At 32.5% G+C, this 60948-nt stretch overlaps 2 protein-coding genes and 1 long non-coding RNA gene across 10 annotated transcripts; 1 reads left to right on the top strand and 2 right to left on the bottom strand.

The window, feature by feature from the left end:
• Positions 1-802: 802 nt before the first annotated feature.
• Positions 803-3851, bottom strand: LOC112283531 (uncharacterized). 8 transcript variants are annotated; one of them, XM_090251341.1, is made up of 5 exons: positions 3553-3851; positions 2237-2294; positions 1979-2016; positions 1764-1877; positions 1220-1294 (listed from the first exon to the last, which is right to left on the bottom strand). In XM_090251341.1, the coding sequence occupies exons 1-4, from the start codon at positions 3646-3648 to the stop codon at positions 1803-1805; spliced, it is 267 nt and encodes an 88-aa protein (XP_090107467.1). In that variant the 5' UTR covers positions 3649-3851; the 3' UTR covers positions 1220-1294; positions 1764-1802. The 8 variants fall into 8 exon arrangements, 7 of the variants coding, with proteins under 7 accessions (XP_090107465.1, XP_073390732.1, XP_024378107.1 ...); XM_090251340.1 differs by having other exon boundaries at positions 1764-1857; XM_073534633.2 differs by lacking the exon at positions 3553-3851 and adding an exon at positions 3294-3546 and having other exon boundaries at positions 1764-1857.
• Positions 3852-3948: 97 nt separating this feature from the next.
• Positions 3949-5888, top strand: LOC149989170 (uncharacterized). Its single transcript, XR_016503391.1, has 2 exons — positions 3949-4089; positions 4492-5888. It is a non-coding gene; the product is annotated as an uncharacterized LOC149989170 (long non-coding RNA).
• Positions 5889-7335: 1447 nt separating this feature from the next.
• On the bottom strand, positions 7336-12724 carry LOC112283530 (uncharacterized). The gene is made up of 7 exons (XM_024522338.3): positions 11584-12724; positions 10960-11038; positions 10394-10554; positions 9775-9901; positions 9336-9521; positions 9010-9081; positions 7336-8679 (listed from the first exon to the last, which is right to left on the bottom strand). The coding sequence occupies exons 1-7, from the start codon at positions 12042-12044 to the stop codon at positions 7876-7878; spliced, it is 1890 nt and encodes a 629-aa protein (XP_024378106.1). The 5' UTR covers positions 12045-12724; the 3' UTR covers positions 7336-7875.
• Positions 12725-60948: the final 48224 nt, after the last annotated feature.

Below are 60948 nucleotides of genomic sequence, written 5' to 3'. Positions count from 1 at the left end.
TTAAGTGAAAGACACATTTTTCCATCTTAAAGTATTATTATACATCTCTAAGTTTTTGTAGTACAAGACAAATATGTTATTTATGTTCTTTTATATTCTTAAAATAAATATATATATATATATATATATATTTAAATAACATATAATAAAATTATTTAGATTTTTATAAAATATATTATTCATCAAATACTAAAAAGTAATTGGAATATTTGTAAGTCCAAAAGGCATGACATTATATTTAAAATTGCCATATCTAATACAAAGTACAATCTTCCAAGTCATATAAAGTTCATTAAGATATTAAACATATTTTAAGCTAAAATAGAGCTTGATTTTTTGTAGAAATTTCTCAAGACAATCATTTTAGCATCCAATAACTATAATGTGTAAATTTCAATTTCAAGTTGTTGCAATGGAACATTGACAAAAGTATGTTCCTCCATTCACAACTTCTCAATAGGCATAATATTCTTACTTGTGTTGGAGCTTGCACTCATTCATTGCTCTAGAAAATATAATTTGGGAGATTAGGATTCATAATCTCAATTCCTTAGCTAAGTTATATATATATATATATATACACATGTTCAATGTTCAATGAATGTTAATGAAACTGATAATGCTATTTAAAATATCAAGATTCTAATTGGCTTTTATCAAGCAGTGTGAGAACACCAAGCAACCAAGCTACTCACATGAACTACAAGAGAAAGGAACTACACCTAATTAAGCTACTTTTCTCACATAGTTGGTCCACACAACACACAGTAGCAGCAATATGATGAATGCCAAGACAAGCAGCTGGAATGAATCGTTGTCGGTAAATTCTCATATAATGAAATGCCAGAAAAACGAACGCAACTTCCCCATTTAGAGACAATTGCTTATTGAAAATCTCCAGTGATTCTGGACAATAAGATAACATCCATTCTAGCATCTATCTCTAACGGATCCTGCAGGAGAAGTGGGTAATGGGCTAGTCTCTACAACCTAGACAGGAACAGGAGATGGGAGTGAAAGAGCAGAGGCCGAAGGGGAGGTCTCGAACTCCACAATTAATGTGGTAGCAGCAGACTGTGGGTAAGCACCATCGTCGGCTGGAGTCACAGCATGTGCACGGCGAGCACTCCCTGAAATCGCCCAACTTCCGCCTGTGAGTACTTGCGAGGCTTACATTTCTGTGGAGGTTGTAGAGTAGAGTCGTAACTGGAGCAATCCGGAGTGTCGTTCCATTTGTGAGTCTGATTGTAGCGCTGGTGAGCGTCGTAGTGTCCATTTCAGAGTTTTCTGTGGTCTGCAGGACATGTCGAACAGGACGGGGTCGGTGAAGATGAACTTACTTCATATGTTATTTAGGAGTGAGTACCTGTATAATCTCAGGGGTTGATAAGAAAACAAGAGTAGAAGAAAGGAGAAGAGAACACACATAATAATTATAGGTTCAGATCATCACTATTGTAGGGTCAATTTTCAGCAAGGTATTTTAACTGCGTGTGAATTAGCCATTCCTCAAAAGAGATTGATCAGTCTTCATGCTTCTACTCCAAGATCATACTGCAACCTGCTCAGGGAATTCTAGGGGTTGCTTGCTTATGCTTCTCACATGTTGTAAGCGTTTTGAACCCCGTACTATCATAGTCAAGATTACCAGCAAGTTTCAGACGTGTAAACTTGCTCAAATATGGGTGAAACGACCTGACAATTGAAGCTGAATGTTTACGTGAGTGAGATTTTTCAATTATAAGATTCTCAATGAGCGCTACCCGTGCTTCTCTGGCGTCCCACTGTTAGCCGTAAGCCAATTAATCCCAGCCTGCCTCGCGTTTCGATGGTTTTCGGGGGCGAAAGCTTAGGAATCTTTCAATCAAGAAGACCACCTTGCTCACGAAAACGAAAATTTGCATGTCAAAGTGATTCAAATCTTTCGTGAAGCATACAGCATTTCCACCAATATTTATCATGCGGATAAAATACTAACCTGAGAGTGGCGAAGTCCAATGCCAAGCGCAGCCTCGCCTAAACTCACAGAATATGATTAAAATTAGAGACAATAGTCGCAGGCAGCATTCAACTGTGAAAAAAATTTACATGTGTTACAAGGACGTTATCACCCAAAGGTTTATGTCCTAAAGCCTTAAGCTTCTATTCTGAGTCACAATTTGAACAAATATGATAAGGTTTTTGGAGGGATTTAATGAAGAATGTGGGGGAAAGGTCATCTAAACTTTATGCATACCTGTATAGAAAACCACCAGTAGCATCACGTACATGGCCTCCCTCATTGCTCGGCAATTCTGAGTGACACAACAGAGCGATACACAGAAAGGAAATTCTTTGACGCACTCAAAAGATTGAAAAAAAGAAGTTTTTATTTAAGATAATATTTATTTATTTATTTATTTTATTATATATTAAAGAAGGACTACACTGCTATCACGTCCCAGTCTGCTTGAAGTGTGATGAGATACGAAATTCAATATAAAAAAACCCCACTGTCTAAGTCATTAGCTGAAGCAATATTCATGAGACGTGGTAGTATATTGTCATCCGAGCAGCAAACGTCGTTCATATCTTATAGTATATCTTTACCAAGGAGGTGGGAAGTATTAGCTCACAGAAGCGCTACATTCATGAGAGAAAGGGAGACAAAAATATTTCCAAAACTGACACTTTCGTGCCTAACCATTACGATTAACTCACCACACGTTCATTTGACCAAAAGAACCAGAAAAAGCCCAGAATTGATAACACAATAGTTGAAATTCAACCAACCTTGGCATAAGGTAGCTTCTTTCTGACTCGCAACACCCGAAGCCTATCAGAGCAAAAGAGAGAAAGAGACCTACGGAACTGCTCCTAACGGGAAACGCATACTCAGTATTAAGAAAGTCATACACGCACTACTCAGCAATCAGCTCAGATACTACCTAGACACTCCATCCAAAACACAGATTGAAATTTCCTCCTCTCAATGGCCAAATGATCAACATGCTCTCAGAAACTGCTCAACCGGAAGAAAACTCCAAGAAAAGATACCACTCTAGCTGCATCCGCTCCTCAAAAGCCAAAGCCATGAAATGTCACCACCCACATCGTACATACACACGTACAGGAGCAAGAATCCAAGATATCCCTGCGCATGCGCACAGGCGCCGCAGTACTAATTACAGTGATGAGCACGGTGAGCCAACTGTAATGCTCCAGCACCAAACAAGCCTGCCAGGATAATATTCCAGCTACCAATCCACTCGAGCAATCAGGGTACAGAGACTTTTGATCGAGACGAGAGTAACCTGCGAGCCACGACAGAAACACTGGAAAACGCAGGGGAATGGACGTGTTGTGAGGTAGAGAGGCCCGAGTGAGTCTTGTGAGTGTGTGTAAGGTGTAAGGCGAGGGGTTCACGGGATTTGACGGCGTTAATGGGAGTCAAGCTTGCTCTGTGACCACATTCTCTCCCGGGTATGGGACAAACGGGGGCGACAAACACGCAACTGATCCACCAAATAGCTTCTTCTGCAGCTGGGTAAGTTGCTTGATGTGATGATATACCTTACTCTCTCTCTCTCTCTTTCTCTCTCTCGCTCTCCCTCCTTTCCTCGCGCTCTGTCTGTCTGTCTGTCTGCAACTGACAAAAGGGGGCCACATGACTGCTCTGCCACGGCACTTCTCCAGTGGAGTTACTGGTAGACAAGGAGGATCTACCCAGTCACTCTTGCCACATCCTACCCCATGATGCCACCCTTTGCACTGCAGCCGGTTCCCCCTGCCAAACGACGCTGTGTCTTACAGAATTGGCCTCCAGGGACTGTTACAACATCCCCACCTGCTCGTTCCAACTTCTGAACATGCAGACAACAATCAGACCGTTCTCGCATGGTCTGAAACGGTTCCTCAAGCCAAGGGAATTTGCTCCAACTCTCGGATATGATACATCACGCTAACACACTCCCACTCGGCAATGCAAGAGATGGGTGCGCAGTGCGTCAATACCAATGCCGCAACGCATAATACGCTCCCCCAGGAAACAAGCTCCAAGATGTTTAAGCTTGCTACTCATCATGAAGCGGGATTCATTTCGCGAGGCAGGTAATGAATTATCTGTATGAGACACTGTGATGAGGACAAAGGTTCTGATCTTTCACTGATTGAGTGTTAAGCAATGATGAGGAATGCCCAGGCTTGGGATAAATTCGGAAATTGATCCATCCGTCGCTTCCCAGGTCGTGTTGAATTGCCGTGCCGAAAACTTGATCATGTTTCATTGCCTCTCACATTTGGGGTTCTTTTCTTTTCTTTCATTCTTTCTTCTGATGTTTTCTTCTTTCTTCTTTTTTCTTTTCTTCTGTAATAGTTGAATTCTACTATCACTAATTTGATGCCAAAAATAAGTTGTGAGAAATTATTACTTTGTGGGTGAGTTAAAAATAACAATAACACTAATAACAATAATAATGATAAGATTAAAAAATGCATCTTGTTTAAAATTAGAAGGCGAGAAGTGAAAAAGTGAAATATAAGTAAATGGTAAGAAGCAAAAAATCAGACAAGAGCACCATGAAGAAGCAACTCTGTAGGCAAGATCCCCTACAGATGCTATCACCCCCCACAATCCGTAGAGCCAGCAAAGCCGTCCAACTCCAGAAGAACAAAAGCCAGCTGCAATGACTCCCAGCTCGGATGAATGCAAATGGCTCTTCCACACTGATGCAAACCTCCCAGTGGACTTAGACACCCACCACATTGGATGAGTGTGCAAACAGCCGTTTCCTCACTGACACGAGAAGCAAGCAAGCTTTGATGAAGATGAGTAGGAGCAGACTCCACCACTCAAGACTGAGTCTTCAATAAGAGACTTCAAGTCCTGTGTATGTGTGAATGTGTTGGGTGTGGGCTGGGTCTGCCTTCATTGCTAACTGGGAGATGGAGAAGGGAATGAAGTCAATAGCAGGCAGGCATACAAGTAGGCATTCTTACAGTGAGTCCAGACCTAGTACTCCTCCTTTAAGCGCGCTCTGGCTGAATAGCCCCTAAAACCGTATAGTGGCCGCAGTTTTCATCCATCCAGATTCCAGTCTAGTTGCTGCCCGACCCGCTGCCCATGGACAGTGGGCGGGCAGCAAGCTGGGCAGCACCGACACTGGTATAAATTGTGTTAGATATTGGCTTACAACCAGCATCTGATGGTGCCTTTGGATTGATATACTGGGGGTGGGCATGTAAATTATTTTGTTGAAATTGCCTGATATCTATTCATGGATGATAGAAAAAAGGCTACCATGGTAGGGTTCTAGGGGAAATTCAGCCCCAGCACTCCTTTAAGTGCCACCCATAGTGCATAGTGGATGTGTTTGTCATTCATTCTGCCACCAAGGTCATCAGCTCCATGAGCCCATGCATCCACCTTTAGTGGTTTGTGATAAAGTTACATGAAAGCTGAACAGCCAAATAGGAAAAAATAAACAAAAACAAAAACACACAATAACAAAAACAAGAACAGACACGTTTTGGTGTGAAGTCCTGTCACATGATTATTCAACTCACTCACAAAGTTTCAAAAGATTAAAAGGGGTGTATTAGTGAAAGATAAAAACAAAAATGTTGAGAAGATGGAGGGTTTCTCTTGGAGAAGGAACTAGAATGTGTTGTGACATGGAGATTAACTCAAACAATGATTCTGTTGCTGAATCTACAAACTTTCAAGTAACCAACACCCAAAATTTCACCAATGTTTCAAAATGATAAGAATTAATGGTGTTTGCTTTCTTTTCGTTTCTAATAAATAATCATGATATTAATGTTCTATAAAATGGAGCATGGAAGTTGAGATCATGCTTGATTTTAACATCTGTAATTTTAATTCAAATTGTCTGAAAGTTTGTACTTTAGATTGGTATCTGGTTATTTGATCGGAAGAAGTGTTTCATTTCCAGAAAAGTACTAGTACATTCCCTGCTTTTACCTTGTACCTTAGATGATCAAAGATATCTGAAAGGTACAAGCAAACTTTTGTAATATATATGTATGTATTTGGAGGGAACTTATAAAACTTGATGAAAACTGTTGTTTGGTGTGAACTTTTCACAATACATCATAACAGGATTATACTTCTGCAAGATATGATTACCAATCACGTCCAGTGTATGATATTCTATTCTTCAAATCTCTCTGTATTGATAGTTCAAGATTGAATAATTTTGAAGATCTGTCTTTAACAATAAATCTAGATCTCCAATGCACCATTGGAAGATATATCAACATACTAAATTGAAAACTCTATGGAGTACTGATACGTTTTGTTTGTCATTAAAAAGGTAGTTATTAAACAATGTATAGTATTCTTTCCCAAATAGAATCTATTATAAATTCATTACTTCAGTACAGTTGATAGTTATCTCTTGTTTCAAGAAACTTGAGATACATTCTGGATCGAGAAGTAAGCTCATCAAGGATCCTGTCACTTTCACAGTACTTGATTCAAACCCTTCAAAAATCTTCAATCCTCCCACCTTCTAGTTTGTTAGAGTAAAATGGCTATTAGGGTTTGTGGAGTGCCATTGAGATCCGGCCTAGTTGCCGACTCTCTAGTCTGGATGGGTAGCACATTGAAGACAGAAAGACATTTAGGGTTTGAGTGCACAGCAAACCATAGCCCATTGTCTGCATTGGTGTACTTTGAACAATGGTCAGATTTAAAGCATGGGGACCTGGATCCAAATCAGTTATCATCAAAGAGTACAACCTACATTTGAAAATTATTCATTATGCTTGTGAGCATTCTGAGCATCAAAGTTTTCATGTACAGAGAATACTGAGTGATAGCCTGCAGTAACTCAACAGCAGATGTTGGCTGTACTTGGAAGAAGTGACGAAAACGCATGGGTAAGTGACAAAAAAAATGACAGAGAAGGCAAAGATCCTGCACAGATTCTGCAGATCAGGAATAAAAAATTAAAAAATCTTACCTCATCGTGCCAAAAAGCTATGCATGTGAACTGATCGATTATTAGAAAGCCCAAGGTGAAGATCCTGGACCTCTGGTACAAAGACCCTTCTATCTTCAACACCAAATAGGAGAGCCTTAAATCTTACAAAAAAGTAACAAAATGAAACGGTGAGCCAGTTTGATCCACATGTAATGCGCAGTAAATTTATGTATGATCCATCAGTCATTTGAAGAGCAATCACTTCGAAGGCCTTTCAAGTTCTAATTATTCCTCTTGGAAACAGTTTAGACTGGTGATAAAGGATTCGGGACCATTTGTGGCAGTAGACTCAGACGAGAAAAACTCATGGTAACACAAACGTCGCATTCACACAATGAGAGGTCTCGAGTCCAAGAGAGAACATAGTAGCTTCTGTATTGTCTGAGAAGGGCTGGCTTCAAATGCTGGTTTCAACCTACTGCAGACCAGCATGGTTGTAACACTAAAGCTACTTTTAAACCATACAGTTAGACTACGATCCACATGAACGGAATTTACAAAAGAAGGATTTCACAAAAGTTAGCAACGCAGACGTAAATCCGCGGTAAGCAAAATATCGATTGCTGATCAACCTGTTAGTCACCAAATTTACCTGTAAATCTCAAGTAGTACCACTATTCATAGGGGGGAAATAGTACAGTTTAGCACACCCTGTTAAAGACAACTCAGCAACTCGTCAAGACCGACTCATCTGAAAATCTACAAATCTATCAAAGTTGGCATAAATCGGACAATGGCATTGCCCATCAGATAAAGGGAGGGGTACAGAAAATGAAAAAGAAGGGAGGCGATTGGAAAATAGTAAGAAAGTAAACTACAAATTTTAAAAAATCGAAAAATTGGAAAATTGGAAAATAAAGTATCTGGTAATGAGAGTCAAACTGAACTGTTACACGATACTGGGGGCATCACCGGTCCAGTTACAAGTTGCGCGTTGCCACCGTGTGCGTATGCAATCAACAAGGGGGGCATGCTGGGCAGGTTCTGGAATTGAAGCACCCGCGACTGCAGAGCCTTGAGAGACCTCACATTGCTGCATCGCCTTGTACTCCTCCACCAGGACTGTGTCAGGGGTCCATTTGGGAGGGACAGATACCCGAATCATGGTCAATCGCGGCCGTTGCTGCGTCACATCTCCACTGGAGGCTACTGTCTTGGCAATTCCATTGAAGTGAAAAACTTTAAACTGTCGCTTGCCAAGAACAGCACCGGGGTCCTTCAGGCCACCTTTGCTCCTGTCAACTTGCAGAAGGGCTTGCCATAATTCGCTCCATACTACAATGTCACTGCTGCAAAGGTTGTTCAGCATGTCCTGCGGCACTTGAATGTTGAGGTCAAGCAAAATCTTTTGCAGAGCTTCAGGGCTAATGAACCCTCCTCCGCCACTCTGGTCCTGAGCATCAAATGCTTGACGCACTCGTATCTCGTGGTCCTCAATGTCTGATTCCTCTTGCACTGAAGGATCGAGAGCAAATAGAATGCTGTAATGAGATTCACTCCCAACCACCCAAATAGGCCACCTAGGATATTTCAAGTTGCGGCCGACTCGACATAAATTGAGTGATTCAAGGAGAGTGAGGAACCCGACTTCAACATCAGTTGAAATTCCCTTTATACTAACACCCCCTAAGTCCATGTTATTATCAAATACATTGGAAACGGCCTGTCCGCACAGGAGGAGATTCACAATTTCCTGCATTAAGCCAGTCCACACAGAACATCAGCATGATGCACACCCTATGGCAACTATGATGAAAGCTACTCAGATTATGCAGTCATGCAAATAAGTCACCAAATACAAGTGTTCCCAAAAAGTTCGCATTCGATACTCTCTTCTCTTTTTTTTCTTTTTTTTTTTTTTTTGCCACTCTAACTTGCATGAGACAACAGCAATTATGTACTATGCTAAAACTAGCGTCCTACACAACAATGCTGAAGTTCAAATTATTGTAAGACATGATCAACAGTTTAATGGAAGTAATACAAATGTACGTGAATAGAGAAATAATAATGAGCAGGATACCTGAGAGGCATGACCAAATGGAGATGTCACCATGGGCTGAACTGGATCATCCCTGTCAGAGTAAACCAAGTCCTGGTACCAAACCCGTAGTCAGAAGCAGCCAAGAACCACAGGAAAACCCAAGATATAAAAACAAAAAAACATAAAAAAACAAAATAAAAGGCATTACCCCAAGTCCAAGAGTGTAAGCAATTAGACCCAATATATATATATATATATATATATATATATATATATATATTTTTACATCAGCCAAACCCCTTGAGTGGTAGAGCATGCAGGACATGACACTCCCCACAAGCGACAGGAATCAAATAAATACTCACAAGGCCTCTGGACAGAAGAAGCGAGAACAAAAGTAGAAGAGCTCCCCATGGACTTCTGAATTCAGGTAGCAAACTGCAGAGTTGTTGGTGTAGAGTGGAAATGGATGTCACTGTAGACACTCTGATCAATCGGTGCAACTCCTTCCCAGAGCTGAGACAGAGCACTTCCAACGCCTTTGCAATAGCCTAATACAGCAACCAGTCATGCCTAAGTAAACAACAAACCTCCTCGTACAAAAAGATAGCCCGAAGGGACAAACATACATGAAAAGATACAACTGATATAGATACGTTAAGAATTAGCAGCTGAGCTGGAAGTAACGCATTTTGTAAAGAAGAAAAGAACTAAAAAAATAAAATTAAAGAGAAGCAGCAATGAATCTTGTACGCTAGTGTGACAGATTCTATACAGAAAATCTTGGAGAGTTAGATGATAAACCTCATCCTGTTCTTGCTCATTGCTGCCATACTCGCAATACATTTCAGGGATATCTAACACAGCAACCACAGCTTTTCGCTTACCTCCAGCACGCCAAAGTGTCTCAGCCATAGCCTGAACAAGGGCCCTGCAAGCCAATCGCAAGGAGAGCAGAAGTGTAAACTCTTCATCCTCTCTAATCTTGCACAGCTTAAATCAAATTAAAATTAAAATTAAAAGTAAAGATAGAAACTAGAACAAACGATTTTCGAAAACATCAAGGATGTAATCCCAATTAATTTGACCCATGTTATCTCAATAGGCAAAAAGTAGAACAAAATATAATGTACCTCTGAATGAATCATAGCTATTGTCCACTTCAAATTGAGTCGCTAAAACCAACTTCAGAAATAGCAATAAAATTTTGCAAAGAGGTTTCTAAATTAATAGTTCATAAAGAGAAAACAATTAAAAGAAGCAAGGATCAAGTTCAAACTAATACATTAATGAGGGCTTCTAAGGACTAAAGCTGAGACCCTGGCTAAGGATTATCACCTCTGCCTCCCAGTGAAATACAAACCATTTTCAAACATGAATACATTAGAGCAGATAGTTATTTGCAACATAATCATCACCATACCAGGTTCTTTGGGTATCTGAAAATATCAGCTTAACTTCGACTGCATCATTACTGCCCGTCAGAAGTGGCTTCAAAGGAGAGGATCGCAAGGCAGGTTTGCCTTTCATACCAATGTCCTCCTCATCTTCCGTTATAAATAAAAGATACTTCAAAACCAAAGCCTGTTGTCAAAAACAATGAGACCCTTCAGGATTTTCAGACTTCTGCCACTAAATAACGAACCGTTTGTCTGCTTCGAATTCAAATTGCTTCACAACAATCTAAAACCTATCAACTCCTAGTGCGGATGTCCGACAATTGGATCAGCTAACATTCCCCAAGTGCAGCTACGTGCATATTGAAACATCAGATTTTTATATTCTGCTATTCAGACGGTCGACTGACTGCATCAACGTTTTAGATTAATATGTAATTTCGGTTCTTTTTATGTAAGGCAGTCTTCAACGAATCTTTGTAACGACTTTTCAGAACGACAGCAGTTCGAAGTGAGGGATGTATCCGCCCTTAGTAGTACTAAGGCATCGAGACCCCTGAAAGGAGAATACTGGTGAGGTACACAAACTCACTTGAATTGGAGCCAAGACTCCACAAGGACCCCCTTCCCGTTGAACAAGGCCTAATGATGTCTCTGCATCAGGACTGAACCTGCAAAATCCCAGAGCCTTACGACCTTGGAAATTTCCTTCGCCGATCCTTATGTAGGAAACAGTCCCAAATGTAACATACGTACCATACGAGGTTAATCTATGCCTTACTTTGATTTTCAAACAGAAGGACACTTTATCACAACGAACACAATAAACATGAAGATTCCTAAACACATTCAATTAGAGGATTAAAAACCGCAGCGTCTACCAAGCTAAAAAATAGTGATATTACGGGGGAAGGATGTAGGTCTAGCTAGACTGCATGTCTGAACAAAACGCTTAACATGAAACGTGAATGTATTATCAAATCCCTTTGAAAACAAGCTAGCAGGAGCTGCCTTGAAGATTGAACCAACTGGACTTTGCAGTGCATCGTCAGCATCGATTCGGTGATGTGGCAAGCCACTTCCAGGAACTTAAATTATGTCCCTGAAGCTGTAGACCAAGATTCTGCCCACCGTTCTCTAAAACTTCAATACACCTTACAGGAAGATATAAAGATAAAAAAATAAATAAAAAGGCAGGATATATCTGGACTCAAACCTAAAGCCTTGGTGACACCACTGGCAGAGAACATCCTTGGAGAAATTGCCACCAAATATCATCATGTGCAACTGTTCAGCCACTCGCAACGGCAGCTGTTGAGGCTCGTCCTCCACTCTCCTCTTTGCTCTATTCGAGTTCGTTTTCTCTACGGCATCCCGCAATGGCACAAGACCTTCGAATCGGTCCGTCGGCTTCGTAGACGTCCTGAGTTTAGTCAGGGGTGAGGCAACAGTATTGTCAACTGACACAGAAGAAGATGGATCGAGGGTCCCAAGGGCAGACAATCTTCTTTGTTCTGCTGCAGCAGCTCGAAGCTCCCGCTGAAGTCGCCGGTCCATAGCTTCTGGTGATTCAGTAAAACCTGTAACATCGCGAGGTTTACTGCGCTTGGCATCAGGAGCAGGCTGCAGACTCATTCGAAAAGCCCGCTGGAGCTCCTCATCATCATGTTCTCCCATGGTAAACCCGGGGTCCTCTGTGGTATCTATTTTGACTGTAATAGGTGTAATAGAATCACAACGAAAGCGTTGCTACAACACTGTAACTACACCTCTATATACCACCAAGTCACAAAGCATATAGCCCTTGCAATATGTGAACCCTACACACCATTCCGTTCGTAATTGGAAATGTTACAACCGTCTACTGCACGAAATCATCACAGATTGAAGAAGTCATGATGATTGCTACCACTACAAAATTCAGAATCCTTCGCGCAAGAAAACGCACCCTAAACCTTCTTTCCAAGGAATCTCAATACAGCAGCTTCCACAGTTCAAGTAACCACAAACCCTAACTCCGCCAGGCCAAATGTAACCAGAGAAACCAACCTCAGCTTCCACAACCCCAGCCAAATAAGATGACGGCATCAACGATAATCACCGATCCACAAACACCATGCCTGCAATCGTCACCTGGAATGCCAGGAAAGTCGACTGACTATCACAGCCGGATCGCACCGCAACCTTTTACAAGCTCTTCTATGCACCTCCTCCCATCAATTTCCAATCTCGGCACCAGAACTAAAGGTCCAAGATAATTTTTACTTCGCCTACTCGCGGCTAATCGACAGAGACACGAAATCGAATCAGGCCAATGTGATTTCACAGTGACGAGGGTTTCTAGTACGATTCACAGCGGGGCCTCGCTTGCTCGCTTGGCCTCCTCGTAAGAAACTTCCTCCCGAGGATGACGTGGCTATCCACGTCATCGGTGGTTCGACCAATCAACTCAGCCAGGGTTCACCATTCCTTAACTGTACAGATAGTAGACAGAGGGGGCAACAAGTTATTGCTTGATGTCAATGAATGGAACAAATTCCCTTTTCTCCATACAGTAATCATTCTTTGATGAATAGGTCAACTTGAGTATGAAAAACTGCCTAGTAGAATTTCAATTGCTGGTAGAGATTCTAAGGTTTTGCACTTGTGCAACTAATTGGCAAGGAGTAATGCAAAATCCTTTCTTTCTTTTTATTTTTGATTTCTTTTTTCACAAGATTGACCTAAGTTCAAAAGGCTTTGATGTTTTGAGTTTTTGAGTTTTGATGTTTAAATTTGGCTAGCTCCAAGTGTAGCATGCTGTCAACAAGCCTCTCTTCTAATTCTTTGTTTTAATATATTTTAGAAAATTCTCCCACCCTTGTGCTTTTAGGCTAGACATATGACTTTTTTTGTCTTCTGGCTCAAGGAAAATCTTGAATCTTAAAACATGTCTCTTGTATAAAGGCTTAGAACTAAATAAATTTTGCATTGATGGAAAAAATTTAATTAAGTAAAATATCCGCATGTAGTAGTATTACTGAGCATCAAGAATCTCTTTCAAGATTGCGGTACCAAATAAGTTATATCTTACTATCTATTTAAAAAGAGACATGTTTGTCTTGATGATCATCATCTTAATTCCAATACTGTGAAGGTTGAAACAACCTTAGTGCTTCATGTAGCAATTTTGTAAATAACAATTTTTCATATAAATTTGTTAAGTATTGGCTTTCCATCTTATGAAAAACTTCTAAGACTTGATCCTTTGACTTTTTTTATACCATCTTATTGTCCTTGGTTAATTTTTGATGTTGATAGATTTTATTATTGAAAAACATAAACAATTTCCTAATACATTTATAAGATTTTCACATTGCTCCCACAAGTATTCACTAACATCATATATATACCAATTTACAAGTAATTCTAATTTATGTTTGCATAGTCTTAAATCTAATATTTATTTTTATTTTGAATTCTTAATTTTTATCTATTTTAGTACAAAGTACAAGTAATTTTTTTCTTCTTAGAAAGTTGATTATAATATAAGGCTAAATAAAAGACATATAAAATATTTGATGGATCTTTTTGATTGTAATAATTTCAATCAATTGTAATTGGGTATATATTTTTTATTTGTATACTAAATGGATCAAAATTTTGATAATTTACTTTTTAGAAGATTAAATAATCTTAATATTACATCAAAGTAATCATTCTTTATAACCAACTTTGAATAAAAGTTGTTATTTTCGAAAAAAATCTCTATAAGTTTTTTTATTTTTTATTTTTGAGTTTTTTTGAGTAGCATCTTCATTATTGTGTAAAAATCTAATATATATTTCTTTCCAAATTTGTTTTGATAGATAATTAATAATTAAAAAATTAAAGGTATCAAATTTTAGATAGTAATCATAATTAGAAAAAAAACTATTAAGAAAAATAATGTCTTATATTGTTATATAAAAAATATGTTAATAATATAAAAAAATATATATTTATAATAACTAATAATGCATTACCAAGTCTATTTTAATGCTTGATTTTAAAAAAATTATTTGTATAATTATTTGAAGATGAATAATTAAAGTTAACTTAATATAAACCTTCAGTATATGAAAGAGTGTCCTCCAAAATTTTAGTATAAAATTAGGTCTTTTATTAGATATAATATCACTTTAAAGACTATAATATTAATAAATATTATCTAAGAAAATATAGTTTTTTCTTTACAAATAATATTTTATATATATAGTATAAAAGGTACCATTTTAATTGGATAATTTACCATTATAAAATGTAGAGTCTTAAAATTTTGAAATTCAAGGATTTGTAATAAAGTCCATTAAATCATATAACTAAGATTGCTTTAGAAAAGATAGAGTTTAAAAAACTTTATAAGATTAATGATATAGAGTCTTAGCTTGAGACTAAGTATTATAAGATTGAAAAAAAAAATTGACCAATATTTTATATTTAAAGCCACCAAAATTTAAGCATTTAAATTATAAAAAAACTTTAAAGTAGAAAAATACTTTTGTCTCTATTATAGAGTATCAAATATTTAAGCAACCATTCAAATTAAATTATTGTCAAAGAAAAAAGATTTTCTAATTTTTTTGGCAAGCTTGTTAAGATTGAACAACCACTCAAAAAAATAAAATAAAATATAAAATATAAAATAATATGAAAAAAAATTCTTTTATTATATAAATTTAGATATGCATATTTATATGCTAAAATGGAATAATTATTTATTTTATGTAATTCAATTAAACCTTTTAGAATATATTATCTTAAAATATTATTTTGCAAATAGATTCTCAAAACTAAACATGATGTTCAATGTTTTTTTTTGAGATTTACAAATTATTATTTCATGTTAATGAATTTTTTTTAAATTGTTACTTTGATTATACAATAAATTCTAAAGATATATTAAAATAGAGTAAATATATAGAAGTAATATTATAAAATTCAAAAACAACTCTTATTACATATTATTTAGATTCTTTAAAGTTATTATTATTGAAATAAATGAATTAGAATTTGTAATATGTGTATTTTTATTAAAATTGAATGCAAATGATAGATTCTATCCTATTCTTGTTTATTAAAGAAATTTTTGAATAGTAAAGACATATTATGAGATCTACAACAAAGAACTTCTTGATATTATAGATTCATTCTAAGAATTGTATCACTACTTAGAAGGCACTTTTTATCACATCACAATTTATATTGATTATAAAAATCTTAAGTATTTTATGTCAAGTTATGCTTTAAATTGTCACTAAGTTTATTGGAGAATGTTATTTTCAAGATTTGTATTTGATATTATATATTTTTGTGCAAATCAACATAGCTTATTAAATTCCTTTTCAAGATGTTTTTATCTTATAATAAAAGAATGAATTACAGTATTTATGATAAAAAAAAACTATTCTTTTAAAATTAGAGCAATTATATCTTTAAGCTGTTAAGTCAATAATTCTAATTAATATTTTTTTTTTGTTAAAATTTATTTAAATATGTTCACTGACCCTCTTACTCTTAATATTATAAATAATCTTCGTAATGACTACAATAAATTTAGGTTCAAAGAAAATCTCCTTTATTATAAAAGATGTTTATATATTCTCAAAGATTAAGTACAATTATTAGATTATAAGCACAACATGACTTTTTAGTAGTAAGTTGCTTTGAACATAATAAAACTTTAGAAATAATTTTAAAAGATTTTTGGTAGCTTCAAATCTAAAAAAATAAAAGAATCTTTTTAAGCTTAATTTTTTTTAATTTATTCAAATATTGTTTTTAAGCTTAAAAGGCCACTTCAGCTTAACAAGCTTACAAAATCAATTCAAAAATCTTCCTTCTATGAAAAGATTTGTTTTTAGTGGCTATTAAAGCTTGATGATCTTGCTAGATAAAATTTTAATTTTTTCTTCTTTACCTATAAATATAAATATATATATATATATATATATATATTAAGTAATTTCATGATTCTCACAAGCTCCAAATAAATTTGAAAATATTTCTTCTTTGATAAAAATTAAGTTGAGTGGTTTTTTAAGTTTGATAAGCTTACTAAATGAATTAATTTTTTTTCTTTGATAATACTACAAAAAATAATTTTCAATTATAACTAAAAATTTTCAAAATCTAAAGAACCATCATTGATCTTTAAAATCCAATTTCTAAGATACTAATTAACTTGAACCTCAATTCTTTTTGATTTGAAAATCCAATAAAGCACAAATTTGTAATCCACATTTAGCACAATAATGTCTAAAAATCCACAAAATTTCACCCATAAATGTACTATAAAATTTTAAATAACTAGAAAAAATCATATTTTTTATTTTATTTAATAAAAAATAGAGTCATTAAAAAAATCTTAATTTTTCTAGGCTTTTATAAATTCAATATAAACTCAAATCACTCAAGATTAATATCCATAGAAATTCTATTAAATTTTCCTTGAAATTTTATATTCTAAATAAACAAAAAAAATCCCATTTATTATAGGTGCATGGTTTTTTGTTTTAGACTCTATTTTCAATTTTAGTTCATAATCAACCATCTATAGATACCAATCTAAGATTTATTTAAGTAATTTTTCTTGATTGCTATCTTTATTTTTATATTAAGATGCATGTGATATTTTTTTTAATCTATCTTATTTTGATTTGTTTATAGTCTTATAAAGTAAGTACAAGTTTTTTTTTATAAAAGGTAACATTAGCACTTATTAGTTTTCTTACCTCCTTAACTACCATTAATTTTTAAGTAATTTGTTACTTTTTTTTAAAATAATTTCTCCTAAAATATATATTTTATTGTCTCTTTCATCTAATAGTTGTATTATAACATAAAATCTATCTTTTTTGAATATGTACATTATTTGGCTTATATTAATTATTCTTCAATATATTGATGTAAGATCTTATCTATCTTGGTCAAAGACTTAGTAAAATAATCTCATTCTAATATCAATCAATATATTTTGTTCTTTACAAAAATAAGTGCATTCATTTCTTTTTCTAAATAATAGGACTTACTTGAATTTTAGAAGTATCTTTGATTTTTTTCTATAAAATTCCTATAATAAGTATATATCATTTTTATAAATGATTTTTATAACATGTAGTCTAAATTAATATTTTAATTTTTTTTAATGTATTATATTGACTATTTAGACTATTTTTACAGTCTAAGATCCAATCACCATCTTCAATTTCTTTAGATTGTGATTGATGATTTTTATTAAATCTTACTTTATTATCTTTTCTTATTTCTTTCAACATATCTATAGTTGCTTTAATATTATCACATCTTCTTTTTAATTATTGAATTAATAATATTAAGTTACTTTTATATTCAAATTAAGTTTGTTAAAAAAAAATATAAGTTGTTTAATTTAATAAATTGATTTTTTAATTTATTTTATTTAAAAATAAAATTATGAATATTTATTTATTTATTTATTTTTAATAAAATTTTAAAAGCTTGCAATTAATAAGAAATGGCGGATTCATTATTTGTCAAAGACATGAATCTCAATAAATAAAAAAATTAAGACATTCTTATGTCACTCAAAAAGACTAAATAATCATTCAAAGAAGGTAAAATATTAAACTATAATGGTTACTATTAAAGGCAAGAAGACTAGAAAGTCTTGAAATAAGATTAATGACTAAATAAGCATTGAGAAGAGTAAAAAAGACTTCACTCTTATTTCTAGATATACTATCTAATTTGGCGCTTTATAGGAATGTTCAGTAGGATTGATAGGGACATGAATCTCAAAGAAAGAAAATCCTCAATACACTCTTGTGTCACTGAAGAGAACTAGAAAGTCACTCAAAAGGTAATGTAATATTAACTAGAATGACTATTGTCAAAAATAAGAAAACTAGAAAGTCTTGAAAGAAGACTAAGGACTAGAACAACGTGGATAAGAATGAAGAATTCTTCACTCTTGCTTCCTTATATACTTATAACTAGAAGCTACGTGGCGATGTCCTATAGGACCTCCAAAACATGTTGACTTTGCTAATCACATGTTTTAACTTACAAGGGAAGTTATCTATGTATGCGCTACATAATTAGCTTGTTCCACAAGCTACTATATGGAGTTAACTTGTTCCACAAGCTACCAATACATGATTAGCTTATTAGCCAAGTTTCTAACCTACAAACACATCTAAAATCAAAACCGTATCTATAAAGCTTCTAGGAAGCTTTTCTAAAAGACTTTATAAAATTAATCTATATTTATCTATTTCTATCTAATCATGTAAGTAATTATTGAGGTAAATATATATATATATATATATATATATATATATATATATATATATATCTTTAACATTACCCTCTCTTCTAGAAATGAATTCCACAAGGAGCAATTATCATCTTTGATGGATCTTTGTAATTCTTTATCTTGGTTTTGATGGATTTTGTTTATGAAAGGCCTAAACTTTCTTTGCTACATTTGCAAGATTCTTTGCTCGCTCTCATGTGCATTTGTTAAGAACATATCCATGCCAATAAAAAAGATATTTCAACCTATTTCAATGCTACCTTGAATCTAAGTCTTCTTCCACCTCAAATTCTTGATTATTATCCACTTCTATAGGAGGAGGTGGCATTTGTCTTCTTTCTAAGATATTCACTATGTTAAATGATTCAAGAAGAGATACCTCATATATAAGATAGATCTTCACAGACTCCAATAGATATAATCAATAAGCAACAGGATTGATTTGTTGACAAATAAAAAAAGGTCTCAGCCTACAATAGTCTAACTTATCACAAGGGCGAGTAGTCTTGATATTTTGACAAAGTAATCATACCTTGTCACCCACATTGAATTATGGTTGTTCCTTGCAATAGGCATTTGGATTGGTCTTTTGTCATTCTTGAGCTTCTTTTAATTGTATCTTCATTGTTGCATGTAGCTTTGACAAATGATTTGCTAAATCTTTCGCCACAAGATTATTAACTTTTAAAATGTCAAGAGTATCAAGTTGTGGATGATAACCATAATTGGCAAAGAAAGGTATTTGTTCAGTAGAAGAATGTACCAAATTATTGTATGCAAAGTTTGCTAATGGCAAAAGAGTTGTCAAATCATCTTGATGATAGTTGATGGTACACCTCAAATACTGTTCCAAAACTTAATTCACTCATTCTATTTATCGATCAATTTGATGATGAAAAGTCGAAGAAAGATTTATATCTACTTTTAGAATCTTAAATAGAGTTCTCCAAAATCTTGATACAAATTGAGTCTTTTTATCCAATATAATATCCTTTGGCAATCCATGATAGCAATAGATATTATCAAGAAAAAACTTACTTGTTTCTTTACTTGAAATAGATTTTATGCATGGTACAAAATATGCCATTTTGGTGATGCAATCTATGATTACGAATATGAAATCATATGAACCTGAGATTACAAGATCCTTGATAAAATCCATAGAAACAGAAGATCATGGTTGTTAAGAAATTTTTAACGGTTGAAGAAGTTTGTAAGATCAATGACAAGGAATTTTGGATCTTGAATAAGTATTACATGATTGTACAAATTTTTTTATTGCTTTCTATATTTGCAACCACCAAAAATCTTTAGATATAAGCTCTAAAGTCTTGTTGTATCCAAAATATCATGCTGCTAGAAAGTCATGATATGCTTGAAGAATATGTAGACGTGCTTCTCCTTCTAGAACATATAGGCATCCTTCAAGATAGAGAAGATTGTTCTTGAACTCAAACTTTGAAATATCATGAGACTTAGAAGAAAGATTCTTGATATTATGAACAAGAAGATCAGAGGACATATTTAATTGGATTTGCTTGATAAAGATTGAATCAACAGTCAATGTTGATTTTATTGCTTGAAGATGAAAATGCTTGAGCTTCAAGAGAATCCTCTTTGTTATTTAAAAGATACATCTCCTTCTTTTGGTACAACATAGGAATATCTAGAAAAGGACATCTGATAGACCTTATTATTTTTTAGGTCAATAAGTGAACTTGAAATTGAATCTAGATAAAGACGTGATTTAACGGGCTTGATGATGATTCAAAACACATGTTGACATGAAGTACTGGAGGTTCTTATGATCTATATACATGGTAATTAGACTTATAGTGCCTTCTAGATAATGATGCTATTTTTGAAATGAATCTACAATTACATGGAGCTCTTTGTCATGGATCTTATAATTAATCTCAGCTGCTAAAAATTTCTTGGAGTGAAAAGCTACTGAGTGGAGTTTATCATCTGTTCTCATGTATGACAATACGGCACCTATAGCAAAGTTTGACTCATTTGTTTCCATAAAAAATATCTTAGAAAAGTTGACATGATATAAGATTGGTGCAAAAGTAGATTCTTTCTTTAAAGTATCAAATGATGTTTTTTTTTCTTTATTCCACTTAAGTTTGTCTTTATAAGTTAAATGTGTAAGTTGAGGTGCAACTTGAGAAAAGTTCTTGATGAAGATTTGGTAGTAATTAGCAAAGCCTAAAAAACATTGCACATCTCATACTATTCTTGAAATCTTTCAATCTATGATAGTTTGGACCTTCTAAGAATCCATCATAAGGCCTTCGTTGGAAATAATGTATCCTAAAAATTCAAGTTGAGTAGTATGGGATATACACTTTTCTAACTTGGCATATGATCTTGCATCTCTAAGTTTCTGTAATACATGACAAACATGAAGTTCATATTCTTCTATATTCTTAGAGTAGATTAGAATGTCATCTAAATAACAAATGATAAAATCATCTAGAAATTCATGAAAAATATCATTCATAAGATATTAAAAAGTAGCTGATGTATTTGTGAGTCAAAAAAGCATGACATTATATTCAAAATATCCATACCTAGTTCAAAAAGTAATCTTCTATTCATCTCCTTCTTTGATACAAACTAAGTAGTATGCTCCTCATAGATCTATTTTGTTATAGATCTTTGCTTCATTGAGTTAGTTAAGAAGTCCTGAAATCGAAGGCAAAGAATACCTATTGTTGATGGTGATCTTATTGAGTCCTCAATAATCCATACACATTTACAAAGATCCATCTTTCTTCTTCACAAATAAGGTAGGAGCTTTGACTAGGGATTTAGAATGGCATATGAAATTTTTTGCCAAGTTCTCATCAATGTACTCCTTTGATGTAGCCATTCTACAATAAGCTGTAGATTGGTTTGAATGGTGGTTGAGCTCCTTTTTGCAAATCAATTGAGTAATCATAAGGTCAATGCTTTGTAAAAATATCTACATTTTTTTTTTCAAAAATTTCTTGAAATTCTTTATATTGGCTAAGAATATCACTTGATATTTTTTCACCATTAGAAATGAGCATAACATATATAGCAAAAGATGATCCTTCTTTTGCAGCATGCATGAAAGCTCTCACATCTACCAATAAAGATTTGGAAGTATTAGACTATTGTACTTCTACTTTGCTAACTTGATCTTGGATTATACTACCAAAAAAGTTAAGATTACAAGAAATCCAATTTATGTGAGGGTTATATTTTTTTAGCCATGATAATCTTAAAATAATCAAATTAGAGGGAGATCTTATTACATTAAATACTACTATATTTTTATGATATTTAACAGTTATATCTAAGAGAATAGTCTCATAGTTAATATTTCCAAAAGACAACAAACGACCATCTATGACTTCTACATGTATGGATTTAGATTTTTTGACTAAAGATATTTTTTGATTTTTGACAAAATCTTTGTCTATAAAACAAGCTGAGGCTCCTGAATCTAATAAGGCAAGGACTTTGTGATTTTTAGGTTTTAAATGTATATCTATTGTAAAACAAGGTGAAAGATATGAGGAGAGAATATGACCTTTACTAAGTGTTGTACATAATTCCAACCATATGGTCCCTATTGTAATTGGACAAACTTGTTTTCCAACACATTATCTTCTTTGGTAATTGTGCTCTTCATTTTGTAATTGAGTTGCTTCTTTGGACAATGTTGAGCATTGTGTTTAGCTTCTCCGTAGTATAAATATAAACCCTCTTGACGACATCAAATCTTTTCCTGCTCTATGAGAGTTTCAAAACGTATTGTATCAATTTGCATTGATTCCAGCCTTGATGAATATATTTCAGAAAATTTGGAAGTTGCCACCATTACTTGACTTGTTTCTCTCCAACCAAGTCTTTGCTCTTGACGCCTTTCAAATAATTAATTATTGCATGCAATGGCTTGAGCAATAAATTGTTCCAAAGATTTTGATATTGTTAATAACAAATCTTTGAGACAATCCTTTAATCCATATCAAAATTGATTGATGAGTGCTTTGTCATTTCAGTCCATATCACAAGTAAGGTTTTGGAATTCAGTAGTATATGTGGTGGCTATACGTGATCTTTTTCATAAAGATAAGAGCTTGGTTTCAACTACTTGTTCTCAATCACTTTCTCTGAATGTTGCCATAAATACTTCTAGGAATGAATTCAAATCATAAAGGAGTTGCAAATCTTTTTTCATTAAAGGTGTAAATCAAGAGAGAGTACTTCCTAATAGAAGTGCGCTTATGAACCCAACTTAAATAAATCCATCAAGATATTGAAAAGAATGCAACCTTAGATAAAACTTGACTTGTTGCAAAAATCCTCAAAATTTTGATCTTATTCTATTAAACTTCTCAAGCATATTAATCCTTGTCTCCGTCATACTTTTAGAAGCAAAACTCCCTAGATTTGGTTGTGAGGTCGATGTACTTGCTTCTTTCAATTGCACAACTTCTTGCCACAGACTCTGAACTTCTTGTATATATATAGGCATAATACCTCCATAATTCATATTAGAAATATGTGAGATTTCTACCCTAAGAGTATTGATAAGTTCATAAAGATCTGCAATAGTTACAAATCTATTCTTTCTTTTGTTAGGTATAGTGTCCATAATCTTTCCTTCCATAGACAACTCAAACAATTCCAAAAAGTTAAATTAGAAGAGAGTAATCAACAACCTTTAACAAAAATTTCTACAAAGAGAGATAGTCTACTATCTTTAAAGAAAGATCAATGTTAGAAAATAAGATTTTTTTAATTAAAAGATGGATAGTCTGCAACCTTCAAAACACAACATTACAAGTAAGATAATCCACTCACTTTTAAAAAAAGATAGAAATAATATGTTAGTACTCTTGTCAAACTGTCAGGGACATGAATCTTAAAGAAAGAGAATCCTCAATATATTCTTGTGTGACTAAAGAGAACTAAAAAGTAATTCAAAAGATGATGTAATATTAATTAAAATGACTATTATCAAAAATAAGAAGACTAGAAAGTCTTGAAACAAGACTAAGGATTAGAGCGACATTGAAAAGAGTGAAGAAGGCTTCACTCTTACCTCCTTATATACTTATAACTAGAAGCTACGTGGCAATGTCCTATAGGACCTCCAAAACATGTTGACTTTGCTAACCATATGTCTTAACTTACAAAGCAAGTTATCTATGTATGTACTACATAGTTAACTTGTTCTATAAACTAATACATGGAGTTAACTTGTTCTACAAGCTACCAATACATGGTTAGCTTGTTGGCCAAGTTTCTAACCTACAAACACATCTAAAGTCAAAACCGTGTCTATGAAGCTTCTAGGAAGCTTTTCTAGAAGACTTTATGAAATTAATCTATATTTACTTATTTCTACATAATTATATAAGTAACTATTGAGGTAAATGTATATGTCCATGATAAAGACCTCCAATACATGTCTAATTCATAAGGCACATGTTTAAACTTGTAAGACAAATTTCATATATATGTGCCATCTTATTAACTTATACCACATGTATTAGGAACTATATACAAAATAAGGATTTAAGACCAAAGAATGGAGTTAACTCGACATAAAAACAACAATTGGATACAAGGTAAGAAGGTCTTGGCTAAACCATAAGAAGAGAGTTGTCGAAATTGAGGATCCTATCAGCCTTGATTCTTATATATATTAGGTCCTAGGAAGCTTCTTAAGAATTTTTTATGAGGCTTAAAAATATAGTAAGCCTAAGATCCTTCTTCAGCAACTTCTTAAATCATCTAAAGCCTTGTAGAACCTTCTAGGATCTCCTATGACCTTTTAGAATTTTCTTAGAATCTATTGGGACCTTCCAAAATCTTTTGGAATCTCTTAGAATCTTCAAGAGCCTTTTTAGAATGTATTGGTATCTTTTAGAATCTTTTAGAATCTTCTAAACCTTCTAAAATCTTCTTTAGTTGTATGTCTATGACATCATGCTATCAAAATGTGTAATACAAGGCTAATATGTTGGCAAAGTTTTTAACCTAACAATCAACTATAAATATATATAAAATCAAATACATATCTACAAAGCTTCTAAAAAGTTTTATCACAAGATAATATCAAACCTACTTATATTTACCTTCTATTTAATACTTCTTATCTAGATATAAATATATGTCTATGACATTAACTTCTATTCTAATAATAAGTTCCACAAGAAGTAGCAATCATATATTGAGGAACTCTAAAATGCAATAAATAATGTTTGCTATACATTCTAATCTTTGTTTCCTTTGAAGGTGGTTGATAGGTCCTCTCAACTATTGATAGTCTTTTTGAAATATGATCGAATATTCTAAAATCTAAAATCTTATCAAATCCATAACAACAAAGATCTCAATTCAACTTAAAATCAATTACAATAGAACAAAATTGAAAGTAATTAAATATAATGGAATATAAAAGATAAGAATAAATAAAAGAGAAAAGAACAAAATAAAATCAAAGAAAATCAAATAGAATGGAGTAATAAAACCAAACTTTACTAGAAGAAAGAATTTGAAGCTATACCTGACCAAATGCTCCAAATAGCCTTAGTTAATCTTATATTTATTTTATTCAAATATCATTAAACTTTTTAGAATATTTCTAAAGATAGATTCTATCAAAATAACTATCTTTTTAGAAGTTTTTAGAAGTGGATCCCACCATGATAATTGCCCTAAGCCTTTCAATAAGGTTCTATGGTTGATCCCACATGAACTACTATGCCAATTTCAATTCTAAGAGCTTCTCAAAAACAACTCTAACTACATATTTTTATGTGTGAATAATACAACCATCCTATTCATGCCTTGTTATACTTCTATATTATAGCACAAAGACTACCATGTTATTTGATCATTATTGACGTCTTTAAAATTCTCTTCAAATAAAATATTTGGAACACCATTAAGAATTATTCTTATCTCTAGTAAAATCACCAAACATTATGAATCACTTTTAAGATTGTGATACCAAATACATTGTATTTTGCCATCTATTCAAAAAAGAACATGTCATTCTTGAAGGTCTTTATTTCTATTACATTGTCTTGAAAGCTGTCACAATCATAATATCGCATCTAATTAGTCAATAAATTATAGCTTTTTAATTAAATCGACTAATTATTTGTTTTTCATCTCTTTAAAGCCACAAATATACATAAATTATAAATAAAAGTAGAAGGTAGAATGCAATCTTTTTTAAACCATATTTATTTTATATTAAAGATTTTCTATTTTTTATCTTGATTTGCTAGATAATGTGGATGAAAAGAATCAACCTTCTTTGCTGTATTTTCAAGATTCTTAGCTAGCTCCCATACACATTCATTAATAACATATCTGTGCCAATAAATAAGATATTCCAACTTATTTTGGCACCATCTTAAGTTTGAGACTTCTTCAATCTTATATTCTTCATTATTATCTATTTCTATGAAAAGAAGTGGTATTTGTTGTCTTCTTGATATAGTTATTGTATTATATGGCTCAAAAAGAAATACATAGAATATGAGATGGATCTTCATTGATTCTAGTAGATACAATCAATAAGCAATTAAATTGATATATTCATAATTAAAAAATGGTCCAAATCTATAATAATTCAACTTGTCAAAAAAAAAATTAATCTTAATATTATGAAATAATAACCATACCTTATCAAAAATTTGAAATTAAAATTGATCTTTACCATAGCCATTCTTATTAATCTTTTTTTGTTCTTTAGCTTCTTTTAATTATGTCTTCATTTTTGCATATAGTTCTAAAAAATGATTTGATTAAACTTTCATCATAGGATTATTAACTTTTGAAAAGTCAAAAATATCAAATTATAAATGATAAATATGATTGGTAAAGAAAGGTGATTTTTGAATAAATAAATGTACTATATTATTATAAATAAATTTTATAAATGACAAAAGAATTGTTTGATCATCTTATTAGTAGTTGATAGTACACTTCAAAGACTACTTCAAAACTTAATTCATCTATTTCATTTATTTATCAATTTGAAGATAAAAAATCAAATATATTTTTATATTCACCTTTAAAATCTTCAAAAGAAGTTTTCAAAATTTTGTTATAAATTGAGTCTATCTATCTAATATGATATCTTTAAATAATCTATGATAGTAATAAATTTTGTTAAAAAAAAATTAAATTGTTTCTTTACTTGTAATACATTTTGAACATGATATAAAATATAACATCTTGAATAAAATAATCTTCTATCACAAATATAGAATCAAAAAAATATGAAGCTACATGATCCATGATAAAATCCATAGAAACAAAAAATCATAGTTGTTTTATAATAGGTAATGACTAAAAACTTTCATAAGGTCGGTCACAAGGAGTTTTTGATTTTGAATAAATATTACATGATTATAAAAAGTCTTTGACTACATTCTCAATTTTAGGCCACTAAAAATCTCTAGATATTAGTTTCAAAGTCTAATTGTATCCAAAATATTCTACTACTGAAAAATTATAATGAACTTAAATAACACATTATTGTACTTCATCTTTTGGAACATATAAGTGATCTTTGAAATAGAGTAGATTATTCTTAAATTCAAACTTAGAAGTATCATATAACTTCAAAAAATATTTTAAATATCATGAACAAAAAGATAAGATAATATATTTTATTAAAATTATTTGAAATAGGTTGAATCATCAATTAATATTGATTTCATTACTTAAAGTTGGAAATGCTTTAACTTCAAAAGAATTATTTTTTATTAGTTAAAAGCTGTATCTCCTTCTTTTGAAGCAAAATAAGATTGTTTAAAAAGAGAATCTAGCAAATATTATTATTTTTATGGTGATTAAGTGATCTTAAAATTATATCTTGATAAAGACATATTCTAACAAGATTTATAATAATTCAAAATATGTATTGACATGAAAAACTTAAAGATCTTTTGATTGATATATACAATGATTCGATTAGAAGTACTTCTTATGTAATGAAACCATTCTTAAAATGAATCTACATTTCTAAGAAGCTCTCTATTGTAGACCTTATAATTGATCTTTTTTAGTAAAAAAATTTTGAAAACGAAAAGCTATTTATTAGAGTTTGTCATCTATTACTATTTGTGACAACATTATACCTAAGGTAAAATCTAATACATCTATTTTTATAAAAAATGCCTTAAAAAATTTGACACAATATAAGATTATTGCTAAAATAAATATTATCTTTATGGCTTCAAAAGATACATCAACTTCTTTGCTCTATTCATATTTGTTTTAACATCTCAAATATATAAAAAGAGATTAAACTTAAAAAAACGTTCTAGATGAAGATTTTATAGTAATTAATAAATCTCAAAAAAAATTGTACATCTCTTATTATTTTTAGAACCTTCCTATCTATAATAGTTTAAACCTTCTTAGGATCTATTATAAGGCCATCATTTGAAATAACATATCATAAAAAGCTAATATAAAAAATATAAAATATATATTTATCCATCTTGATATATAATCATATTTTTGAAAGTTTTTGTAATTTATATAAAATAAAAAGTTTATATTTTTATAATATATTTATAAAATAGATTAAATTATCTAGATAATAGATAATAAAATCATCAAAAAACTTTAAAAAATATCATTCATTAGATGTTAAAAAGCAATTGATGCATAAATAAGTCTAAAAGACATGATATTATATTCAAAATATCTATATCTAGTTTAAAACAAAATCTTCTATTCATCTCCATCTTTAATACATATTAAGTTATATACTCTCTATGGATCTATTATAGAATTTATATACTCTCTTTGTATAAATCTTTGCTTAATTGAGTTGATCAAATAATCTTAAAAACAATGATAAAGGATATCTATTCTTGATGGTGATCTTGTAGAGTCATTGATAGTCTATATACATTTGTAATAATCCATCTTCTTTCTTTATAAATAAGATAGGAATTCCTATTAGTGATTTTGAATGGCATATAAAATTCTTAGTCAAGTTTTCATCAATTTTTTTTTAAATACAATCGATTTATTTTGCAATAAGCTATAGATTGGTCCAAATTGCTATTGAGTTCTTTCTTAAAGATCAATTGAATAATCATAGGCATAATATTTAAAAAATATATTTATATATATTTTTTTCAAAAACATCTTGATAATCTTGATACTGACTTAGAATATTGCTTATAGTCTTTCTACCATTAAAAATGAATGGTATATATAAAAAAAGGTGATCCTACTTTTGTAATATACATGAAACAAGAATGGATTTTTTAAGGTCTAAATCAACTCCATTATAACAAAAATCTTGACACAATTTATAACAAAATACTTTAGGACAAAACTAAAAGTAATAAAATAGAATATAATATGAAAATCAAAACTGAGTAAAAGAAAATAGAACCAAATAAAATAAAAAAAAATGGATCAATAAAAAATAATCATATTTTATTGAAAAAAGAATTTGAAGCCATACTTGACCAAATGCTCAAATGGTGTCAATTTCTTCTACTTATACTTTATTCAACTATTCTAAAACTTTCCAAAATATCTCTAATGGTGAATCCCACTAAAATAACTACTTTTTTAGAAGATTTTAGAGGTGGATCCTATCATAATAATTACCTTAAGTTTTTTTAGAAGGTTCTATAGTAGATTCCACATGAACCACGTTCCTAACCTCAATTCTAGAAACTTCTCAAAAATGACTCCAATTACATATCTCTATGTGAAATAATACGAATATCCTATCCATGCCCCGTTACAATATATGAAAGTTTCAATAAAAATTTAGTGATATTGAATTTATTAATTTTTACTTATTTAATAGCATTTTGAATTAAACTATGGAAAAAATTAAGATTATAAGAAATCTAATCAATTTAAAAATTATACTTCTTTAGTCACAATAGTTCTAAAATAATTAAATTAAAAAGAGATCCAATCACATGAAAACTATTAAGTTATGATGATTATTAGTTACTATACCTAAAAAATAATTTTATGAATAATATCTCTAAAAGATAACAAATGACCATCTATTACTTCTATATGCAGAGATTTGATTTTCTTGACTTTGTGACAATACGGTACTTAAAGAAAAATCTAATGTGTTTGTTTCCATAAAAAATGGCTTAGAAAAATTGACGTGATACAAGATTGGTGCAGAAACAAAGGATATTTCTTGTTTTTTGAAAAAATATTCATCTATAAAACAAGTTAAGACTCTTGAATTGAACTATCACAAATATAGAACTGAAGAAGGTTAATGAAGGTTCTAGAGGATTCTAAAAGGTTCTAAAAAGGTTCTTATAGATCTTAGAAGGTTCTAGAAGGATCCAATATGTTCTAAGAAGGTTCTAAAAGGTTCTAGTAGATTCTAAGAATGTTCTAAAAGATCATAAGAGATCTTTGGAGGTTTTAGGAGGCTTTACATGATTTAAGAAGTTGTCAAAGAAAGATCTTAGGCTTGCTTTGTTTTCAAGCTTCATGAAAACTTTTCAAGAAGCTTCTTAGGACCTAGTATATATAGGAGTCAATGCTAAAGAGATCCTCAATCTTGACAACTCACTTTTTGTAGTCTAGCCATGACCTTCTTATCTTGTATCCATTTATTATTCTAATGTTGAACTAACTCTATTTTTTAGTCTTGAATTCTTGTCTTGTATATGGTTAATAACAATTTTTCAAGATTTCTATTAAATAATATTAGATTTTATTATTAATGCTGTTGAAGCATTGAGGATCAAGATAGAGACTTTATCAAAAGAGAATGAAGAATTATATATGACCATATATAATGGTTAAAGAGCTACAATGCCTCAATTATCACATCAAATGATAGTAAAGGTTCTAAATTTTCAAATGACTATGTTTGCTTCAACAAACATGGGAGGTCCATCCACTCAAGGCAATGATTTGGCAAGAATAACAACAAAAGAACTAAGGATCAACCTTCTCAAAAAGTTCGATGGCACTCGCTCAAAATTTCCTAGCTTTGTAAACAAGTACAACTAATCACCTTCAACTTCAACGATATTCCAGTGAAGCATCTCCTATTGGTTTGGTTAGAATCTTACTCTCAGGTCAAATTTTATCTTGGTTTTTTGTATTATTTGAAAAGAATTCTTCTATATTGCATAATTTTGAAGCATTTTTGGTAGCATTTTTAGAAGTATTTGGTGAACATAATAAGGTTTATTTTTCAACAACTAAAATTTGAAGCCTTTAACAAAAAACACATTCTGTATTAATGTATGCCTCAAATTTTTGACAATTTGTATGTGATATAAATTAGAGAGAAGATGCATTGATGATTCAATTTTGTTGAAGATTAAGAAACAATGTTAAGGACTTATTGTTGTCTATGCGAGATCGTCAAATATTCAATGAAGCCATTAGTCAAGTTATGAGGTTCAATAACCATTTATTTCAACGATGATAAGATGAACGTTCCTCAATTATGTTATATATATATATACCAATTATTTTGCAGCTTCTTTACTATCCAATTCTAATAAGCATTTGAAAATAAAAGATATGTAAATTGATACAGTCTGCTTCAAACCTCTTTTTGAGCAAAAAAAAAAAAACATCGAAGGGAACTTAGCCTATGCTTATATTGTAGAAAATTTGGCTATAAAATTAATAATTGTTCAGAGAAATGCCAACGTATATATTGAATGAGGAGTGCATCTATATTATCAAAATTGTTGCAGGAAAAGAAAGGTGTCTAACCACAATAAGAACTATGCAGCTAGATTCTTTACTATCACAAATCAAAAAAAATCCTATACTCTCAACCAGCCCTTTTTGTTATTTTAATGTATCTGTACAGTTAGGAATTATAAAACTAGAGTATTATGCATTACTTGACTAAAAAGCCTCTACATATTTTATTGACAAAGAATTTTCTACATCACAAAATTTGTACGGTCAAAAAGTCCAAAGCTGTACATGTAGAAGTAATGGATGATCAATCTTTATCCTTTGGAGATGTCATTCATGAAATGATTTCATTAGAAATAACCTTTGAAAACTATAGCAGTGAAGTAGTATTCAAGATCATTAGATCACCTTCAAGTCTAGTCATTTTAAGACTTTTATGGCTTGAAAAATATAATCCATAGATAGATTGGATATTTCAAAAGTTTAAATTTCTTTTAGTAGATCATAGAACCTCTAAATCTATGAAAAAAAATTTAACACCTGCCAAGCCAAAACTTAAACAGTATTTATTTATTAGAGCTAGAATATTTGTGAGGGCAGCCAAACACGGTACTACGTTTGCTAACTCTGCAAATTCATAATATAAACCTATGGTTACTATAATAGTAATTCTATAGGCATATAAGTGTTTTATAGATATATTTGAAAAGAAAAATGTAGACATCCTATTGAAGCATTGCCCTTAAAATTGTGCCATTAACCTTCAAGAAGGTACTCAACTATTGTTTGGACCTATCTACAATTTATTCTAGAATAAATTTGTGACTTTAAAGGAGTATATTGAAGAAAATTGGGCTAAGAATTTTATTTGACATTCCAAGTCGCCAATTGGTACTCGGATATTATTTGTGAAGAATAAAGATGGATCTTTACTGATATGTGTCGATTATTGTAGTCTCAATAAAATCACACTAAAGAATCGATATCAATTGGCAATGATATTTGGACTTCTTGATCAAATTAGCCAAGCAAAGATCTTTACAAAGATTGATCTACAAGGCATGTATAACTTCATATGCATTAAGGAGGAAAATGAATGGAAGCTAGCATTTTGTACCAAGTATAGACATTTTGAATATAATGTCATGCCTTTTGGACTAATCAATACACCAGTTATATTCCAACATTTAATGAATAATATATTTTATAAGCATTTTAATGACTTTGTTGTGATCTATTTGAATGATATTCTAATCTTTTTGAAGAATCTAAAAGACCACAAAAAACATGTCTATCTTGTATTGAAAAAGCTATGAAGTGCTGGGCTATATGCAAAACTAGAAAAATATATATTTCATGCACCTCAAATCAAATCTGTTGGATATATTATTTCCAACAAAGGGCTTTTTATGGATCCAAAGAAGATACAAGCAATCGTTAATTGTGCATAGCCAAAAATTGTATGTGATGTCTAATACTTTCTTGGATTTGTAAACTTCTACAGGATTTTAGTTATGAATTATTCCAAGTTCATTGCTTTACTTACGCTATCATACTATAAATGCTTATAATATGTAAAAATTAGTTAGAACATATAATATGTTCATAAGTCTTGGTGTGTGTTAGAATAGTTAATAGATTGATTTAAAGAGAGTGGATTTAAGAAACTTTATTTTGAATTTTATCCTTTTTGATTATAGCATTTAAAAAAATTGTAAGACCTAAATGTTTAGTATAAAGCCTTGAGACGAGATTAGAGCCTAAAGAAGAAAATCTTAACTAATAGGAGGCTTATTGGGGGGATGAAAGCAAGGCATGGTTGGATGAGGGCAAGGAATGGAAAAATTCATTCCTATTGGACAAAGGCCATGCCTAATAGGCTTCGAGGAGGCTGCCCGAGGCCTTATTAAGGATTAGGATTTTTTTTCGAATAAATTTGAGCTTTGAAGGCTTGGATCAACAAGTTGAAGGTTTTAGGTATACTTTGGGTGAAGAATTTGTATGATTTTAAGTTTATATACAGGAGATATAGGTGTTCAAAGTTAAGGTGTGAAATTTGTACCTATTGTCACTCTTTGAAGCATAACATATGCGTACGAAAAGAAATGAAAGATCGGTGTCGTATTACGTGCTTTCCTGCTTGAGAACGTGCCGGACATCTGGCTGTAGAAGGTAGTATGGAGATTCGTCGATAGTCAAGCAGTCTATCAGTTTTGACTGCTGGAATATAAACGACTGCAACAATGTACCGTAAATCTATATGGATGCTCTTCGACTGCTTGTCGAAGTCCTTTTTGCCCCAGTCGGTAGATCTCTAGACGTTACAGAGAACCCCGAACAACCCAAACTATTAATCTTCAATACCGCTTTGTACTTACGATCTTGTATCCACTGACTGTCTTGTTAGATTAACCCAATAAATTTCATTCACTCCGCATACTCAATCCTATAGACGCCCTTTTAATCCTTCAATCACAGACGTAACTCGATTTCACAAAATAGTCAAGAGTATTCAAACCCACTTCATTAAAAATCTCGATTCACCATTACAATATTGACTTCAGCAGCGATTGCCTCAGCCTTTCCAAAACTCTACGAAGAAGAAAATCCAAATTCTCTGTCTTTCCTTCCCCGACCCGAAGTATGAAGCTCCTCTCTCTAATCCCTTAGATCTTCAAAAACCTCCAATGAAAACCAAACTAGTAACCTTGCAAAAGCTTGAAAACTAGCTCCCTCCGATTCTTCAGAGAAAAAAAAAACCTCCCTTTCAAAACTATATCCCCCCTAACCTTATCCTCTGAATTTCTTCAATCTTCCGTCTTAGATCCGGAATTGGCTCCCACCTCAAGCTTGGATCCGAAATTGGCTCTCGCAGTCAACCTTGGATCTAAAATTGGCTCTCGCCGTCAGAGCTTTCTCCTCCGTTTTTACCTTTAAGAAATCCATTTATCAAAAACAACGTTCTCTGAAATGGCACAGAGAATAGGACAGTCTGAAACAGAATCGAACCCCGTAATCGGGACCACATTGAGTCGCCCAACCAATTCAGGTCTCATATTGGATAAGAGTCCAGTAGTAACCTGGATGTTCCCGTAATTGGGTCAAATTGGTCCTCGCATCAGATTGGCTAAGACACGTAGTAAGACCTGGATTTCTCATAATTAGACTGCATTGGGTTGACCGGCCAATTCAGGTCTCATATTGGATAAGAGGACCCGGATTGGATTCTCAAAATTGGATCCAATTGGCTCTTCAAACCTGTCGTGTGAATTGGTCCTTCTCTTCCTTCTGACTCCCGTTATTTGAATCAAACGGAGCATTTCAGTATGCCCCGGCTGACTGTAATGGAGTGACTGAACCTAACCACTCAGTATTTGCACTGGAGTTGGTCGATGCTCCTAATATTCGAGGTAACTGAATATTAATAAAATTCCCCTTTCTTTTTATTTTCACTTTATACTCGTGTTACAACACGACATTGGTGACTAAAGTTGGAGAGAAAACTTTCTTAGCTACACTTTACATATACTATTTGATGAATTTCAAGTCTAGATGAAGGAGTTATAGAGCATTGAATACAACACATGTAATTCAAAGGCAATAAGTGAGTCATTTTGTTGATAGTAATGGTTGGAACCACATCTTGAGTTTTTAGAGGAATTTTTGGCTCAAAATTTTTCTAAGTGTGAATTATTAAGTTAAAAATCTATAGATCAAAGTTTCATGGTATTTTAGTATTTATTTTGTGAGATATGAAGAAATTAGCATGCAGGTGTATGTAAGCTAGGGTTTAAAGCTATTGTTAGGATTTTGGTGATATCTCAAGATCCGTAATGAATTTACAATTGAATTTTTTTGTGATAGTTTTTGAAAGTATATCACTACTTCATGTAAAATTTTAGATTTTTTGGACGGTCCAATTGTGAAATATAAGCTATTGAAGTTTAAGAAACATTTTTTATAAGGATATATAAGGTTTTAAGATACTTTATCATATATTTGGGTGTTTTTTTTGATACTTCGGTTTATGTATTGATGTAATTGCCTTATAAGGAAAAATATTATATATATAAACTTGGTACTTTATATCTTAGACTTGATTCATCATTTAGTAGCAGCCAGAAGCCTAGCGATTTCTTGAGGCAAACTCTCTTTATCTCGATAATGCAATTGTCATGCAAAGACAAGTTGGACTAGAGCCCCAAAGCTAAGAAAGCTTTTCAAAGCTTAAAAGATGTTTTCACAACACCTTTAATTTTAATACTTCCAGATTTCAACACGTCCTATTTTATAGAGACTAATGCCTTAGATTTTGTATTAACAACAGACTTGTTGCAATATAGAAGAGATAGCAAATTTCATCCAATTGCATTTCATTCTAAAAAAATTCTTAGTGATAGAAATCGAATATAAAATCTATGTTAAAGACTTGCTTGTCATTGTAGATTCTTTCTAAGAATGGTGCTACTTTCTTGAAGGTGCCTCTCATCATATGATTATATATACAAATCACAAGAATCTTGAATACTTCATGTCAGCTCAAGTCTTCAACCATTGCCAACTAGGTTGGAGTATATCTTTATCACAATTTAAATTTTTCATTATGTATTGATCCGCGAGCTAAGAAAGGTTATCAAATGTATTATCAAGATGTTCTTACTTTCAATAAAATAAAATAAAATAAAATAAAAAACAAGGCATCATATGTTCAACAACAAGCAACCTTGTTAAAGCTTGAGCAATTTCATCTTTGAGCAACTAATGTATTAATACCTATGGATTTAACATTTTTGATAAGTTTTATAAAGCCTCAAATACAAATTTTTTTATTCCTAATATCAAGCGTCTTACCAACAACCTTCTTGAAGAGTCTTCTAAATTCAAGTATGAAGACAACTCATGTTTTTTGAAGAACGTTTGTTCATTCTTGAAGGACCAGCTTGCCTGTGCGCTTTTCAAATATGCCATGGCTTTCCTACAACTATACATTTCAGATTCAACAAGATCTTCAAACTTTTGTCTAAAGAGTTTTAGTGGCTTAAAATATAGAAGGACATTAAGAAATTTATAATATCATGTGATACTTATTCAAGATCAAAGAATCCTCGACATCAGCCATATGGACTTCTTCAACCTCTTTCTATTCCAAAACAACCATGGTCATCTATCTCTATGGATTTCATTACAAATCTTCTACCATCAAGCTCATTTAACACTATCTTCATAGTTGTTGATCGATTGACTAAGATGATATATTTTATACCTTACAAAAAGTCAATTATTGGTAAAGAGATGATAAAACTCTTTATTGAGAATGTCTATCATTACCATAGATTGTCAGACGACATTGTATTGGATCATGGGCCATAATTTGTATCAAGGTTTTAGAAGGTACTTTTCAAAATTCTTAAGGTTGACATCAACCTTTCTTTAACATCCTACCTTCAAAATGATGGCCAAACGAAGTAGGTCAATCAAAATTTTGAGTAATATTTGAGGTGTATCATCAACTGTTAACGAGATGATTGGAATTCCTACTTATTATTGGTGGAGTTTGCATATAACAATACAATCTATGCATCTATGCAACAAATATCATTCTATTCAAATTATAATCATCATCCAAAATTGGATATAATAAAGCCTTCAAAGTTGGTAAATCCAATAGCAGAGGAATTTGCTATGAAGATGGCCGAACTTCAAGCAACCATAAAGAGTCATCTAGAAAAGGCTCAACAATGTTATAAGCTATTGGTGGATGAATTAAAGAAGGAACATCATCTATTCTAAGTTAGTGATAAAGCGTGGCTTCTTTGACATAATATAAAAATCAATAGGCCATGTCATAAGTTAGACTATAGAAGGTTGATACCATTTGTGATTCAGAAAGAAATTAATAATGTAACTTATCACTTAGAATTACCTTCATCCATAAAGATTCATTTAGTCTTTCATGTTTCACTTTTAGAAAGGTATAAAGAATTGAACATACCAAGTTAAAGACAACTACCACTTCCTATGATTAAAATCAATAATCATGTTGAATTTGAGGTAGAAGATATATTAGATTCAAGCATAAGACATGGAAGGCTTGAATATTTGGTCCATTGGTATAGACATAATATCAACGATTGCACATGAGAATTAGCTAGCAACCTTGTAAATACAAAAATGAAGGTTCAAAGGTTCCATCAACGACATCGATCTAGATTAAAAGCAAAAAAATGAAGAATAGTAGCTTGGTAGGATGGCTTCACCATGAAAGTTAGAAAGAAGGATCTTACGCTTGCTTTGTTTCCAAGCTTCATGGAAACTTTTCAAGAAGCTTCTTAGGACCTAGTATATATAAGAGTCAAGGCTAAAAGGATCCTCAGTCTCAACAATTTACTTCTTATAATCTAGTTAAAACCATCTTGACTTATATCCATTTTTTGTTCTAATGTTGAACTAATTCCATTTCTTGGTCTTCAATCCTTGTCTTATATATGGTTCCTAACATAAATAAGACTAAGACAGTGATTTTTTGGTCCATTGTAAACTTCTATTGTAAAACAAAGTAAAGAATCTTAAGAGAGAATGGAACCTTTATTAAGTGATCTAGAAGATTTTAATTATATGATCCCTATTGTAGTTAGAATAATTCATTTTTTGACACATCAACTTCTTTGGTTACAATATTTTTTTATTTTGTGGTAATGTTGTTTCTTTGAATAATATTAAAGAATATTTTTAGGTTCTCCACAATATAAGCACAAATCTTTTTAACAATGTCAAGTCTTTTCTTTTTTTGTTAGAAGTTTTAAACGTATCATGTTAATTTGCATCGATTTTAGCTTTGATGAATAAGTTTTTGAAAACTTAGAAGTTGTTGCCATTTCTTGACTTATACATTTTTAATCAAATCTTTGTTCTTAGCATCTTTTAAAGAATAGATTATTACATACAATGACTTGAGCAATAAATTCTTTTAATGAGTCAAGTCTTAACATTGTCAACATTAAAGCTTTGATATTATGCTTTTATATATATCAAAATAGACTGATAAGGGCTTTGTCATTCCAATCCATTTGCAAGTAAAATTTTAGAATTTAGTAGTATATATTGTAGCTTAAAATGATTCTTATTATAAATATTCAAATTTGATCTTTATTACTCTTTTTTAATTAATTTTTCTTGAAATAGCCATAAAAACTTGTAGAAATGAATTTTGATCATAGGAAAGATGTGAATCTTTTTCATCAAAGGTGCAAATCAAAAAAAAAACTACTAAAGATAAGTTCTGCTATAAATTCAACCTGAGTAAATCTATCATAATATTCAGCAAGATTCATCTTTAGATAGAGCTTTACTTATTGTAGAAATCGTTAAAATTTTATTCTTATTCATATTTTGGCATACTTATCCTTACTTCCTTCATATTTGTAATAGCAAGACTTCATGGATTTAGTTATAAACTTGATATATTTATATCTTTCAATTGTAAAAAAAAATAAAAATAAAAATAAAATGATGTAGACTTTAAATTTTATTGTTGACCTCTTTAATAGGCATAGGAATAGTACCTCTATGTTGACATAAGAAATACATGAGATTTCCGCTCTAAGAGTGTTGACAAGCTTGTAGAAATTTATAATAGTTACAAATCTATTTTCACTTCTATCAAATATAATATTCATAATTTTTTCTTCCATAGATAACTAAAATTAGATGAAGGTAATTTACAAACTTTAATATAAAATAAAAATATTTAAAAGAAGATTAATCTACTTTAATAAAAAAAATAGTATTAAAAAACTAAAAGTTTGTTTAAAAGTAGATAGTTTGCAACCTTCAAAATACAACAATACAAGTGAAATAATTCAATCACTTCTTAAACAAAATAAAAACAATGAATTAGCATATTTATTAAGCTTTCAAAGACATGAATTTCAAAGATTCATAATATCAAGACACTCTCGTATTACTAAAAAAGACTAGATAGTCTCTTATAGATGTTGTAACATTACAATAGAAGGATTATTACTAAAGATAAGAAAATTAGAGTCTCATGAAACAAGAGTATAGATTAAAAAGACATGGATGGAAGAGAAGAAGGCTTCACTCTTGACTCTATATATATTATCTAACTATGAGCTATGTAATAATATTTTATAGTATTTTCAATACATATTCAATTTACAAGTCACTTTTCTAATATACAAAATAATTTTTCTATATATGCAATATATGGTTAGTTTATTCTATAAGCTATTAGCACTTTATTGTATTATGTGAATTCTTGCTCAAAAATGCATGGAACACTTGATTGAAAAAGATAAAGTTAAATTTTGCAAATATCTATAAAGCTTAATAGGTTTTAACCATCTAAATATAAAGTAATTCGAATTTTAATTCAAAATTACTTAAAGCCAATAAAAAGTGCTCAAAAAAATTCTTCTTAATAACCTCAACCATGCACAAATTCCAAATGCCTTATTATTTTCATAATAAGGTAATTTTGATTTTTTCTTCTAAGCACTAGTCAATGAATTTTAGCAAGTTTTAACTCATAATTTAATCGTCTTTTTAGTAAAAAAATTTTTACAAAAATTTCACTATAAGTCTTTTACATGCTTAGAAAAATTCAATCCAATCTAATTTATAGATTGTAAGAAAAACTCCAAAAATCACATTGATGTCACTTGACCACTAACTTCAAAATTGATATAAATATTCTAGTAGCAATTTTTCCTTTCAGCTATTAACTTCAACTCAAAATCAATATGTAACTTGATCTTAAAGTCTTCTATTGCCATGCAAAATTTCACCTTGATCCAACTAGTAGATCTTCAAATATCATAGAAACTCTATTTGACTCCAAATTGCCAACTTCTAATATCCTCTTGTAACAAAATCTAAATATCTTCCAAATAAATTATTAAATTAATATAAAATTTTACACATACTTAGCACATCCAATCAATCAAACACTATTAAATTTTGAATTATAGATGTGACACTAATTGCACAAAATGGCCGAGAGTACTAGCCCTAATTCTATTATATAAATTCCAAATCATCAATACAAACCTTGACTTTGAATAATAATTGCAAATTCATTCCAAATCCTCTAAAAATAAGCCTTATACCTTCAAAATTAGCTTAAAGCTAGATCATCAAAACTAATTGTGAATTTTTGAATGCTCTTCTACTTTATCTTAGGAGGTCATTTTAGTAGCAAGAGGTCTAATTTCAACCATGTTCCATAGACAGTCAACCCTTCGGTATCAATCTAACCTATTTTAGAGATTTTTTAGTCCAATTCTACCTTCAAATTAATCTTAGTATCAATCATATTGATTATTTACCTCTTTTAATCTGATTTTACTAATTTATGGGCTTTTTAATATAATAAAAGAATTTCTACAGTCTAAAAGGTAAAATTAGTAATCAAATTTTAATCTACTAGCTATTAAGACATAAAAATAAATTAAGAGGCTTTTATAAAAGAAAAATTTAAGTGTCTTATATTATTATTGAATCAAGATGATTAGATATTAATTAAAAATTTATTTTTGATTATATTTTTATTATATAGTTGTATTACAATATGACAACATGTGATAGATGGCTAATTTTTTTGTCATGAATATATATTTATTGTAATTCTTACATAAGTAATATAAATAAATAGAAGTAGGTGAAGATAGATTAATTTCATAATATCTTTTAGAAAAACTTCTTAAAAGCTTCATAGGCATTGTATAGATTTTATATGTATTAGTAGTTAATTGATACATTAGAAACTTAGTCAACAAGTTAACTACATGACATATATATTGGTAGGTTATAGAATAAGTTAATTATGTGGTGCTTATATAAAAAACTTGCCTTGCAAGTTAAGATACATGTCATGTAAAGTTAACATGTTTTAGAGGTCCTATTAAACATTGCTATGTAACTCTTAAGTAGATAGTATATATAGAGGTAAAAGTTAAGCCTTCTACACTCTTATCAATTCCTTTTTTTTTCTAATTTAGTTTCAAGAAATCTCTAATTTTTTTATCTTTTAGCAATAACTATTTTAATTTTCTTTTAATATATATAATTTATTATTTATTATTTTATTATACTTCTTTGAAAAAATCTCACTTGTTTATTTTCTTTCATCAAGTTCTTATATTTAACAAATTGACTAGAGTATACTTGCAATATTGAGGCTTCATCTTTTTTTGATTAAGAATAGATTATTCTTTTTTTTAACAAGACATAAGAATAATAGAAGTTACAAATTACCCTCTTCTAAATTGATATTTTTTTTTTATTTTCAACTTCTTTCTTTTATTTATTTTGAGGAATATTAGATGTTTCTTTTTTTTAAGTATTATTATAGCAAAGCTTATCAAAATAAAGAGTGCAATGATAAAAATACAAGAATAATTAAAAAAAAATAATGCTTCTTATGTATCAACTCAATTTACCACCACAAGAAATAACAAGAATGATAGAAAGTAGAAATATAGAGATGATTAGAACTGCTTCAATATCTGTACGAAATCATTTCTCTTTTCTTATAGTGAAATATCATTCAAATGCTAGAGAACCAAAAATTACCTTATTGAAGAAGTTTGATAGTAGAAGATCAAAGTTTTGAGGATTTATCAATAAAATAAAATTGGAAATTGAACTTCAATCCTAAAGCTATCCAACTCTAGGATCATAAGTCAGGTTTATTAGACCACTATTTTTTGATTTTGTATTATCATTTTTTTGATCTTTTTTTGAATGACGTGATTCAATATTAGAGAATTTGGAAGCTTTTTTAGAAGAATTTGATTTACATATAGAGAATATGATATAATTTATATTGCAATAAATAAGATCCATATTTTGTGATAAAAAAATCAATTTGTAACATTATATGCTTCATAATTTAAACAACTTATAATTAATACCAAATGAGATGATGTTACATTCATTTATAATTTTTTTTATGGATTACAATATGAGATAAAGAAATTGATACTCAATTTACTTGATCTCTAAACAATGAATGAAGCAATTGATTTTGTTGTAAAGTGTGACAATCAATTTTTTGAATTTTGGTCTAAAAATAATATAAGTAGACCTCAATGCTATTATAATCAATGGCAACACCAATATTTTCTCAACACATACCTTTAGAAGTAGAAGATATGCAAATTGATACAATACATTTCAAACTTCTTATTCAACAAGTAAAAACTCATTGTTGTCAAAAACAATTGTGTTCATATTGTAGAAAATCAAATCTTATTATTCAATATTATTGAAAGAAAGAATGCAATCATAAAATAAAAAGTATGACTATCAAAGAAGATAGTATATTAGAAAATATGTTTGTCCAGCTATAATAGGAATCATGTAATTGGAAATTTATATAATATGTAATAAAGGTCTTATTTTTTCCTTAGAACCTTCTCTTTATTTTATAATAGATGTTAGTTTATAACCTAAACATCACAAAACCTTTGTCTTATTAGATTCAAAAGCCTAGTTTTTTTTTTTAAATAAAGATTTTGTTAAAAGACATAGCATACCTTTAATAAAGAAAACAAAGTATGTTCATGTAGAAGTCATAAATGGTCGTTTGTTGTCCTTATGAGATGTTATTCATAAAATATTTCTTTTAGAAGTAGTAACTAATGGTCATAGTAGCTTTGTGCCATTTAATGTCATTAAATTTTCTTTTAATTTAGTTATTTTAGATTTATTATGGTTAAAAAAGTATAATCCTTGAATAAATTGGATTTTTTGTAGTTTTAATTTTTTAAAAAATATAATTAAGAGTATAATTAATCAAGTAAGAAGTCATAAATTTAGTGCAATTAAACCTATATTTACAAGTGCAAGAGCTTTTTTGTATGCTATAAAAGAAGTATTACCTTATGTTATTTATGCTATATCTATTTCTAATTGTAGAAAGACATCAAATGGCATTCTTAGCTAATATTAAGATTTTAAAGATGTATTTGAGAAAAAAATGTAGATACTCTTTTAAAATATTATTCCTATAATTACTCAATTAATCTTCAAAAAAGAGTTCAACTGCCATTTGGACCAATCAATAATTTATATTAAAATAAATTGATTGAATTCAAAGAGTATATTGAAGAATATCTGGCCAAGAACTTCATACATCATTCCAAATCTCCAGCAAGAGCTTCAATTTTATTTGTAAAGAAAAAAGATGGATTATTGTAAATATGAATTAATTATTAAGCACTCAATAAGATTACCATCAAAAATATGTATCTGTCACTTTTGATATCTAGATTTTTTAATCAATTAAATCAAGCTAAGAACTATACAAAATTAGATCTATAAGAGATATACAATCAAGAATGTATTAAAAAAGGAGATGAATGGAAGACTATATTTTAAACTAAATATGGATCTTTTGAATATAATGTCATGCCTTTTGGACTCATAAATAAACTAACAATTTTTTAACATCTAATAAATGATATATTTTAAGAGTTTTTAGATGATTTTATTATCTGTTATTTAGATGATATCTTAATCTATTCTAAGAATACGAAAGACCATAAACTTCATTTTTGTTGTATATTATAAAAAATAAAAGATGCAAGATTCTATGCCAAGATAGAAAAGTGTATATTTCACACTACTCAAGTTAACTTCTTTAGAGATACTATTTCAAATGATAGACTTATGATAGATCTTAAAAAGATTCAACTATTATAAATTAAAAGATCTCAAAAATAATAAGAGATGCGCAATGTTTTTTAGAATTTTTCAACTATTATCAAATTTTTATTAAGAACTTCTCTTAAATTATAGCTTTACTTACATATTTGACTTATAAAGTCAAATTTCAATAGAATGAAGAAGCAGAAGTAGCATTAAAAAGCCTTTATTTTTGCATCAATCTTGTATAATATCGACTTTTTTATGTCATTTTTTATGAAAACAAATGCATCAAATTTTATTTTTAGTACCATATTATTACAAATAAAAACAAATGATAAATTTCATGTAATAGTGTCACGGACATAATCATGTAAGCTTGTAATTACATGTACAAATAGGTAGAAGTAAATAAAATTAGGTAAAAGTAAGTTAATTCTATACTATTTAATATGGAAGCTTTCTAGAAGCTTTGTAGATGCTACTTTGACTTCATAGGTGTCTTTAATTGACTTTTTGGATTAGAAACGTGGTCAACAAGTTGGCCATGTGCCACACATGTTGTTAGCTTGAAGATCAAGCTAACTATGTGGCCCACACGTAGAAAAACTTGCCTTGTAAGTCAAGGCATGTGTCCTACAAAGTCAACACATATTGGAGGTCTTATAGAATGTCGCCATGTAGCCCCTAATTAGATAGTATATATAGAAATAAGAGTGAAGGCTTCTTCACTCTTGTCAACTCCTTTCTTGCTTCTAGTCTAGTTTCAAGGGTCTCTAGTTTTCTTGTCTTTTGACAATAGCCATTCCAGTTTCTCTTAGAATTTACATACTTAGTTATTTATATTTTATTATCTTTTTTTGAATGAAGGCTCACTTGTCTGAATTACTTTTTTCATCAAGTTCTTGTCCTTGACAGATTGACAAGAGTACACCTACAATATCAGAGCTTTGTCTAATCTTGATTAAGAGTGGATTATCCCTTTTTTTTGATAAGATATAAGCATATTAGAGGTTACGGATTACCCTCTTTTAAATTGATATTGTCCTTAGTATTTTCTTTGTTCTCAAGTCCTCTTTTCTATTTGTCTTGAGCGATATTAGACATCTTCTCTCTTCTAAGTGTTATCATGGTAAAACTTGTTGAAATGAAGAGTGCAATGGCACAAATGCAAGAGCAATTAAGAGAGTTAATGCTTGCAATGCATCAACTCTATTTACCACCACAAGGAGCAACAAGATTGGCAGGAAGTGAAGATATAAAAATGGTTGGAACTGCTTAGACATCTGCACCAAATCATGTCCTTTCTCCTATGGTGGAACGCCCTTCCAGTGTTAGAGAACCAAAAATTACCCTATCCGAGAAGTTAGATGGCACCAGATCCAAGTTTCAAGGATTTATCAATCAAGTACAACTTGTGATTGAACTTCAACTCCAAAGCTATCCAACTCTAGGATCGCAAGTTAGATTCATTGGTATGCTTCTTTCAAGTTCAACACTATCATGGTTTTCATCTTTTCTTGAATGACGAGATCCAATATTGGATAATCTAGAGGCTTTTTTGATAGAGTTTCGATCCATGTATAGAGAACATGATGTAATTCGTATTGCAACCAATAAGATCCGTATTTTATGACAAGACAATCGATCAATAACGTTGTATGCTTCACAATTTTGATAACTTGCAACAGATATCAAATGAGATGATGCTGCACTTATTAGCCAATTTCTCTACGGATTATAATATGAAGTAAAAAAATTAATGCTCAATTTACCTGATCCTCAAACATTGAGTCAAGCAATTGACTTTGTTCTGAAGTGCCACAATTACCTTTTGAATTTCGATCTGAGAATTGTATAAGTGGTCTTAAATGTTACTATAATTCAATGGCAACACCAACACCTCTTCAACACATGCATTCGGAAGTAGAGGATATGCAAATTGATGCAGTATATTTCAAACCTCTTACTGAGTAAGAAAAGACTTGTCGTCGTCAAGAAAGATTATGTTTATATTGAGGAGAATCAAAGGACATTGCTCAACATTGTCCAAAGAAACGACGCAATCACAAAATGAGGAGTATGGCTGTGAAAGAAGACAATATGTCAGAAAACGTACTTGTCCGGCTACAATAGGGACCGTTGTCGTGTTGTAACATGAATATACTGTGAAAATATAAAGAAAGGGGACTTTTATTAATGTTCAGTTACCTCGAATATTGGGAGCAACGACCAATTCCAGTACAAATACTAAGAGGCCATATTCAGTCACTCTGTTACAATCAGCCGGGGCATACTGAAATGCTCCATTTGATTCCAATAACGGGAGTCAATAGGAAGAGAAAGGACCAATTCAATGACGGGTGAGCTTGGTTCGAAGAGCCAATTGGATCCAATTTCAAGACATCCAATCCAGGTCTTACTACGGGCCTCTTAGCCAATCTAACGTGAAAGACTAATATGACCCAATTACGGAAACATCCAGGTCTTACTACGGTCCTCTTAGGCAATATGAGACTTAAATTGGTTGGGCGACTCAATGTGGTCTCGATTACGGGGCTCCGATTCCGTTTCAAGCTATTCCGTCTTTTGTGCCGTTCCGGGAACATCCTTTCGATAAAAGGATCTCTTAAAGGTAAAAACAAAGGAGAAAGCTCTGACGACGGGAGCCAATTCCGAATCCAAGACGAAAGATTGAAGAAATTCAGAGCCTAGGGTTTGAGAGAGGGGAGAATTTTGGTTAAAAGGGAGGATAGGTTAAAAAATGGGAGAGGAGAGAATAAGGTTTTTGGAGGAAAAGGGTCGGAGAGCTAGCTTCATGCTTCGGGGCGGGAAAAAAAGACAGAGAATTGGGGTTTTTTTCCTTCATAGGGTTTTGGGAAGACTGAGGCAATCATTGCTGAAGTGAGTATTGTAATAGTAAATCGGAATTTTTATTGAAGTGGGTTTGATAACTCTTGACTGTTTTATGAAATCAAAGTTACGTCTGTGATTGAAGAATTAAAAGAGTGTCTATAGGATTGAGTATGCGGAGTGAATGAAATTTTTTGGGTTAATCTAACAAGACAGTCAGTGGATACAAGGTCATGAGTATAAAGTGGTATCGGAGATTAACAGATTGGATTGTTTTGAGTTCTCTGTAATGTTTAGAGACCTACCGGTTGGGGCAAAAAGGACTTCAACAAGCAGTCGAAGGACATCCGTATAGATTTATAGTATATTCTTGTAATTGTTTTTATTCCAACAGTCAAAAACCGATAGACTGCTTAAATATTAGCGAATCTCCATACTACCTTCTACAGCTAGATGCCCGACACGTTCTTAAACAGGAAAGCACGTAATATGATACAAGTTGTGAATTCGACCTGAAAGCTTGAGGTGGAAGGTATTAGATTTTGTTTGATTTTATTTTTATTTTTATGGAAAACAAAAATAAAAATTTTGAAGGATCTTTGGGAAGAGTTTCTGGTGGGGATTCTTCTAAAAGATAAGATATGCACATGGATTCGTCTATTGCTAGTATGTTTCAAGCCTTCTCATTATTGATGCAACAACAGCAAAGCAATGATCGAAAGGAAGCTTTGGCAACTAAAGCATTGCAAGCAGTGGTCAATAAAATTGATCAATTTGATGGAAGAAATATTTCAAGATATTTAAGATGTTATGTTTGTGAAATGGAATTAAATCGGGTTTTTGAGAAGAAAATGGTTGAATTATTTGGACTTGCCACGATACCAAAGATAAAAGACTATATTACATCGATTACGGATCCTTATGGGATTTCATGGGAGGTTTTTTCACATGCATTGAAAGACGAGTATTTCTTAGAAGATGCTGATCGCGTTACTAAGAAGTTGTTTCTGGAATGGATTGAACGGCCTAATAAGAATTTACAAGCAACAGAGCTACTAAGGGAATTTGAGAGGCAGTACTCTCATTTATCGAAGGTAGAAAAATTGACATTGGAGCCGAACAAAGTTGATCTATTTCTTCAAGTTGCTGATGGAAAATTGCAAGAAAAATTAGAACTCCTTCTTGAAGACAAAGAAGAAGATGAAGGATTGACAATAAAGTAGAAGAACGTTGGAGATGCAGTGGAGTTGCTTACAAAAAGAGAAAGGAAGAAAGATAGGAGCAATATTCCGAAAACAGTACAAGCACCCAAAGCTCCAGTACGTACAACACCACCAACAATGCCTACAGTTCAACCTTCGACATCCTTATCAAGGAGAGCAGATATGGGGATGAAAGAAATTATACGAGAAATGCGAGATCTTCAAATCAAATTGGCAAGACTTGAAGAGAATACTTCTACAAACAATTCGAAGAATGTTTCGAAGCAAAGATACGTAAAAAGATGCATTTGGTGTGATGACGCTTCACACACTAGGAAAGATTGCAAGGAATTATTTGCTAGAAAGATGGGAAGATAGCATTAAAAGATAAGGAGGATCTTCTTCAAACCAATTTTGGCAAGGGAGGAATGAGAGCATTGATTCAAGATTACTTAAAAGAGCATGAAACAGCAGCACGAGAAAGTGCAAGTTATGGTGCTAGAATAGATGATGACCTTGGTAGAAGAACAGAAACTAGTGAGTTTTGGGCTTCTGCGATTTCTACAATGCAAGAAGGGAAATTACCTCAAAAAGCGTTATTGAAGACTACAGCTACAATACGAGGTGCAATAGGTTGGGAGGATCCTGTTGAGTCTCTTTCAATTCATGCATATATTACTAAGAGCCAACATGAAGCTTTGATGGAAGCAAAGAGACGGAGAAATTTTGAAGATACGAGAGAAGGAAATTCTTCTAAAAGGTAAACTCGAGGAGACAAGGCTCGGGAGGCAGCTTCACAAGAATTGCCTGTAAAGGATACCTCATCATCATTGGAAGAAAAAACAAGGGAGACAAAAGATAAGGGCAAATCAATTGCTTATAAGCTACTTTCTAACATTGAAGCAGCAACAAATTTGAAAGGGGTGTTGGAAGAACGTATATTAAATACTAAGGTGGAATTCACATTGAAAGAAGTCTTGTGAATTACAAAGAAGGAGTTTCATGATGTTATCATTGATAGCATTAAGCGAAAGAGGCAATTAATGGGCAAAATTGGAATGAGTCATGCTATTGATGCAAGAATATATAAAGATGAAGAAGAGGTTGATATTGATTACAAGCAACCAACAAATGAAAAGAATGGGTATAATCAACGAGTACGTTTCGAAGATTATAGTGATAAGAAAATGGAAACTTTGAGTTATTATACTCGAAAGCATTGGGCAAGGGCAACTACTGAGGTATTGGTGAAAGTAGGAGATATAGAAGAACCAATTGTTGCGTTAGTCGACCATGGTTATGAAATAAATCTTATGTCTAAAGATCTTTATAAGAAGCAAAAATGGCCAATTGATATGGAACATGGATGGGCAATACGAGCAGCTAATAATACATGGGGCCAATTATATGGAGCTTGTCCAGATGTCAAAATTTGGATTGGGGATGTTGCGACGGAGCAACATTTCTTTGTTCAAGATACAACGTCTTATCCGTTGATTTTAGGACAACCTTATATTACAGCAATACGGATGCAAACAAAAGTACTTGACGATGGTTCTACTTATGCAAGGGTACGTAGCGAAGATGGGAGGAAAGTTGTACAATTTCTAACAATACCTCCTAACCATGAACAGAATCGAGATAGGTTGAAGGAGAAACCATTGCCAAAGATTGTTGAAGGATTTAAGGATTTTGGAGAAGTACCACTATAAAGTGAGATTATGGAGGTACAAAAGAGGAGGTACTCTTGCGAGATGAAGGTGTCTTTGATGCAAGTTTTATTGGTATATTGGAGAATGGAAATATTATGTATAAGAAAGTTGATGATTTTAAAAGAAAAGAAAGAAAAAGATTATATAATATTGAAGGAGAATTATGCAAGTTAGGTACATTGCAAGATGATGAGAGGATTTTAGGTGTTTATGAAGAAAATGGACTGGAAGATTCATTGGAATTGATTACATCTATTGGGTTAGGGGATAATGATAAGATTGTTGAGATTCATTCGAGAGAGGTTTATACCATGCTTGAATCTTTTCAAGCACCAGAAGTCACAGTAGAGACGAGATATAAAACGGCAGATAAGAAGGTAAAGCCTGTTGCCGGACCATTACCAGAAGATTCTAAAGAACAAATGGGAGAAGCATCAAAAGAAGCAAGTTTAAGAGATCCAATGAGTATTGGACATCAGTTTACTAAAGAGACTTTTGAAGAATTGAAGATTGGTTCTGATGGTTCTTTATTGTCGGAGGAAATTACTTGCTTCAAAAAGATGTTGGCTAAACAAGGAAGATCGTTTGCCTTCGAATCTTATGAAATTGGGTGTATGGATCCGAATATTATAACACCTATGGTTATCTTCACTGTACCGCATGTACTTTGGAATTTAAGATCGATTCCAATATCGAGGGCACATTTACCTAAATTGATGGAACTATTAAAAGAAAAGATGAAGATGAAAATATTGGAACTTTCATTTGGACCGTATTCTAGTCGATGGTTTACCATACCCAAGAAGAATGGGTCACTTAGGTTTATTCAAGTTATGCAACCGGTGAATGCAGTAACTGTCAGAAATGCAGGAATTGGACCTATTGTAGATGAATTTGCTGAGGCGTTTGCTGGAAGGGCGATCTATTCAATGGGTGATTTGTATTCAGGTTATAATCAATTTCAACTTGCCGAAGGAAGTAGAGATATGACAACGATGAGGACACCACTTGGATTGGTTAGAATGTGCACTCTTCTTCAAGGCGCGACCAACTCAGTTGTGCATATGATGAATGGGATGAATAAGGTATTGAGAGATTTTATTCCAGAAAAGACTATGCCTTTTCTGGATGATGTTCCTATAAAAGGGTACACAGAAGGAGACAAGGATGAAACTTTAGATAAGAAGGGGTGTCGCAAATATGTTGTTGATCATATACAAGATTGTGAAAAGATTTTAACTCGGCTTGGAGAAGTTCATCTTACATTATCGGATATGAAGTCCGTATTTGGAGTACGAGAGGTTGTGATTGTTGGACATTTATGTGGATCTTACGGAAGAAAACCAGATCCGACTAAAGTTGATACAATTGGAAGGATGAAAGAGGATTGTGATTCTTTAACAAAGGTTCGCAGGTTTTTAGGTGCATGTGTATTTTATCAAATCTGGATCCCTCATTATGCTCACATAGCGGATCCATTATATGAACTGTTACGCAAGGGCTATGGATTTAAATGGGAAGAAAGGCATATTCAGGCAATGCAAAGATTGAAGAAATTATTGATGTCACCTCCAATATTGAGGAAGGATGATTATAAGTGCAATAGACTAGTGATTCTTACTGTGGACGCTAGTCAAATTGCCATTGGATGGGCTGTGGGTCAAGATGATTCAAGTTGGAATAGATTTGCAGTTCGATTTAGAGCTAAAGTTTTAAGTATTCGTCAGCGTACATATTTGCAAGTCAAAAGAGAACTTTGGGGAGTTTTTTCGGCTATGAAAGTTAAAAAGGACTATTTGATTGGGGTAGTAGTAGTAATTGAAACACATTGCTTGTCATTGCTTGGAATGATTACTAACTGTTCAATGCCAGATATTGCAATGTTGAGATGGATTGCTTATATTAAGTCACTAAATCCAGAATTTAAGCATATCATTGGGAAGGACAATTTAGTAGTAGACATGCTATCTTGAGCAAGATGCGAGAGGGAGGACAAAATGGTTGAAGACATTGATGATGTCGGATTGAAATTCTATTCAATATCAAATCTCAACAAAGAAGACAAGCTATTTCTTGAAGAATCTTATGAAGGAGAATTATTGGATATTGGTCATTATTTGAATACCTTGACTAAGCAGGGGAATTGGTCTACAGAAAAATTCAAACAAATAAGAAAAAAAGCATATGGATTTTTGCTTCGAGATGGATTCTTATGGAAGAGACCGAAGAAAGGAATTGGAATGCTACAACAAGTGATAGGCAAAAGGGAAGAAAAACTAAAATTATTAAAGGAGTTCCATGATGGTTTATGGGTACGACATAGAGGAATGTGGGCTACTTTTACTATACTCAAGGAACGATATTGGTGGAAAAATATGTATCAAGATGTGCTCTCATTTGTAGAGTCATGTGAAATCTATCAATCGTATTCTAATATCCGACACCGAGATGGTCTTCATCCTACATATCCTCTGGCTATTCATTTTAAATGGGTTGTTGATTTGGTTATTATGTCGGTTGGGTTATGGCAGATGAGATATTTGATTTTAGCTTGTGAAGATTTATCAAATCAAGTAGAAGGAAGACAATTGAGGACAAAATCTACAGAGGGGATTTGTAGGTTTTTGCTTGAAGATGTCATTTGCCATTACGGGTGCGTAGGAAAAATCACTGCAGATCGTGGAGAATTAAATGCACAAGAAGCTCGTAAGTTCTTTGAAAGATGTGGAGTTAAACTATCACTGACTACTGCTTATAATCCAGAAGGGAATGCAAAAAGCGAACGTGGTCACCCACCGATTGTGAAAGCATTAGTTAAAGCTTGTAATGGGAAAGTTAAAGAGTGGCCATGGCTTTTGTCATTTGCATTATGGGCTGATCGAACAACACATAGCTCGGTGACAGGATATATACCAGTAGAACTTATGACAGGTCAAAAACCAATTATACCGATTGAAGAAAGGGTACTTACTTGGAGTATGCTACCATGGGAAGATCGATTGACAAGAGAAGAACTTCTGGCTATTAGGATTCGACAATTGGAGCAAAGAACGGAAGATGTCCAGATAGCATTGGAAAGGTTAAAAAGAGCAAGGTTACAAAACAAGGCGCGATTTGATAAGCAACATCGATTGAGACCAAAAGCAATCGAGGAAGGTGCTTGGGTACTTGTTTATGACAATAGTCTGGATAATCAACATAGTACTTTGCGGAAATTCTCAAAACGTTGGTTTCGACCATATGTGGTAACAACTGTTCATGATAATGCGACTTACTGGTTACGGGAGTTAGATGGTACAAAATTCAAAATACCATTTACAGGGAAGCGAGTAAAAATATTTAAACGAAGACATGCAGAGATGAATATGGAAGACCTTAATGAAGGTATAGAGATTCCGCAGCAAGAAGATGAAAGTGATTTGGATAATGAAGGTGAGGAAGACGAACTGGACAAAGACGTAGAGGATATATTCTGAAGCAAACAGCAATTGGGTAAATTGGTGAATACCGGAGGATGCACAGGTTCAGAGGGGGTGGATGTCGTATTGTAACACGAGTATAAAGTGAAAATAAAAAGAAAGGGGACTTTTATTAATGTTCAATTACCTCGAATATTGGGAGCAACGACCAATTCCAGTGCAAATACTGAGAGGCCATGTTCAGTCACTCCGTTACAGTTAGCCGGGGCATACTGAAATGCTCCATTCGATTCCAATAACGGGAGTCAATAGGAAGAGAAAGGACCAATTCAATGACGGGTGAGCCTGGTTCGAAGAGCCAATTGGATCCAATTTCAAGACATCCAATCCAGGTCTTACTACGGGCCTCTTAGCCAATCTAACGTGAAAGACTAATATGACCTAATTACGGAAACATCCAGGTCTTACTACGGGCCTCTTAGGCAATATGAGACTTTAATTGGTTGGGCGACTCAATGTGGTCTCGATTACGGGGCTCCGATTCCGTTTCAAGCTATTCCGTCTTTTGTGCCGTTCCGGAAACATCCTTTCGATAAAAGGATCTTTTAAAGGTAAAAACAAAGGAGAAAGCTCTGACGACGGGAGCCAATTCCAAATCCAAGACGAAAGATTGAAGAAATTCAGAGGCTAGGGTTTGAGAGAGGGAATAATTAGGGTTAAAAGGGAGGATAGGATAAAAAATGGGAGAGGAGAGAATAAGGTTTTTGGAGGAAAAGGGTCAGGGAACTAGCTTCATGCTTCGGGCAAAAAAAAAAAGATAGAAAATTAAGGTTTTTTTTTCTTCATAAAATTTTGGAAAGAATGAGGCAATCGTTGCTGAATAGTCGAAGTATTATAATCATGAATCGGGATTTTAATGAAGTAGGTGTGATAAATCTTGACTGTTTTGTGAAATCGAGTTACGTTTGTGATGAAGAATTAAAAGGGTGTCTATAGGATTGAGTATGCGGAGTGAATGAAAATTTTTGGGTTAATCTAACAAGACAGTCAGTGGATACAAGATCGTGAGTATAAAGCGATATCGAAGATTAGTAATTTGGGTTGTTTGGGGTTCTCTCTAACATTTAGAGACCTATCGGCTGGGACAAAAAGGATTTCGGCGAGCAGTTGAAGGACATCCGTATAGATTTACGGTATATTTTTGCAGTTGTTTATATTCCAACAATCAAAAATCGATAGACTGCTTGAATATTAGCGAATCTCCATACTACCTTCTACAGCCAAACGCCCAACGCATTCTCAAACAAGAAAGCACGTAATACGACACTGTGTGACAAGAACCTTGCACAATACCTAGTAAAGGTCCTATTCTCTTCTTAGAGCCCTCTCCTTGTTTTATATTAAATGTAATTTTAAAACCTAAACATTACAAAGTCTCTGTCTTGTTAGATTTAGGAGCCTCAGCGTATTTTTTTTATGAAGAATTTACTAAAAGACATAGCATATCTTCAATAAAGAAAACTAAACCTGTTCATGTAGAAGTCATAGATGGTCGTCCATTATCTTCTGGAGATATTACTCACGAAATCCTTCCTATAGAAGTAATAATCTATAGTCATAATAGTTTTGTAGTATTTAATATCATTAGATCTACCTCTAATCCAATCATTTTAGGTTTATCATGGTTAGAAAAATACAACCCTCAAATAGATTGGATTTCTTGAACTCTTACTTTCTCTAAAAGTATAACTAACAGTGTAGTTAATCAAGTAGAGAGTCATAAGTCTAATTCAATTAAATCTGTATTTATAGGTGCAAAAGCTTTCTTGCATGCTGCTATGAAAGAATCACCATATATTATTTATGCCACACTCGTTTCTACTAGTGAAAAGTCTTCAAATGGCATTCCAAGCTAATATCAAGAATTTCAAGATGTATTTGAAAAAAAGAATGCGAATACACTCCCAAAACATCATCCCTATGATTGCTCAAGAAGAAACACAACCGCCATTCGGACCAATCTATAGTTTATCAGAAAATGACTTAGCTGAACTCAAGGAGTATATCGAAGAAAATCTAGCTAAGAATTTCATACGCCATTCTAAATCTCCGACAAGAGCTCCAATTGCATTTGTGAAGAAAAAAGATGGATCATTGCGGATGTGTGTTGATTATCAAGGACTCAACAAGATTACCATCAAGAACAGGTACCTATCACCTTTAGTATCTAGACTTCTTAATCAGCTGAACCAAGCTAAGATCTATACAAAAATAGATCTCTGGGGAGCATACAATCTAGTACGCATCAAAGAAGGAGATCAATGGAAGACAGCGTTTCGAACTAGGTATGGACATTTTGAATACAACGTCATGCCTTTTGGACTTACGAATGCCCAGCAGCTTTTCAACATCTAATGAATGATATTTTTCAAGAGTTTTTGGACGATTTTATGGTTTGTTATCTAGACGACATCTTGATGTATTCTAAGAATCCAGAAGAACATGAACTTCATATTCATCATGTGTTACAAAAATTAAGAGATGTAGGACTCTATGCCAAGATAGAAAAGTGTGTATTCCACACTACTCAAGTCGATTTCTTAGGTTACATCATTTCAAATGATGGACTTATAATGGATTCTAAGAAAATTCAAACTATTATAGATTGAAAGATTCCAAAAATGGTAGGAAATGTCTAATGCTTTTTAAAATTTGCCAACTACTATCGAATCTCCATGAAGGACTTCTCTCGAGTTGGAGCTCCACTTACACGTTTGACTTGTAAAGACAAACTCCAATGGAATCAAGAAGCGGAAGTTACTTTTAAATCTTTGAAGACAGCATTTGTTTCTGCACCAATCTTGTATCGTGTTGATTTTTTCAAAGCATTCTTTATGAAAACAGATGCATTAGACTTTGCTCTGGGTGCGGTTTTATCACAAATGGGAACAGATGACAAACTTCATCCAATAGCCTTTCATTCAAGAAAATTCTCAGTAGTACAAATCAATTATGAGATCCACGACAAAGAACTTCTTGTAATTGTAGATTCTTTTTAAAAATGGTGTCATTATCTAGAAGGCGCTTCAAGTCCAATGTCACAGATATACATACAATTACCTACAAGAGTCGATAAAAGTATGTAAAAGTAGATAAAAGTAGGTTAATTGTGTAATATCTTCTACAAAAGCTTCCTAGAAGCTTCATAGACGCTGCTTTGATCTTATAGGAGTCCTTAGTTGACTTTTAGGTTAAAAACTTCGTCAACAAGTTAGCCATGTGCCACACATGTTGTTAGCTTGAAGGACAAGCTAACTACGTAGTCCACTCATAGAAAACTTGCCTTGCAAGAAAAGACATGTGGCCTCGAAAGTCAACACATATTAGAGGTCTTATAGAATATCGCCACGTGGCTTCTAGTTAGATAGTATATATAGAGGCAAGAGTGAAGCTCTCTTCACTCTTGTCAACTCCTTTCTTGCTTCTAGTCTAGTTTCAAGGGTCTCTAGTTTTCTTGTTTTTTGGCAATAGCCATTCCAGTTTCTCTTTCAATATATATATTTGTTTATTTACTTCTCTTTGAGTGAAGGCTTACTTGTCTGAATTATTTTTCATCGAGTTCTTGTCCTTCACAGATTGACAAGAGTACACTTACAATATCAGAGCTTTGTTTTTCTTGAGTAAAAGTGGATACCTCTTTCTCTTGACAAGACATAAGCGTATTAGAAGTTTGCGGATTACCCACTTCTAAACTGATATTGTTCTTAGTATCTTCTTTGTTATCAAGTCTTTCTTTTCTTTTGTCTTGAGCAGTATCAAACAAATTTTTCTTCTTAGTGTCATTATGGCAGAGCTTGTTGAAATGAAGAGTGCAATGGCACAAATGCAAGAGCAAATGAGGGAGTTAATGCTTGCGATGCATCAACTCAATTTACCAACACAGGAAACAACAAGAATAGCAGAAAGTGGGAATATAGAGATCATCGGAGCTGCTTCAACATCTACAACAAATCACGTTCCTTCTCCAATTGTACAACACCCTATAAGTACTAGAGAACCAAGAATTGCCTTACCTGAGAAATTTAATGGTACGAGATCAAAGTTTCGAGGGTTCATCAATCAAGTACAATTAGTAATTGAACTTCAACCACAAAGCTATCCAACTCCAGGATCACAAGTCAGGTTTATTGGCACTCTACTTTCTATTTTTGCATTATCATAGTTTTCATCTTTTTTTGAACAACGAAATCCAATATTGGACAATTTGGAAGCTTTTTTGGTGGAGTTTTGTTCTATGTATGGAGAACACGATGCAACTCGTGTTGCAACAAATAAGATCCGAATTCTGCGTCAAGAAAATCACTCAGTAACAGTATATGCTTCACAATTTCGACAACTTGCAATTCACATTAAGTGGGATGATGCTGCACTCATCAGTCAATTTCTTTATGGATTGCAATACGAAGTAAAGAAATTGATGCTCAACTTACCTAATCCTCAAACTTTGAGTCAAACAATCGATTTTGCAGTAAAATGTAATAATCGACTTTTTGAATTTCGATCCGAGAATCATTCACGGGAACCTCAACGTTATTACTCAATGGCAACATCAACATCTTTGCCAAACGTACATTCGGAAGTAGAAGACATGTAAATTGACGCGATACGTTTTAAACCCCTAACTGAGCAAGAAAAGATTCGTCGTCGTCAAGAAGGATTATGTTTATATTGCGGAGAACCTAAGCACACTGCTCAACATTGTCCAAAGAAACGACGCAACTATAAAATGAGGGGTACGACGGTCAAAGAAGACAACATGTCGGAAAACGGATTCATCTAGCTACAATAGGGACCATGCAGCTGGAACCTTGTACAATTCCTAATGAAGATCCTATCCTCTCCTCAGAACCCTCTCTTTGTTTTATGATAGACTCTTATTTAGGACCTAAGAATTACAAAGCCTCTACTTTATTAGATTCAGGAGCCTCAGCATGTTTTTTAGATGAATAATTTGTTAAAAGTCGTAAAATATCTTTTGTACAGAAACCTAAACCAGTACATGTAGAAGTCATAGATGGTCGTTCCTTGTCTTCTGGAGATGTCACTCATGAAACTCATCCTATAAAAGTAACAATAGACGGTCATGATAGCTACATAGCTTTTAACATAATTAAATCCCCCTCCAATCCAGTTATTTTAGGTTTATCTTGGCTAGAAAAATATAACCCTCGAATAGATTGGAATTCGCATAAACTTGACTTTTCCCAGAGCATTATTAATAGTTCTACCAACCAAGTAAAAAATTATAAGTCTAGTATAATAAAAAGCGTACTGTTAGGTGCACAAGCATTTATACACGTAGCAAAAGAAGGATCAACTTTTGCTATTTATGCTGCACCTATTTCTGAAAACGTAAAGACTTCAATTGGCATTCCAAGTCAATATCAAGAGTATCAAGATGTTTTTGAGAAAAAGAATGCAGATATTCTTCCTGAGCATCGTCCATATGATTGTTCAATCGACCTCAAGGAAGGAACTCAGCCACCATTTGGACCAATTTGTAGTTTATCGCAAGATGAGATCGCTGAATTCAAGACATATATTGACGAGAATTTAGCGAAGAATTTCATATGCCATTCAAAATCTCCAGCAGGAGCTCCAATTCTATTCGTAAAGAAAAAAGATGGATCTTTACGAATGTGTGTTGATTATCGAGGACTCAACAAGATCACAATCAAGAACAGGTATCCATTACCTTTGATATCAGGACTCCTTGACCAGTTGAATCAAGCTAAGATCTATACAAAAATAGATCTAAGAGGAGCATATAATCTAGTACGGATCAAAGAAGGAGATGAATGGAAGACTGTGTTTCGAACCAGGTATGGATATTTCGAATATAATGTCATGCCTTTTGGACTCACGAATGCACCAGCTGCTTTTCAACATCTCATGAATGATGTATTTCATGAATTCTTAGACAATTTTGTCGTCTGCTATCTAGACGATATCCTGATTTATTCTAAGAACGTCAAAAAATATGAAATACATGTTTGTCAAGTATTACAAAAACTTAGAGATGCAGGATTGTACGCCAAGATGAAAAAGTGTGTATTTCACACTACTCAAGTTGACTTTTTAGGATACATCATTTCAAATGATGGTCTCATGATGGATTCTAAGAAAGTCCAAACAATCATGGATTGGAAGATTCCAAGGACAGTAAGAGATGTCAATGTTTCTTGAGATTTGCCAATTACTATCGGATCTTCATCAAAGATTTCTCACCAGTTGCAGCTCCACTTACACGCTTGACTAGTAGAGATAAATTCCAATGGAATCAAGAAGCGGAAGCAGCATTTGAAGCCTTGAAGGCATCGTTTGTCTATGCACCAGTCTTATATCGTGTTGACTTTTCCAAGGCATTTTTTATGGAAACAGATGCATCAGATTTTGCCTTGGGTGCAGTTTTATCACAAATGGGAACAGATGACAAACTTCATCCGATAGCTTTTCATTCAAGAAAATTTTCAGCAGCATAGATCAATTATGAGATCCACGATAAAGAACTTCTTGCGATCGTGGATTCCTTTCAAGAATGGCGTCATTATCTAAAAGGAGCTTCTAGTCCAGTCACTGTGTATACAGATCACAAGAACCTCGAGTATTTCATGTCAGCACGCGTGTTGAATCGTCGTCAAGCTCATTGGAGTATATCTTTGTCAAGATTCAAGTTCATTATCACTTATTGGCCAGGAAAACAACAAGGTTTATCCGATGCCCTATCTAGACATTCTTATTTTGCACCAAAAGAAGGAGATGCAGCTTTTGAGCAACAAAGAACAGTCCTCTTGAAACCAGAGCAATTTCATCTTCGAGCAATGAAATCAACCTTGACTGTTGATTCAACTTTTCTCAAGCAAATCCAGTCCAGTATGTCCTCAGACCCTCTTGTTCATGATATTGAGAATAATTCTTCCAAGTCTCATGATTCTTCTAAGTTCGAGTTCAAGAATAATCTATTATATTTTGAAGGACGCCTATATGTTCCAAAAAGAGAAGCACGTTTACGTGTTCTTCAAGCACGTCATGATTTTTCAGTAGCAAGATACTTTGGATATAATAAGACTTTGGAACTCATATCAAGAGATTTTTGGTGGCCTCAAATGTGGAAGTCAGTCAAAGACTTTGTACAATCATGTGATATTTGTTCAAGATCAAAAATTCCTCGTCATCGACCTTATGACCTTCTTCAGCCATTACCTATACCAGAACAACCATGGTCTTCTGTTTCTATGGATTTCATCACAGATCTTCCAAGCTCAAGATCTTATGATTCTATATTTGTGCTAGTAGATCGTTTCACCAAGATGGCACATTTTGTGCCATGTACAAAATCTATCACAGGTGAAGAAACAGCTAAGCTTTTCATTGATAATATCTATCGCTATCATGGATTACCTAAAGATATCATATCGGATAGAGGAACTCAATTTGTGTCAAGATTTTGGAGGACCCTTTTCAAGATTTTAAAAGTGGACATAAAGCTATCTTCGGCTTTCCATCCTCAAACTGATGGACAAACAGAGCGCGTAAACTAAGTCTTGGAGCAATATTTAAGGTGTACTATCAACTACCAACAAGATGATTAGACAACCCTTCTGCCATTGGCAGAGTTTGCTTATAATAATACGCTATCATCCACGACTTGATACTTTTGATTTT

This window comes from Physcomitrium patens, chromosome 6 (assembly GCF_059467195.1).
Source record: "Physcomitrium patens ecotype Gransden chromosome 6, ASM5946719v1, whole genome shotgun sequence".
In the NCBI taxonomy this organism is placed as follows: domain Eukaryota; kingdom Viridiplantae; phylum Streptophyta; class Bryopsida; order Funariales; family Funariaceae; genus Physcomitrium; species Physcomitrium patens.
The sequence above is the reverse complement of the archived record's forward strand: the minus strand, read 5'-3'. Positions and strand labels throughout refer to the sequence as shown.

Bases quoted from the DNA above. Each gene is read 5' to 3' on its own strand.
- LOC112283531 (XM_090251339.1), bottom strand. From the start codon at position 3,648: ATGTGGCCCCCTTTTGTCAGTTGCAGACAGACAGACAGACAGAGCGCG. The intron at 2,017-2,236 runs GTATGCATAAAG...CTGTGAGTTTAG, and splicing joins ACTGGTGGTTTTCTATACAG to GCGAGGCTGCGCTTGGCATT. The intron at 1,295-1,978 runs GTTAGTATTTTA...CATGTCCTGCAG, and splicing joins TTGGACTTCGCCACTCTCAG to ACCACAGAAAACTCTGAAAT.
- LOC112283530 (XM_024522338.3), bottom strand. From the start codon at position 12,044: ATGGGAGAACATGATGATGAGGAGCTCCAGCGGGCTTTTCGAATGAGT. The intron at 11,039-11,583 runs GTTTGAGTCCAG...GGGATTTTGCAG, and splicing joins TGGTGTCACCAAGGCTTTAG to GTTCAGTCCTGATGCAGAGA. The intron at 9,902-10,393 runs GTATGGTGATGA...ATTGGCTTGCAG, and splicing joins TCAGATACCCAAAGAACCTG to GGCCCTTGTTCAGGCTATGG.